General features: G+C 45.2%; 6 protein-coding genes and 1 pseudogene across 6 annotated transcripts; 3 read left to right on the forward strand and 4 right to left on the reverse strand.

Moving 5' to 3' along the window:
- Positions 1-1,404: 1,404 nt before the first annotated feature.
- On the reverse strand, positions 1,405-2,852 carry LOC127786003 (uncharacterized). The gene has a single exon (XM_052313323.1). It carries the CDS (start codon positions 2,630-2,632, stop codon positions 1,640-1,642), a length of 993 nt encoding a protein of 330 aa, XP_052169283.1. The 5' UTR covers positions 2,633-2,852; the 3' UTR covers positions 1,405-1,639.
- Positions 2,853-7,019: 4,167 nt separating this feature from the next.
- Positions 7,020-16,373, forward strand: LOC127753267 (nuclear transcription factor Y subunit A-5-like). Its single transcript, XM_052278742.1, has 6 exons — positions 7,020-7,106; positions 8,161-8,223; positions 8,367-8,464; positions 15,578-15,748; positions 15,833-16,019; positions 16,105-16,373. The coding sequence occupies exons 2-6, from the start codon at positions 8,190-8,192 to the stop codon at positions 16,113-16,115; spliced, it is 501 nt and encodes a 166-aa protein (XP_052134702.1). The 5' UTR covers positions 7,020-7,106; positions 8,161-8,189; the 3' UTR covers positions 16,116-16,373.
- A 496-nt stretch (positions 16,374-16,869) lies between these two features.
- On the reverse strand, positions 16,870-17,541 carry LOC127753492 (dirigent protein 2-like; annotated as a pseudogene).
- Positions 17,542-27,806: 10,265 nt separating this feature from the next.
- Positions 27,807-28,557, reverse strand: LOC127753330 (dirigent protein 1-like). Its single transcript, XM_052278811.1, has one exon. The coding sequence runs from the start codon at positions 28,520-28,522 to the stop codon at positions 27,968-27,970; it is 555 nt and encodes a 184-aa protein (XP_052134771.1). The 5' UTR covers positions 28,523-28,557; the 3' UTR covers positions 27,807-27,967.
- Positions 28,558-43,130: 14,573 nt separating this feature from the next.
- Positions 43,131-49,179, forward strand: LOC127753299 (probable cystathionine gamma-synthase 2). The gene is made up of 4 exons (XM_052278781.1): positions 43,131-43,751; positions 43,857-44,210; positions 44,311-44,633; positions 49,056-49,179. The coding sequence occupies exons 1-4, from the start codon at positions 43,131-43,133 to the stop codon at positions 49,177-49,179; spliced, it is 1,422 nt and encodes a 473-aa protein (XP_052134741.1).
- A 5,043-nt stretch (positions 49,180-54,222) lies between these two features.
- Positions 54,223-55,927, reverse strand: LOC127753301 (probable cystathionine gamma-synthase 2). The gene is made up of 4 exons (XM_052278783.1): positions 55,328-55,927; positions 54,883-55,236; positions 54,469-54,791; positions 54,223-54,346 (listed from the first exon to the last, which is right to left on the reverse strand). The coding sequence occupies exons 1-4, from the start codon at positions 55,925-55,927 to the stop codon at positions 54,223-54,225; spliced, it is 1,401 nt and encodes a 466-aa protein (XP_052134743.1).
- A 6,472-nt stretch (positions 55,928-62,399) lies between these two features.
- Positions 62,400-64,169, forward strand: LOC127753340 (probable cystathionine gamma-synthase 2). The gene is made up of 4 exons (XM_052278820.1): positions 62,400-63,059; positions 63,156-63,509; positions 63,601-63,923; positions 64,046-64,169. Exons 1-4 carry the CDS (start codon positions 62,400-62,402, stop codon positions 64,167-64,169), a joined length of 1,461 nt encoding a protein of 486 aa, XP_052134780.1.
- Positions 64,170-70,711: the final 6,542 nt, after the last annotated feature.

Here is a 70,711-nt window from a genome sequence, read left to right on the forward strand (position 1 = left end):
AAATTTTAATGTGATGGAAAAGTTAAAAGTTTAAAGAAAAATTTTGGAACTAAACTTGGCCTTAGTAAGGCATCAGGACTTCAGGAGTAGTAGAAGTGTTTGGTTTCAACGAAAATTACGGTCATCATGTGGAAAATATCTCAAGCTGCCTTTCCAGCAGGGCAGCAACGAATCTACTCCCAGAATTTCGGACATATCAACTGTTTCGTCAGTGTCTTGCTCCTACAAGCAACACCGTGACAAATTTGGCACACACAATGCACTTTCAGTTCCCAAATTTCCAATAGTGACGTCTAACTGTAACATTGCAATCACAAAGTTTTGGTGTACCTCGTATGCCACTTAGACTAAGAACATGTGAGTTCCACAGTGCAAACCACTCATAGTGGGTCCCACCAGTACTACTTTACTTTTCACTTTTCCCCTTCCCTCTCTCTCTCCCCTCTTCCTTTCCCAGTTTTCCCCAATCCCCACCATAGAGAGCCGGCTAGAGACAGCGTCAAGCCGAGCGGGCGGAGCGGCAACGGCGGTGGGGCCTGGCGCTCGCCAGCACACCACCACTCCTCCTCCTCCTCCTTCTCCGGTGCCGCGGATCGACCGAGAGCGCAGCCTCGACCTTGACCTCACCGGATCTGGCGTCGGGCATCGTCGGCGGACAAGAACAGAGTGGGGGGTTGCCGTCACGTTGAGCTCCTCGGCGGCGGTCGATGCGGACCTCGACTTCCTCGTGGAGCCGGGTCAAGCGGCGGATCGAGCTCCGGGGGCCATATCGACCTCCACCGCGGCCGTCCCCTTTCACTGATCGACCTCGGCCGTGGCCTCTCCTTCTCTGTCGCTTTCCCCATCGAGCCGGCAAGCTTCTCCGATGAGGACGGCGCCCGGTCGTCCTCCTCCCCTGGGCGACGAGCTCGGCGGTGTGGAGCACCACGATGACGACGACACATCTCTCTCCCTTTCTCTTTCTTGGCGGCACGGAGTACTAGTGTGGGCCCAAAAACTGAAAGGGTGGTAAAGTTTGGCTACACGTTCTTGGCTTTGCACTGCTGGTTGAGGATGTGCCACTGAATATTCGGTTTTCTTTGCCCAGGCCGAACGCCACATAGGAGCATTGTGAATGGCCTAACAGTGAATTAGTGATGGACATAGCAGCATTTGATCATGCAAACAATCTTCCAGTTGTATCACATAAACCACCAACAACATTTTTTATCAGATGCAAATATGTATGTTCTTCGTTTCATCAAATTTTTCATCGTAAAAAAATAAAATAAAATCTCAAGGTGCAACAATCAGCTGTCCCAGTAGTGACGCCTAACTGTAACATTGCAATCCCCAACAGTGATGGACACAGCAGCATTTGGTCATGCAACAATCCAGTTGAATCACATAAACCACCAAATAACATTTTGATCAAATGCAAATATACATGTTCTTCGTTTCACCAAACTTTTTCATCATCATCGTCACAACTTACAAAGAGAGCTTCAAAAATCCAACAAAATCTAGCCTTTGCATCCTAATGTCGTAGAGGAGATCAATGTGAAACGCAGATGCTTTAGATATGTACATGTGCATACGATTTACTATCAGTTTACAAATCACAAGCTGGTTTGCTCTGGTTACAGCTACGATGCCTCTATCAGAGTGAGGTGTCCTTGGTCGAGAGCCGCTTCAAGAACTCGTAGGCGGTGACCATGGTGGCCGCGGAGAGCGACATGGACGCCCACCTCGGCCCCAGGCCGCGGTAGCAGGCGCCCCACCCGCCCTCCCGCACCAGCGCGCGCGCCTCGGACGCCAGCGACGCGCCGCCGCCGTCCATGACCTGGAGCCGCGTCTTGACGGTGTCGAGCGGCATGGTCACCAGCGCGGCGGCGCCGCCCGCCGCCGCGGCGCTGGCGCCCTGCACGGCGACCACGGACGCGCGGCTGTCGTGGTGGGCGGGGCCGAGGGCGCGCCAGATGAGGCGCTGCGCCGTGGCGTAGGACGCCCACCACGCGGCGCTGGAGGGCGCGTAGGTGAGGACGGAGACGCCGAAGCCGCGGTACAGGCCGCGCACGCCGTCGGCGCGGAGGATCCCGCGGAGCGCGTCAGCGCCGCCGCGGTACGGGGGCCCGGCGGCGGCGGTCTGGACCATCAGGCGCTGGCTGACGACGTCGACGGGGGTCCACACGACCTGCGCCGCGACGGCGGCGGACACGCCGCCCGCGGCCGAGGCCGCGGCGGACGCGGCCGGCTCCGCGACGCCGAGGCGGACGGCGGCGGAGCCCACGGCGCTCTTGGTGGCCTCGAGCGCGGCCATGTAGACGGCGCGCGCGGGCACCGTCCCGGCGAGGGACGCGCCGAAGCCGCGGTAGAATCCCCGAGGACCGTGACGGCGGAGGATCGCCGCCGCCGTGGTAGACGCCGCCGCCGCAGGCGGCGGCGAGACCTGGAGGTGCGTCTTGAGGACCACCGCCGGGTACAGCGCCGCCGAGACGCCGGAGAAGAGCGCGGCGCCGAGCAGAAAGAACCGCGACTTGTCAAGCATCTCCCAGCTCACCTCGGCCGGCATAGCTCTCACCTCCTCACCCCCACTCGCCGCCGCCGTCGCCGCGGCGCCGCCATCGTCGACGTCAACGGCGCCAAAGCTCATCCCCTTCTTGACGCGCCCACCCACCAATCCAGCTAGCTCAGATCCAGTCAAGCTCCCGCGGCGGCAAGAAGTCAAAGGAGGATGGGATGGAGCATCTCTCGCGCCGAGTGGACGTCGCCGGCGATGTCCCCGGTCGCCGACGGCAGCATCTCCGGCGAGGGCAGGGTCGTCTCGTGGTTGGGAAGGCGAACGGCGGTGACAAGTGGGAAGAGGAGGGAAATTTCTCGGATCCCGAGGGGGGTAAATGAATTTATTTATACGAGATGAGGATTAGGTGCCCGCTTGACGGCCGCCACGTGGCATTAGTAGGTAGCTTAGCTCACGGACGCTGAGATGGGAGTCTTATCCGGTTTGTGTCAATTCTAATTTTGGGCCTAATTCATTTACAGCCCCGAAAAGCCCATATAAATTTTAATACTGGGCCAACGTAATCTGATCACGGTAGCTGTTTGGATGGAATAAGTTTATTTGTTATCCCTCAACTCTTGACCCTGGCTGAATCGCATCCCTCAACTGCAAAACCGGGTAAAACCACCCTCCAACTCCCAAAACTGTTACAAATTGACTCCCCGAGCGGTTTTGGAGGCAGATTGTCCCACGTGGCATCTTTGACCCTGTTAACTACCTGAGTCAGCTTATGGGACCCACATGTCAATGACAAGGATAAAAATAAAAATCAACGGGGTCCACCGGCGGATCTGGGGCCGCGCCACCGATCTGCAGCCCCTGAGCGGTCGCCCTTGTTGTTGCCTTCCCGAGCTCCTGCCCTCGCCACGGTCGCCATCAAGCCTGCCGTCGCTCTTTCACCGAGCCATCACTGCCTCTCCCCCATCACCAATATAGGCTTCCGCGCAGGGCTGTCAAAAAAGCTCGAGGCTCGCGAGCTGCTCGAGCTCGGCTCGTCCTAGGCTCGATTCGAGCTCGTCTCGAGCTCTAGACGAGCCGAGCCCGAGCCTCTCCCTAAGCTCGCGAGCTTTGTCGAGCCGAGCTCGAGCTTCCAACGAGTCTAGTAATATATGATTTTTATTGTTATTTAATAAATTAGAAGATAAAATATATTATTTGTATGTCTTATATTGACATCATATATTTATTTTATTCTTTTTTCTCTTCTATTAATATGATGAACTAGAAATTAATTATTTTTTAAAGATTATATTTGAAATATATATTGTTTTACTTAAAAATCAAGCTCGGTAGTCGAGCTCGAGCTTGGTCGAGCTCGAGCCGAGCCTGTCGGAAAACTCGAACATTTTATAGGTTCGGCTCGAGCTTGTATCGAGCTCGAGCTTTAAGCAGACGAGCTCGTTCGAGCTCGGCTCGTTGACAGTCCTACTTCTGCGCCACCGATAGGGCGAGGAGAGGGAAAGGGGGAGGATAAAATTGAATGAGTGATGGGGGATGGCTCGTATCGGATTTAGAATATTTTATGGTTATCAACTGTGTCACGTTGGTCCGCTGTTACCACAAGCGGTACATATAGGATGTCGCCTGTAAAATTCTTTTTCCACTGGCGGGGCTAGAACTATGGTGCCTCTAGTTGTTTTTTAAATGTGAATTTTATAGTCCGCTTGAAAAAATAAGTCAATCATAGGTGTTGTGAAAAATCATTTTTCTATTAATGATACCGGAAAATTCCTAGACTTATTGAGCTTTGGAGATAAAGCGATCCCTCATCTTACTAAAGAATTGTAAAGTTTGTACTGATGATGGTCTTAAAAAGTTTTAGTTGTAACTTTCGTACTATGGGATTGTAACAGCTGGAGTTTTGAGATGATAACTATGCTTGGTGTAATAGAACAATGTGTTGGAATTAATAGATGGGCCTTACCCCATTTGAAGATTAATTCTTTGAAAAATCACAAAAGCCCACCTCATGAGATGGCATGCTTGGAGATTTTAGTACCACCTTACTTATTCTAGGAGAGGGGGACCTCCTTAAAAGGGAGATGCCCTCCTAGCCACTTGAAGCATGTGTGGTGGAGAGAAGTGGGGGGAACACATGCGCGTGCTCGCCTCGCCTCGCAGGCGGCGCGCGACATCGAATGGTTGCGCAGATGCAGCCTCCTTTTGCAGTTTTGTTTTGCTGCGGGAAATTCGGTTTTGTTTCGTTTTGGAAACATTCCGAAAAATCCGGTGCGTGAAAATGGCGTGAAGTCCGGATAAGTTATGCGCGACTTATCCGGTTCGGTTACGTGGAGTGGAGATCGTGCGGGCGCCCTGATCAAGCGACCTATCTCTACATAAACCGAGCCGCCGCCTTCACGCAACACACACGAAATCAATCATTTGCCTCCTACTCTGTGCTGCGCCGTAGCTCGTAGACTACTCCATCCCGCTCGCCGGCGTGCACCGGCGATCGGGAGAGTAGGTCTCCGGAACCTCTACCTTCGACGTCCTGCACTGGGAGAAGGCGGCAATAAGGTTTTTGGGAAGTGCTTTGCGCGACTGCTCCTTGTTCGTCCATGATGGCTCGTCTTCCTCTCCGCTTGCGTGCTGCGCGCCTTCATCGACGCCTGCAACCGCGAGTAATTCCTGCTGAGCAACTGGTCTTTCCGCAACCTTCGACATGTTGCGCATATTTGATCTGTTCATGAATATATTAAATCATTACGTGCTTATAATTTCGACACAATGTTCCACTGGTACGAGTCCGATCTGTCAAGTCATATCATTACATAAAGTTCTATCGGCTCAATATGAAAAATATTACAGATTGCTAGTTACAGATGAAATTAAATCCTATGGCACATTTGTCCATATATTTTTGAAATGGATGTCAATTAGGCGTAGAATGAAATTATTTTGCGACGTCACTCCATGAACCTCTACTAGTTTATTAACAACATTTGAATAAAATATTTTGAAGTATGATCACTATTTTTTTTTTGTGATTGACCAAATGAAACAAAAAAAATATATTTCGTTAGTTGTTCATCGTCTATTGATCTGGTCAAATGGAACATGCTGCTTTAATTGGATCACAAAGTCATTCTTGCTTTTAAAGATACGGTGTTTTATCTCTTGAAATCTACTTTTCGGAGAGGCACTTGCATCAACGAAATACTTCTAACTCGCACGAGCATTCGTGACTTGTGCAGTTGTCCCCTAAGCTATAATGTGAGTATTCGTGACTTGTGCAATCGTCCCCTACAATGTGTGGTAGAAAAGGTAGTACAACCAAGAAGGAAATAAATAAAATGATTCACACACTAACTTTACACGTTGCATGTCCACTCGACCGATTAGCTGGAGCGTTCCAATAAGAACAACTAGACAAATGTAGATGTCTGTTGCATGTTTTGAATTTGGATTTTTCTCTATGTGCTGGTTGCTACTGCAACCTTTTCTCTTTAGGAAAAGGACACTGAACATTTCTTATATAATTATTAGACCATCCAATTATTTTTTAGAGTCATGTTAGCACAAATCTCAATGTTTCGATGTTCAAACATTGTAGACATGAACGTAGGGAAAAATGAATTATAATATGCTCAACACAAGAAGGAAAAGATGCACACCACACAACACAATGGTTAGGACACTTCGCTATTTATGTTAACTCATGGGATACACAATTTTGCTCTATTTTCACTGATTTAAACTAACATTGGGAAGTGTTCGGATGCAATAATGTACAAGTTGAATATAGACACATCATCACTGATCTCAAGTTCTTGTAGCATCTTTAGCCATAGTAGGCTTTGTTTAATCATTGTGCATCCTTGTAAAAAATAATACACGTACTCGTTCATTGTAAAAGAGCACATACGGCACTCCATTGTTAATAATGCACTGAACACAATAACATACTCCATTATAAGAAAACACATATGTCAATAATGATTCCCATTCCCAAAGCCTGAAGCAAAAACTGTAATACATAGTGTCATACTCCCTCCGTACTCGTAAAAGAAGTCGTTTAGGACAGCGACACGGTCTCCAAAACACAACTTTGACTTCTTATTTCTATAAAAATATTTATTAAAAAGTGATATATGTATACTTTTATGAAAGTATTTTTCAAGACAAATCTATTCATATAATTTTTACATTTTTAAACTCAACAACTTGAGAGTTATTCATGATTTATATTCCCATGGTTTGACTTAAACATTGTCCTAAACGACTTCCTTTACGAGTACGAAGGGAGTATTAAAATGACTATATAAATAACAATTATGTTAGGGTTGTATTTGAAGTCCTTCACTAAAACCAAAAAAAGGGCAGCTAATGATGCAACCCAAGACACGATTTTACAACCCAGATGACTCAAGGAAACTGATGTGGGATGATCTATCTGTTGCTAACCTCTTTTGTCATTTTGTGTCATAAACATTGCATGAACCAATACCACACACACCTGGCTTTATCTATAAGAAGATGATGATCTTGCAGCCATAGGAGACAACGAAGGAGGCGGACCGACAGAAGGATTTCAAGAAGAACAAGGGGATATCCATTCCTCTCATAGGTTTCTATTTCTTTCTGATCTTTCTATTTTTTGTGGACTTTGCTCCTGCAAGTACCTAGGGTGAACAAATATTCTTGTTTGAGTATCTTGGTGCATCTAATGGGATCCAATTTTAATTCATGGATTTTGTTTTGGTTGTTATGACCATAAACTTCTTGGTGTCTACAAGGACTATTTCAACATATCATAAGGTGTTCAATCTATGGTTATATTCATCATAAAATATATGGAAGTTTGTTCATACTCTAATGCTAATATAAATATCTTTCCAACCATGTGGATTGCAGAATTTATGGTCTTTTATTCAAATATTCTTGTCTATTCTTTCTTGTGCAATTCTTTCTTATGGCAAATGTTATGAAATGCTTGCAAATACATAGATCTCAAATGGTGGAGCCATATGTTTTTGAATGTTAGATTTGTTAGATGAAGTGTTGCTAGTGGAATAGGTGTTTTGAAACTAGATGTTTGGGCTAATGTATGGAATAAATTGATTTTCAATTTAAAGCCCTTACTCCTTAGCACATTGTGTTTGCTTACACATGATTGCTTCTAAATTTATTTAGTCTCTAAGTATAACAATTGTATATATTGTGTTTGGAACAAATATATGGAGAATGACATATTATGTTCATTAGAGTTTCATTTAGTAGGTTAGCATATCAGAACTTTTGAGATGAAGATAATCAAGCGAATAGTCACAAGATTAGAAGAAAATCTTTTAGGCAAATATGGAAACAAATTTATTTTATCTTCAAGATTCTAATCCATACTATTGACAAAGCTTGTACAATTGCACAAATTATATTATGACAGACGATTTCCCTTCTTTCTTTATCTATAAATATTCTTAGTACATTCAATTGTTTTAACGACTCTGAATTCAAATTACTCCCTATGTTTATTTAATATTAAATTAACCAACGTCATATAAAAGAAAATGGGGTGAGTAGTTAGCTACATTTTCTATGTGATTGTATTCTTGACTACTTTGTAACTCCTTGTTGTATAATGGATTATTGATCTTGACATCGAGTGATTTCAACATGTTCAGAGCACCTGCTTGCAAGTCCCACAGATACAATGGGTTTTGGTGAAAGCACCCAGGGCAATCAACGTATGCATTCTTATTCATGTTAAATTTTGTCATATTGCAATATGATATCAATATTGTACCTCTTGTACATTAATGATAAAGCTGAAGTATAATTTGGTTATACATGACATGCTGATGATGCTACTTTATTTCTATTGCTATAGGTAAGCTTGATGGTCCTGGGAAAGTGTCAACTGAATTATCCCTAGTCAATCTAGAAGCTAAAAATTTGCATCCTAAACCTGAGTGCAACCAACCTCTTGTGAGTTCCCCATTTATCGGTAACAATGTACTCTAAATTTTTACCATTTGAAATTTCCATATGCTCTTAAATTTTCAGGCATTTCCCAATCTCTTTCCTCCTGCCGATCCTATATATGGTGGTTCAGAAAAGGAAACCAAACTCTAATATAGTTTTATATTATATTGCTTGATAAATGTCTCGCATATTCGATTGGCACAAACAATTTATATCACACTGATTTCTTCCCCTAACACCTTAGGTCCAGTTCCGGTTGTGAACTTGCACAAAACATCTAGTGTCTACTGCATTCACATCGATTTTGAATAATATTTAATTGGCACCAACAATTTTATCTCACATATTGCTTTTCCCCTTGACACCTCAGGTCAAGAGTTCGGGTTGTGCACTTGCACAAAAAACTTCTAGCAAGTGTTTTATTAAAAAACTTTATATATATAAATTTTCTATGAGATCTTTTAAAAAAAGTAAAATTATCTATCAGAGAACTTTTACAATTTCACTAGAGAATATAAATTTTCATATCCGCCTGGAGAATTAAAAGCTTTTTACCATAAAACTTTCACCTGTAGCGTTATGGGAAAAAAACTTCCATATAGATGGAAACTCCAATGAGAAGTCTCCACCACAATATTTTGAGGGACTCATTGGGAATCAACTTTCCAAAATCTTATAAAGTCTTCATTGTTTATTTTTTTTAGAGAAAAGGTCAGAGACCCGGCTTTTTACTGAAAGCCACATCGGCAGTGTTCAGCTGGGGTTGCCAGCGACAAAGAGGAGTTCAACAAAATACAGACCAGGAACAGCAACCAGACTGGCGAACAAGTAGCGAACGATCTAGATTCCAGCCGAAACTCTAAGCTGACAATGACATGAGCCAGGGAAACATCTACCTGGGAAACAAAAACTCTAACGACTAAGCAACAGAACGATAGAATTTTAACCCACACCCATTCTTGGAGATCTTAGACTAGTCGACACCATCTTGATCCTGTCAGTCATCAGCTCCAGCCTTGCTTCTTCTTCAGGACTGAAGAGCTTCTTCCACTGCAGCAAATTTGCAACAATTTGAAAAGTTAGAGACAGGGGGGAATACAACAATTTATCTCTAAACACCATATTATTTCTGGTTAGCCACAAATTCCAGCACACAGCAGCAAGTAGGCTAAGATGCAATCTAATCGAAGTTGGGGAATTATCACTATCACAAAGCAAAAAGAACTCGTCCAAACTCCTAGGAATAACGTTCCAGCCTAAGGCATCTCTGTAAATACACCAGATAAGTCTAGCCATAACGCAATTAAACAAGATGTGATTGGTAGTTTCCAAATGTCCACAAAGCTGACAAAACTCTGAACCATTCCAGCCTCTTTTTTTAAGTTGTTCCGCAGACTGAATTCTATCTCTAATGGCTAGCCAGAGAAAGTGTTTAATCTTCATGGGACAGGGGCTTTTCCACATCTTAGTATTCACCTCTCTTATACCCCTAAAGGTCAGGGTCCTGTACGTAGATTTGGTGGTATATTTCTTGTTAGTAGCTAAGCCCCAAAGTAAAGTGTCAGGAATAGGGGAAGTCTCCAGATTATCAATTACTTTCTTGAGTTCCTCCCATTCAGTTATTTCAGCTGGACCAAAGGATCTTCTGAAAGAGAGACAATCAGTGCCCTCACTAGCAATCTGGTAGACAGTCACCTCTTGTTGGTTACAGATAGCAAATAAGGATGGAAATCTAATTTTCAGAGAGCAATTGTCCACCCAAGTATCTTTCCAAAAATAGATATGTGAGCCCTCACCAACTTTCCATTCAGCACCCAAAATCACCCATTTTCTAATATTAAGCAAACCTCTCCAAAATTGGGAGCCAACACCATTTTTCACCTGGAACACACCTCCTTCTTGTAAGTATTTCCTCCTTAACACCTCTAAACACAAGCTCTTTTCATCAGATTCTATCTTAATAATCCACTTGGCCAAGAGGGCAATATTCATTCTTCTAGTTTCAGAAAACCCTAAGCCCCCAAAATCCTTAGGAAAGGCCATGTCCTCCCATCTCACCATATGGTATTTTCCCTTTAGTTTGTTACCAGCCCAATAATATCTATTCCTAATCTTATCAAATCTCTTGTGAACCCCCTCAGGAAGCTGATAGAACTCCATGGCATAGGAAGAGACAGAAGAGAGACAAGCATTGATTTGTACAGCTCTTCCTGCGTGGGACAGGGTACCAGCACCCCAAGTACCTAGTCTTTTTTCTAGTTTGTGACCCAGGAAGCCAAAATCATGATTCAAGATCTTATCTGGGCTGATAGGTAAACCTAAATACTTCATAGGAAAGGAACCCACTGGACAGTTAAGCATATGAGCTATTCTTATAGTATCAACCGTCTCCAAACCCACAGTGAACACCTCGCTTTTGTGAAAGTTAATTTTAAGACCAGCCATTTCTTCAAAACATTAGAGGATGAACTTTGTGGCCACAATTTGATTAACATCATTAGCAACAAATAGGACTGTGTCATCCGCATATTGAAGATGAGTAATACCCCCCGGGAAAATGTTAGGAACTAATCCACATAAAACTCCAGCAGCTTTGGCACTATCAAACATAGCAGCTAGAGCATCACTCACAAGATTAAAGAGGAGAGGAGAGAGAGGGTCACCCTGCCTAAGGCCCCTAAAAGTTCTAAAAAGGTCAGTTCTCTCACCATTTATATTTATACAAACTCTACCTCCCATAACACAGGACTTGATCCAACTGATCCACTTCTTTGGGAAATTTTTTCTTTCCATCACTTCTATTAAAAACTTCCAATTCACTTTATCATACGCTTTCTCGAAGTCAATTTTCAGAATAATACCTTCTGAATTTTTGTTTTTCAACTCGTGGAGCACCTCATGAATAATGACACAACCCTCAAGGATAAATCTACCAGGGATAAAAGCAGTTTGTGTTTGAGAAACAACTTCATTAGCTACTTCTGTCAATCTATTAGTCACCACCTTACTTAGGAATTTAAAACAGTCATTAAGAACACAAATGGGTCTAAACTGTTTTATGTCAGTGGGATTGTTGTTCTTAGGAATTAAGGAAATAACTCCAAAGTTAAGTCTTTTTAAGTCCAGCTCTTCATTGTGTAGCATGAGTAACATCTCAAACAAATCATTCTTCACTTGGGGCCAAAAAGCTCTATAGAAAGGGACACTAAAACCATCAGGGCCGGGAGCTGTGTTAAGTTTAGCTTCATTGATAACTTTATCTAACTCTGCCATTACAAAGGGCCTAGTCAGGTTTTGTTTACTAGCATCTGAAAGGTTGAGGTGGTTCGCCCAAACCCCCTGGGAAAAGTGAATGTTGGCAGTGGGGACATTTCTAAAGAGGGTTTTGTAGTACTCCACAATGTGCTCTCGGATTTCACTCTTAGAGGTCAACTCTGTTTCTCCATCCATCAAGGATGTAACGTGACACTTTCTTTTCCTCCCATTAGCAACTCTGTGAAAAAACTCTATGTTTCTATCTCCTTCAAGAATCCATTGCTCTCCACATCTTTTATGCCAGTAAAGTTCTTCCATCTCATAGATGTGCTCAAGATCATTCTCCCAACTGTATCTCTGATTCCACTCATCTGAAGTCAGTTCCTCAGTCAAAGCCTTCTTATCAAGTTCTTCTATTTTACACTGCAAAGTTCTTTTCTCCCTCAGCTTTTCAGAGCGATTGTTTTTGCCCCATCCTACCAGGAATCGTCTCAGACTGCTTTGTTTTTTATTCCAAAACTCTAAAATATAAGAATTGTCTCTAGGTAACAGCCTCTGAATAACCAACTCTTTAAAACTCTCTTCAGCAAGCCAAGCAGATTCAAACTTAAAGTACTTACTCTTGACTATAATACCTTCACAAGTATCTAGTAGAAGAGGGATGTGGTCAGAACCCACTCTTAAGATAGAGGAAAGAAGAGCAGTAGGGTACATATCATCCCAGTCAGTGGTCACTAGAATCCTATCTAGGACTTCTTGCACAAGAGAATCTTGCTTGTTAGTCCAAGTGAATTTAGGGCCATTGCGATAAATCTCTCTCAGATCTAAGTTAGCAATGAAAGAATTGAACATATCCATATTTCTAGAGTTAGTGTTGGTGTTCGATTTCTCACTAGCAAACCTATACAAATTAAAATCCCCCCCAATCACCACAGGATGGGATCTATAAAGAATGTGCCAATTCAGTTCATCCAGAAAAGCCTGTTTCAGATTGTTATCCACATGACCATAAATCACCATGATCTCCCAACAAGAATTATCATAATTCAATTTAATGACATTACTAAGAAAAAAAGCCCCTGCATGAGTTTCTGTTACCACAGCAATATCAGTGTTTACTCCCAGCAACAAACCCCCTGAGGCCCCTCTAGAGGCTTTCCAGGACCAGTTAAAAATTCTATTGCCTTGAAAAGTATTCAGATCTCTGTCAAATAAGGACTCTTTCTTAGTCTCCTGAATGCAAATAATGTCAACCTCTTTTTCAATGATTAGCTCTCTAAGTTGTCTACCTCTTGCACTGTTACCCAAACCCCTAATGTTCCAAAAAAGGACTTTCATTTTTTTCTTTGTTTCTTCACTCCACCTCTCTTGTTAGGCTCAGGGCTTATGCCATCTTTTTCAACTCTCAAATCTATTTCCAACTCTTTAATGGATGACACATCTTCTGACTCAATCACCTTTGCAGGAACAGAAACATCTCCTGCTTGAGGTTTCTGTTTCTCCAATTGTTTCTTCCAATTCAACTCAGCTAACTTAGCTTGGACTAACTCTTTGGCTTTTAAAGTCTCAATATTGTTGTCAATCTCAACAGGGTTACTGCCTAGATCTATATTAGCAGCTACAACAATCTTTTTCAATTCAACAGAGTCTAATAATTGAAAAACCACAAAGGGATTAGAATTATTACCTGGTTGCTCCAAATTCTTCCTTTGGGTCAGGATCTCAGCTCTCTTTGGAACAGGAACAGCAGCTAACTCTCTATGTCTTAAGCTCATTCTTGAAGTAACTACAGGTTCAGTCCTTTTAGCCTTCCCCTTCTTCCTGTTAGAGACCTCCTGGAAATTGTCCTCCTCCTCCCTATCTTCTTCTTCTCTCAGCCTCTCAATGTCAGAATCAGTAGGGATTTGGCATCTCTCAAGATCCTCATCAAACTCTAACAGTGTTGAGAACTCGGGTCTAGTCTCAATTTGGGACAATTCAGGTGCCTCCAACTCTTGGGATTCCTGCTCTGCAATCATCTCTTGCTTTTTGTCTCCCCAGATCACTAAAGAAGTACAGCTCTCAAATAAGTCAGGTGTTTCAAAAGAGAGGTTTTCTTAGAGGCTATCCTTTTTATACTTCCTCCCTGTTTAGAACTGACTTTGCCCTTGTAAGTGGGTGGAGCAGAAAAAGCTCCTGCTCTACTCTCATGTTGGCTTCCCTCGCCTTTAAGAGGTCTTTCTCTAGAGAGATGTCATGATTCTTGAATTCGTCATCTAGATTCATATCATCCTCTAGCCCCTCATCATCCTTATCATTTTTGTCATCATCATCTGGAGGATTCTGTCTATTCTCATAAGGCAAGTACCCCTTAGGTTCCCAACGAATCATGTAACCCACCTTGTTTATGTACAGATGAATAGAGAAATGTAGCTCTCTAGGATCCTTACAGGCAACTCTCACCCTTACTGGACCATCTCTCCTGATACTTGCAACCTCTACAGCCTCAAACTCCCCAACCAGCTCCACAATAGATTTGATATAGCCTTCTGATCTGGCCATTTTTGGAATCCCATAGATTTTCACCCAGACAGCCACTAATTCATCAACAGCTTCTTCAGTTATACCAGTCTCCACCACACTAGCTTTAATCTGGGATGTCTCAAAGTCAAAGCTCTTGCAAGTTGAAATCTGACTCCTAACTTCATCTGAAGGGAAGTTTTTGAGAAATTCTTTAGCATTTAGCTGCTTAATTTTCCAATCCCAAGTTAAACCTACAAACAAGTGTTTCAGTTCAGCTAGCACTTTACTCACAGAAGCTTCCCCCTGAATCACTGTCAAAATACCTCTCACAGGAGCTCTAGCCACCTCTGCGTCAGAAATCTCTACTTGCAAACTATAGAACCCTTGCCCTGGGATCCCAAATCCACAGAGCTTAACACATCTTTTAGCAGAAATCAGCGGGCAATGAGAAGCAATGTGTCCAGTATTGTGGCAAGAGTAACAGAGGGGGGGATTAGTATAGTTTGCCTAGTGGTGACCTTCACGGCCACATTTGAAGCACTTGATCTTCATCGTACCAGCTCCACGCTCCATCTCCGCAGCTTGACGACCTTGAGGCCTGACATTTTGATTCACCCTTGGTTGATTGGGGAGTGGACGCCGGAGGCCCTCCTCCTCCCGGACGTCGTGGATCCCCCAGTCACCTCCGCCTTGCTCCATCGCCCGACGCTTGTTAGCTTGCCAGTCCGCCCGAATCGGCGGACGCCGCTCCATGACGACTTGGGCAAATGATCGGTGATCACACTTCCGCTCCGGAACTCTCTAGATCCGACGAGCTAAGCCACCAAATCGTCGGATTTCTTCCGCTCGCGCTGGAAACCCTAGGTTTGGCTGTGTCGCTCCACGCCTCACCCAGATCCAATTCTGCGATCCAGAAGGGGAAACACGAGGAAAAATATCTTCCAGCGAGAGATTCGCTTCAGGAAATTGGGGTGTCCTCGAGTTCCTTGGATGGGCTCCCGAGATCCCCCTGGGCTTCACTGTAGCCAATGGGCTACCTCCACCATGGGCGACCTCGAGATACTCACATGTGTCCCTGGGCTTTACTGTAGCCTTCGGGCTAGCACCGCCATTGCGACCCTTGGGACAAAATTCTTCTAGCTTACGCGCCACGCGACACGGTCCGCGCGCCGCCTCCGTGAGGACGTCCTTGTGCGTGAAACCCACCGGCCACCGGCGAGGCGACGGGCGGCGGCGATCCGCCGTCGCCGAGGACTCCCCGCGCTCTCGAGTGCTAAACCCTAACATCCTTCCGATTTGAAGCAATAATCGTCTTCATTGTTCATAGTTTTAAGAAAGTTTTGTAACAACTGTATACAGGAACACATACCTACCAAGGGTATGAAGTGTACTCCACTGCTACCACTACCTACAGAACATGCTGATGATGAGCCTATATATGTGAATGCAAAGCAGTACCATGCAATTATCCGAAGGAGACAACGTCGAAAAATTGTTGGATCAGAAGATAAAGTAGCAGCAATTCGAAAGGTTTTGTATTTTACTTTTCTAATTTGTTCTTGTATGGATGCTTTCGTATGCTCCTTAACTGTTATATAACATTTATTTATTTAGAGGATCCTTGTTGAGGCTCGCCAAAAGCAAGCAAAATTGAGGCGTAGAGGAAAAGGCGGACGGTTTATTAGCATAGAACATCCCCTAGAACTTTCTATGGATGATCAGATATCGAAAAACGGAGGAAGTGCCTCGCCTTCTTCATCTACAGTGTCAGAAAACTCTAGCAATGTGAACGGTTTTACAGGTGATGAATTATCCTTAAGACAATTTTGTCATAATTTAAATAACCATTTAGTATTGTTTGCTTAGCAACCTTACTCATTACACAGGAGATCTCTAATGCCATGGATAGCAGCAAAGGTCAATCGCAATGGCTACAATCTGAAGAAAAAAAAAATCTCTAGATGAAGCTGAACGTACATGTGCAACCCACATTATTGCTCATGTGGCAAATGGCAAATGATCCCTATCTTAACTATTTGGCCGGTGTGCTTGTTGGCTTAGCTATTTGAGGGGTGCTTAGCAACTCATTTTAAATGTTGATAAAAAATAATTGTGTGGTGCTAAACTTTAAATACGGTATTTACCGTCTTGGGAACTAGTTTGGCTCTTATTTGGTTTGTGTTCCCCACATATCCTCTCTTACTCTCTTAATGTAAAGTGTAAAGTATAGCCCACCAAATATTAAATATTAGTAATATAGAGATGCCACATCATTATTCACTAATAATTTTTACATTTAATCATCATGCAAATATACTATATTATCTATAATTTAATAATTTAGTAAAGTTTAAAGATTTAAAATGTAAGCATGTTAAATCATCACACATAATTAATTCATATAATATTTCAATATATCTCTCCATCATCTTTTATAATATCGTATATATCTATATAGTTCATTCTCACTTAGTTTATGTTGCATCAATTGTTTTAGTCATTAGATGATTAATCTATGGTTTAAATTATCTATCTTAGCTTGACATGCCCTGCCAAGCTAACAAGCTTACCGGCGATCGTAGAGTAGCCATTCACAAGATAGACGCATACAACACTGAATTTGTTTATGCAGATATCACAAAACACACGATTTTGTTTATTTAGAATATGATCAAGAAAACAACCACATTACAAGATCGATCACAATTCAAAGCTAGCCATCCATGGTAGCTAGGCTATAGCTAGCTAGCTAAATGGGAGACGTGGTGACGTAGGCGTCGTACTCGATGACGAGGAGGTTGTCGGGGTCCGACGAGTTCACGCGCCGGCTGAGCGTGTGACCCCGCGCCATCCGGAACTTGCCCGTGCCGCCCACCACCGGCCGCTCCATCACCGGTGCCCAGCACCGCGCGGCCGAACACCTGCAGCGTGCTCCCGGCGTACGGGCCCTCCTCCGTGAACGCCAGGCTCAGCATCGTCGTGATCGCGCCCGCGCCGTCGGCGGCGGCGAGCGACGTGCCGGCGGTGACCCCCTGCGCGCGCCCCACGAGGCGCGACGCCGGGTCCGCGCCCTCCCGGAGCATGTCGTCCACCACGCCGACGAACCCCAAGGAGCTCCCGTCGCCGCTGCGCGCCGGCGGAGCAACCGTCGCCGTCGTGCCGTTCGGGCCGGCCGTGAACACCTCGTGGAAGAAGAAGTGGAGGTGCGTCATGCCGGCGCCGGCGCCGGCGTCGGCGACGCCATCTGCCGCCGCCGCTGCCGCTGCCGCGAGTACGAGGAGCAAGGGCACGGCTAGCCGTGGCGCGAGCAGCGATGGCGCCATGATTTAATTTGCCTTTGGAAGGAGAAGATGTAATAACGATACACTGTACTCCCACTGTTTCATGAAACAGAAGAATAATGTTAATAAATTTAGACATATATATATATATTTATTAACAATTATAAGAATATGAGCAATAGTAAAAAGTCTTATATTCTGAAACGGAGGAAATACTTGCTACTACGATAGTACGATACCTCGATGAAGTGTCACTGCATATATATATATATACATATATATATATACATATATATATATATATACATACATATATATATATATACATATATATACATATATATATATATATATATATATGTGTGTGTGTGGATTGAAGTCAACGTCGTGATCGTTAGTTAAGGGCGGCTAACTCGCATGATTATGGAAAACAATTGGAGACAAGTTAACTAATGCGCAACATCATTCCCCGATTGCATATAGTATAAGGTTAACTGGCAGATAGCTGGGTTTTGACCTTATTTTACTTTCTATTGACAATGACTTTACAACAACCATGCAAGTAGACAAACCAAAGAATTAGCTAGGTGGGTTTGAAGATAGATTCTAATATCTCGGGTGGACGTGTCGCCTGGCCACACTGCCCCTTTTCTTGGTCCACCATAGCTGCCCGTGTCGAGCTGCCACCTCCGACTAATTACCACTCTTTTACGGTGTCCTATAGCCAATTCATGTTTTTCGGTGTATCATGGCTAATTATATATTTTTTGTGTGTCCTATAGCAAATTTTGCCAATAAATTTAATATGTAATATATCACTTCATAAACATGCAAGTTTAAATTCGACTTTTACAAGTTGTAAAAAAGTAGCAAATTAAGCTCTAACTAGTATACATATATTCACAGTTAAATTTGTTATTTTTTTATAACTTGTAGAAGTAGAATTTGAACTTGCATGTTTGTGAAATGATATATTACATATTAACCTGTCATATTAATTTTTTTGAAAATTTTTCATAATCATTTAGATGATATGCAAGACTCGGGTGGATCGACGTCCAGATCCACCCGAGTGTTTAAAACAGTTTCCCAGGTGGGTTTGTCATTTAGTATTAGCTACTCCCTCCATCCAAAAAAACTAAACCTAGGAGGGGATATGACCTCTTTTAAGACAATAAACCTGGATAAATGGTAGTCCAGATATTATATGTACGGTCCTATAGTCCAGAGTTACAATCCCCCATCCCTTCCTCCTATCACTGGGCGCAAGTCTCCGCCTCCAACCCCTCCTCTGAAAAGGGCGAGGTCGCCTGCACGCTCGCCACCCTTATCCTCCACGACACCGGCCCAAGCGGCGGTTACTTCCCCTCCCCGACATGGCGTTGGCGGTGGTTCTCTCCCGCTTCCATGCTCCAATAGTTCTTGTGATTTTGTAATTTGTGAATGTTTTTTTTGGGATTTTGTGATTCGGGAATCATGTTTATTTTAGGAAGGAAAAAGTATGAATTATCTCCTGAACTATCACGGTCGACCGAATTACCCCCTAAACTCAAATACCATACATTTTCCACTCTTTAACTCTTCATACTGGATAAATAACCCCTCTAAACACTATTTTGAGCCGTTTTGATCTGAGCTTGCATACGTGGTACCATCCTCCCGGAGGCCACCAGTCAACCATCCCCCTCAACCCAATCCCTCCCCAGCCCTTGCTCTATCTCTCGCGTGCGCTGAGGCGACTGGTGGCTGAGGCGGAGCTCGCCCGGGTGGCCGGCGGCAGAGGTGGAGCTCACCCGGACGGCCATCACCCCCGCCATGCTAACTGCTTCCGCCGCAGAGAGACCTGATCTAGACGCGGTGGCGCCGAAACCGGACCCGCGTCATCGTTGGCCGCTTCAACGTGCTCCGAGGCCGATGCCCTCGTGCTGCCCGGGTCACATCACCGGCGACGTCGGCGCATAGATCCTCGTGCTTGGCTTCTCCTCCCCAAAAGTCTAGCTAGGCAAACTGGCCCGCCTCCCCAAACCAACTTCCTCTCACCTCCACCTCAAGCGGCCGATTAGACCTGGGCCCTATTTGGTTCCATGGGCTAATGTTTAGCCCTCACCTTTTAGCCTCAAATTAGCCCTCAACAGGGGTGCAAGTGGGGCGGGCTTTTTTTCGGCCCGTAGTCCTGCCCCACAAAAAAGCCCGCAAATTTGCGGGCGGGTCATCCTGCGTGGACCTTGCAAAATTGTTTGGCCCATCCCGCACAGCCCGCTGGGCGCCACGGCATTAGGGCACGCCAGAAGGGGAGATGCCGCTGGATTCGGCGGTGGCGAGACAGCGCCGCAGCCACCGCTACTCTCGTCGCCGACGCCGACTTCCTCGTCGCCCATCCATCCAGCAGCGAACGCCCTCCATCGCTCCTCCAACAATCCACCTCCCCCCATCGCTGCAACGCTGCCCGTGTTGCCGCCTCCAGCTCTCTACCCACTACGGGCTCCATCGGCAAGGGAGCAGGGAGTTGCAGTTCCAATTGGCTCGCACACCTTGTGCGGCAGCGACGACGGCCGGTCTGTTCTTTTTCCTTCTTCTTCTTTGGTTCTTGTTCAAGATTTGTTTGATGTGCCACTTCCTGTGATTTGTTTGATGTGTGCAAGCAAAGTAATCAAATGTGTTATGTATTGACTGATCAATTTATACTTCAGCGCAGGGAATCGAATTTAAACCATACTACGAAGAGTGAGATTGAGGATTTTCTAATCAAGATAATACACAAAGTTGAGCAATGTCGATCTGTGTTAGGATTGTAGTTGTTTGATGTTGTTAATCACTTGACATGTCAATTATCAATATTAGTGCTTGTGGCTCTGCTAAATCTGTGAGTTCTCTTGCATGTTCTTGAGCTAGTAGCTTTCAAACTATTTCCTGTTCACTACCCTCTTGTTTTTTGCATTTTTGTATTTTTTTCCCTCTCTTGATAGGTTTAATATGCAATTTTATAGCTTTCTTCCTTCTCTTGCTAGGATTAATCCTAGCTTGATTTGGGACATGGAGTGCTTATGTGCTTGTATAACTGTTTTCACGTGAAATAATCCAGTCTTATTGCTGGTTGATGAACCTAATTAAACGAATGTCTGCACATTGCGGGCTGTCCCGCGGCACCCGTCGGGCTGAACAATCCCGCGAGCCGTGTGGGGCGTGTTGCCGTTTGCATGCACAGAGAGTTTGCGGCCGTTGTGGGGCGGGGCGGGACGGCCCACAACCCGTCCCACTTGCAATCCTAGCCCTCAAGAATCTAAACAGGTGGGCTAATTTTGAGCTAATGTGAATTAGCCCCCCTCAAAACATTAGCTCCTCCAAGGGGTGCTAATGGGGCTAATTTTGTGTGGGGACCATCAAAAAGCAGTTCTCTTTCTCCTTCTCTCTCCTCTTTTTCTACTCTCTCTCCACCTTTTAGCCTTAAATTAGCCCATGGATCTAAACATACCACCCTAGGCTAATGTTTAGCCTACCAATTCATGACTAAATATTAGCTCTCAACATTAGCCCTGGGCTAATCTTCCAAACAGGGCCCTGATCGTGAAAGCTGCGTGTGAACGAACTGTCCAGGTGCGATGGATTGGGTAATCGCCGTCAGACCAGATCCCTATCACATCGGATGTTTGGACACTAATTATAAATATTAAACGTAGACTATTAATAAAATCCATCCATAATCTTGGACTAATTCACGAGACGAATCTATTGAGTCTAATTAATCCATGATTAGTCTATGTGATGCTATAGTAAACATTCTCTAATTATAAATTAATTAGGGTTAAAAAATTTGTCTCGCGAATTAACTTTCATTTATATAATTAGTTTTATAAGTAGTCTATATTTAATAATACTCTAAATATAATTAGTTTCAGTCTGAGGAGGCAGTCACTGACAGTGACATACAAGCAATGCAGCGTCGACGGCTTTAGCGTCTAGCTCGCAACAACAACCACACCACCGCAGCAGCAGAAGAAGATGCAGAAGGCTTAATCTAAGGGTTAATTGGATCCATGCCACGCGAATTGTGGCAAATCAAAAAAATGCCACACCTATTCGGGAATCCGGGTGCATGCCACTACTAGTTCGTCAAATTGGAACCATGCCACAATGTACGCCCCGTGCACGCTTTGCCACCGTTTTAGGGTACCATATTTTCCTATGGACGTTTCTGCCCTCGTGTTCACGTGTGCTTAGACCAGCTCGGGTCCGGCTCGAACAGCCCAGTCGCCATTCGTTCCCCACACCGAAACCCTAGCTTCTTGGAGGTGGCGCAGGCAACGGTGCCGGCGCAATTGACGGCGGCGGAGCAGGGCGGCGACACAGGCTACGGCGATGGAGGGCGGCGTCGTAGGCGGCGGCGCAGGCTTCGGCGCCGGAGCAGGGCGGCGGCCTAGGCGAAGGCGGCGGAGCAGGCCGGCGGCGGAGGCTACGACGGCCGAAGGGGAGGACCTTCGCCGATGGGAGGATGAGTGCGCAGGGGCCTACGCCTGCATCCCCCACCGCGTTGGCAATGTATTTGGGCGAAACCCTTGTACGGGTTGCTTCCAAACCGTGAGTACCTTCCCCCATGAACTCTTTATGCAGATAAAATTGCGATTTGAGTTTCGATTTGAACTTTGTATGTGCGATTTGAGTTATTGTTTTGTCATTCGTTGGTAGGCATTGGTTTTCAGTCGATGTTAGGGTGCAACCCTATGCGACAGTAGATGCTGATGGTAGGAAAATCATGAGTAAAGGAGGCACTGGGCATTGGGTAATCGATTCAGAGAGTTTTTCGTTTGATTTCCTAATGGAAAGTTTGAGGGTTGAGTTTAAGTGGGGCTCGAACCAGTCTCCCTCAGTGTGGTATTTTAACAAAAATTTGGGTGAGGATGTTAGGCTCATAGGGGACGCTGATTTGCCAGATATTTTCGAGATGTATGCAACCGAGGCCAGGTTCCACCTACTTGTAGCAGTTCTTGAGGAAAGCATGGATGTTGCTTCTGTGTGTTGTGTGCATGAGCCCATTGCTATCATCCCACCTGAGAATCCTTCTCACAATGATGGTTCTGGACAAGCTGCTACTAATGTTGGAGGTTCTGCACAGCCTACAACAGTGGAAGCAGATGTTAGAGAGCCTGACATGTTTGATAATAAGGAAGAATATGTTGGTGTTAATGATGAGCAGTTGTATCTGCCTCCAAAACCTACTCAGCCACCTGACACCTCTGGCCAATCCTCTCAGCCTGCTGCCATTGGGGTTGGTGGTCAATCCTCTCAGACTGCTGCCACAGGGATTGAAGCTCCAGAGGTAGAAGTCACTGATGAAGACCCTCAGGTTGTTAGAGTGTTGCATGATCCAGAGAATCCAAATATAGTGAAGAATGCTCTATTCCCTGACATGATATCTTTTAGAAAAGCAGTTAGGCATTATGCAATTAAGAAAGGTTTTGAGTTTGCTGATTTGAAGACAGATAAAACAAGATTCATTGCAACCTGTCGCGCTGAAGGCTGTCCATGGAGAATACGTGCTTCCCTAATCCATGATAAGAAAACAATTAAGGTATAAATGTATTATTTTAGTTAATTTATTTTTTCATCTCCTGAAAGTAGTGTTAGTTTTAGTAACTTTTTATCACCATGTCATACCATGCAGATTACAGTTCTTCCCTTTGAACACAAATGTGAATCTACCAAACTAAGAGAGCGCAAGATGGCTACACAGGGCTGGGTTGCTGATAGGCTTGGTGATTGGTTGAAGAACAATCCAAAGAAGGGTGCTAAGGATGCAAGGGGGAAGCTGCAAGAATAGTATGAGATCAAGTTGAAGTATTCAAAGGCATGGTCAGGTATGAAGTTAGCACTAGAACAGATACATGGTAAATATGAGGAAAGTTTTCAGTTGCTTTTCAACTGGAAGGCTGAAATTGAGAGGAAGTGTCAAGCGTTTGTTTGTAGCTCTAAAACCATGTATAGATGGCTTTTTGCAAGGGTGTAGGCCATATGTGGGTGTAGACTCAACTAAGTTGACTGGAAAATACACTGGACAGTTAGCTTCAGCCACATCATTCAAGAATTTGGTACATATGTGGCTTTGGAGAAAGCAACAAATGTAACTATCTGACAAACAATGTTTCTGAGAGCTTTAATGCTCAGATCAGAAATCTGAAAGGACTGCATCCTCATGAACTTGTTGACAGCATACGAGAGTTAATAATGGAGAAGATGGCCACTAGAAGAGATGTTGGCAATAAAATGGATGATGGAATCATTCCAGGTGTTATGAAGCAGCTTAATGATGCCACATCTCTTCTTAAAGTAGTGAAGATTGCCAGAAGTGATGATGGGTTTGCAGAGGTCACACTTGTGGATACTGACAACAAGACTAGAAGGCATAATTGTTGACCTAGACAACCAAAAATGCTCCTGTAGGGCTTGGCAAATAACAGGGAAGCCATGCAGGCATGCATTGGCCTGGATATGCAGCAGTGGAGGAAGGATACAAGATTTTGTGAGCCCATATTATAGTGTGCAAATGTTCAGGACAACTTATGCAGGCAGAGTACCACCTATGACTGACAGGACACAGTGGCCAGTAGTTGATTTGGGCTTCAAGGTGCATGTCCCTAAGCAGAAGAGAGGTGCTGGAAGGCCTAGAGTACAGACAATAAGGGGATTTCTTGAGCCTGGAAGAAAGAGAGTGAAATGCAAGAGATGTAAAAGATTTGGACATTTTGAGAAAACATGCAAGCTGGCTGAACCTGCAGATGCAGATGATATGAGCAGCCACTGCACCCCCCAAAAAGGGTATATTGCTGTCATTGTGCTTCCATTCTTAATTAGTCTTTGTGCAAGCGGTTTGTGTTCTTTAACTCCAACTTGATAAAAAAACCCAACTTGATAATTATTGTTAGTTACACTCCTGATATATTGTGCTATGTTGTAGTCACTAAGATTCAGGCTTGTATGCTTGCCATATGGTCTAAAAATTCTCACTTTTTTGTAGGAAGAGACAAGTGTGTAGGCAAGGAAATGATCCAGGAGTGTCAACAAGTGAAGCAAGCTGCTCTGCACCAAAGAAGAAAAAAACACCTAGGAAAAAAAAGACACCAAAAAAGAAGAAGACTCCCCAAAAGAGGAAAGACCTAGCATCCTCAAGTGCACCACCAACTAGAGTAGTTAGGATCCTATCTACCTATCTTCGACTGTAATGCCAGCTGCCTCCTCTCTAAGTATTTTGCTAATTGCCAATGGCTATGATGAACTTGTAATGCACGTGTGCCTATGAACTTGTAGTAACCTATTTGCAGTGACAATGTAGCCTGCCCTATCTCTTAAGTATTTTGCTAGTAAGGCTGCTATGAACCAGTAATGTTGCTCATGTATGTCTGTACTGTTGTATGCATATGTTGAGCCTGAAAACTGAAATTATGGAATGCATCAATGATCTCTTTTGCTGAAAATTTCCTGTACTCATGTGCTCTCTCCTTTTGTAAAGATTTCTGTGCTGTAAACTGAAATTATGGAATGCACCAATGATCTCTTTGCTGAAAATTTGTGATGGACAATTGTCTGCATGGCACTGATTCTATACAGGAATCTGACAATTTTTCCCAGGAATCTGCAAATTTTATGGTTCTATTATTGTAACAATTCACTACTTTCTTCTCAAACATACACTTTCATTCATATTGTTCAGCACTGCACATACACATACTTTCTTATGAAACATACTCTTTCATTCATATAGGTCACCACAGTACATACACAGGACAATACATGACAATACATTCATATTTCCAATCCAAAATACACTTGTTGACAATACATCCATTTTTTTCCCATCTAATTTCTACCTACCATTAAACAAGCAAATAAGACAGTGATCACTAAGGTAAGGTATAGAAGTCTAGCACGGCTAAATTTAACTTCTTCCAACTGCTTCTTCATCGCTAAACACTCCGCGAAGAATGTCGATTGTTTCTTGCATATGATCGTACTTGCCGGCGTGACAGTACGCAACCATCTCCTCAGCATACTCATTCAGCAGGTCTTCCCATATCCATAAGAAGCAACAGCCCTAAGCAAACAACTAAGAATTAAGACACCGAAATGAAACCAATGAAACTAAGCAAGTTCTTACCGAATTGCCGCATTGTAGCCACCGGCGTCGAGGATTCCTTGGCGTGTTCGAAATCTTCACAGTGGCGGAGGCACCGCAAGCACACTTCAGCGTGGGGATGGAAGAAGGTGATTCCATCGTCGCCTTGCCGTCGCGCCAGGAAGGAGGTGATTCCATTGTCGCCTTGCCGTCGCGCTAGGTCGTACTCGCCGCCGATCGCCTGCGCCGTCGCTAGGAGCTCCGGCGCCACCGCCTTCAGCTGTCGTAGCCTCCGCCACCGCCCTGCTCCGCCGCCGCCTTCGCCTGCGCTGCCGCCCTGCTCCGGCGCCGAAGCCTGCGCCGCCGCCTGCGACGCCGCCCTCCGTCGCCGTAGCCTGCGCCGCCGCCCTGCTCCGCCGCCTTCCGCCGCGTCGATTGCGCCGGCGCCGTCGCCTGCGCCGCCTCCAAGAAGCTAGGGTTTCGGTGTGGGGAACGAATGGCGACCGAGCTGTTCGAGCCGGACCGGAGCTGGTCTAAGCACACGTGAACACAAGGGCAGAAACGTCCATACGAAAATACGGTACCCTAAAACGGTGGCAAAGTACGCGCAGGGCGTACATTGTGGCATGGTTCCAATTTGACGAAATAATAGTGGCATGCACCCGGATTCCGGAATAGGTGTGGCATTTTTTTGATTTGCCACAATTCGCGTGGCATAGATCCAATTAACCCTTAATCTAATGGAGATAGATAAGTGGATGTGACCCGTACGTGTTTGTTGATTCTATTCTCTCTTTCTCTAATCCCTGGTTCCGATTCCTGTAGGTGGGGTCACCTCACCCCAATGATTGCAATTTTGGTAATTTCGGACCCCACTGTCAAATCAATATATCGACCAAAATTTTCAGATGTTCTCAAATGTTTGTTAAATTTGGTCAAAGTTTATTCAAATCCAATCAAAATATGTTAAAATTTCAAAAACTTCAGTCTGAAAGTACCAAAAATCATGAAATTTCATAAATTTCGGTCCAACCAAAGTGTCTGGCTTTCAAGTTTAATTAGGGAGTAATTCGATCGACCTCGATAGCTCCGCGGGATGGGGTGTGTGTTATTCATACCTTTTCCTTTTAGAAATTGGGGGGCAATGGTATTGGGAGTAACACTACTATAAAAAAACATTTTTGTAGGCGGCCAAAAGTAGTTTTCCCAGACAGGGGAAGGATCACCTGTATACCAACGACTGTGAAAATTGATGATTTTCGCAGGCGGCACAATCACCCGCCTACGAAAATCCACTGGACGAACAAAAAAAATTGGCGCCCTGCCGACCCTGCGCCTCGCCTCGCCGCCGCTGCCGCCGCCCTGCCCCGGCCTCCCTTCGGCCGAATCTGGGAGGGGAGGGGAGGGGAGGGGAGGGGAGCCGCGCCGCCGCCGCCGCCGCCCCGCGCCTCGCCTCACCGCCGCCACCCTGCCCCGGCCTCCCTCCGACCAGATCTGGGAGGGGAGGGGAGGGGAGCCGCGCTGGAGCCGCCGCCGCCACCCCGTGCGTCGTCGTTGCCGCCCCGCGCCTCCCCTCGCCGCCGCCGCCCTCCCCCGGCCTCCCTCTAGTCGGATCTGGGAGGGGAGGGGAGGGGAGCGGCGCCGGGAGCTGTCGTCGCCGTCCCGCGAGTCGCCATGGCCGGACCCGCGCCTCGCCGGCCCCACGCCTCGCCTCGCCTCGCCGCAGTCGCCTTCCGCGGGTAGGGAGGGAGGGGAGGGGAGGGGACCGGACGGGCATGGGGATAGAAGTGTTGAGGGAGAGGGAGAGAGAGAGAGAGAGTTGAGAGGATAAGGAGTGGTGGGGAGGAGGTGAGAGGAGAAGATAAGGACTTAGATTTTTTTTTTGGGTAGGTACGATTTTCGCAGGAGTCCGCATGCAAAAATATATTTTTGCAGGCGGACAACGAAAAAGACCCCCACGTCGGGAAAAATGCTTTTTCTAGTAGTGTGATCGGTAGCCGATTCATCGACCCGATTTTTTTTCATGTGTCGCGTTTTTATTCGTGCCGGTTGTCAATCTGGTACAGATGTGGTTCCTTACCCATGCTGCTTCCGTGGTGCCGGTTGATAAAATGGTACCTACGGTGGTTTTTCTAATCAGCACCAATGATCTTTTTTATATAGTTGTGTATTTTATGTCCACGACATATAACTTAATATTCCACTAATGATCTGATTGATTTTTTAGACAGATCAACCCGACACCATTCCCAGAAAAACAAATACATCCGTATTCAGATTGATCAAACGTAGCAAACACAATCACAGTAATTACAGGTTAAGTAGATAATTTGGAAGAACAAGCGAGATCGATTATCACAAAGGCTAATGAGAAATGTAGACGTCGTACTCGAGGATGAGCTGGCTGTTTGGGTCCGCCGTCTTCACCGTCCTGCTGAGCGTGTACCCTCGCGCCATCCGGAACGCGCCCGTGCCGCCGACCACCGGCCGCTCCATCGCCGCGCCGCCGGGCAGCGGCAGCCCGACGCCGAACGCCGCCACCGTGCTGCCCTTGTACGGCCCGTCCGTGAACACGAAGTCCAGCATCGTCGTGACCGAGCCGTCGGCGAGCGACGTGCCGGCGGCGAGCCCCTGCGCGCGCCCGACCAGGCGGGACGCCGGGTCGGCGCCCTCGCGGAGCGCGTCGTCGACCACGCTGACGAAGCCGAACAGCGAGCCGCCGCTGCGCGCCGGCGGGGCCACCCTGGCCGTCGTGCCGTTCGGCCCGCCGTTGAAGAACTCGTGCATGTAGAAGTGGAGGTGCGTCGTCCTCCCGCCGTCTGCCGCGGCCGGCTGCGCCGCCGCGATTGTCGCCGCCGACGAGCTGAAGAGGAGGATCAGGGCTAGGATTGCACGGTGAGATGCCGCCATGCGCGTCATCAGCTGCAAGTGCAAAGAGAAGAAAGAGAGGAGCACTACCACAGGAAAGGCAAGTTAAGTTAAGGGGTTGTGTGTTCTTGCATGTATATGTAACGTACGAGGAGAACTAGCTTAATTATACAATTATACTCCCTCCGTTCCAAAATATAAGCATTTTTAGCTATGGATCTAGACAACGGTGTGTCTAGATTTATAGCCAAAAGTTGTTATATTTTAGGACAGAGATAGTATTAGCTTAACTAGTTGACTCCCCCATGCTTTACTGCGGGATATATGATTAAATATATGTTAAATGTGTTATAAATTATGGATGGATATAGAATGATTTTTTTAAAAAAATGATTTGAGAATGATGATTTAATATGTGTATATTGAGTTTTACAATATAATAAATTTTAAATGTACTACTAATTACTATGATTACATTTTGAGTTTTTTTTAGTGAGTTGATGTGGTATATTAGAATTTAGAAGTAATGATATAAATATTATGCTTATATGTTAAGTTTTAGGTGTTTCATGAATAATAACTTTAGGAGTAGAATTTGAGGTCAGCTAGCGTGCAAGGCATCTCGTTCTAATTAACAACACAACAACAACGTTGTACTATATAGGTGATTTTTCTTTTCTTTTGTAAACCAACGGGGGGAGAGCTCTGCTTGTTATAAAACAAAACGGCTATTAGTGACTAAAATAAAACTTTTATATACATATTCTTATATATTTCTTGTCAACTTAAAAATCAGTAAACAATATATTAAAAATACTATAAAATTAATTTTAAAATTAAGTTTTAAATTTTGGTGACGGTTGATTCCACACAAAGGGCAAAGATGAGGCTGTACTCGATCGTCTATTCAGGACACGCTGCTAACCAACCACGACGGTGTAATATTGAATTTGCAGACGTGGACTTATTCTATCGTCAAATTAAATAAGTGTTGGTAATTTAGTATTTAAATGTGAACGGGTGTGCTAGCAGTTGCAGCTGGTTGTTCCATATTCTCGCTTTTTCTTATTCGATCCACAATTGAACTATTTTTTTATAATAATAAAAAAATACGATGGTAATTTTGGGATAAAATCATTTGTACTGTAGCTTTTCTTGAAACTCACGTTTATCGATAGCATTTCTTTGAAATATCTTTTTTTAATTACGCACATCTCAATTCTACGAGCCAAAATTACAAAGTACCAACTCTAAAAGCTGCAGCTATAGCTCAACTGCACACCTAATACTGCCGTCGCCGCCAACCCGGCAACCTGTTTTTCGATCAATAGGCAGTCTACATCAACCACCTAATCTCTTTCAATTAATGAAACTTTGGACAAACCTGTGCATATATATATATATAGTTTGATCTCATGTTGAGATTCGAAATTATTAAGGTCATATGTTTGGCATGGCATTAATTGGCTCATAAATTTTAGAATCGGAGCACACGGAGGTGGAACCGTGGCAAATTATTCCGCCTATAACCCAAGTTTGATAGGGAAGATAAATGGTTTAGTTAAGCGTTTAAAAAATAAGTATCCATCTTTATATCACTGGTGGAGAAATGATTTTTGCTGGGTTGACCCAAAACCACAATAATCTCGGTTCCAAAAAGAACTGGGACTAAAAATGATCTTTAGTCCCGGTTGAAAACCCCAGAGACATTCTATGATCGTCTTTAGTCCGGTTCATCCCCTATCAGATTGATGTCAGGGGACCGAGGCCAACCGGGACTAAAAATCACCACTTTAGTTCCAGGTTCCGGGTTTGATCTTTAGTCCCGGTTGGGAACACCAACCGGAACTAAAATTCGAAGAGTAGTATATAATCCTTATCCCTTATCCTCTCCTCCACAGATCGAATCTCTCCCCTTCTTTCCCTTCCTCCTCCACTTCCTACATCCTCATCCCGATCCATCCCCTCCACCTCCTCCCCTTCCCCATCCGATCCTCTCCCCTCTCCTCCACCTCCTCCTCTCCCCTTCCTGCCCATCCTCCCTTCCCCTCCACCTCCTCTCCTTCCTCATCCCCTCCCCTCTCCTCCACCTCCTCCTCTCCCCTTTCCTGCCCATCCTCCCCTTCCCATCTGGCGGCCTGTGGGGCCATGCCCGGTGGCGGGCCGGCGGCCGTGGCAGGCAGCGACGGGCCAGGGCGGTGGGGCCGCGCCGGGTGGCGGCGGGCCGGCGGCCATGGCGGGCGGCGGCAACGGCGTTGTTTTCTCTTTTTTTTTTAATTTGTGCTTCACATGTATAATTTTGTGATTTATTGGATGGATCTGAGATGACCTGTGATGTATTTGATTTGTGTGTAATTTTTTAGGATTTGTGATGTATTTGATTTGTGTGTATATGTAACTTTAAGATTTGTGATGTTACTTTGATTTGGGGATATGCTTCCCACTTGATTTGGGAAAAAAATAAGATTTGGGAGAAAATAAAAAAAAAAGGGGACCATCTGGAACTGCCGCTATTCTCTCTTTACTTCTGGTTGGTAACTAAAAAGAGGGATCTTTAAGATCCATCTTTAATCCCGGTTATTTAAACCGGGACTAAAGGTAGCGATCTTTAGTCCCGGATTCGTAGTCCCAGTTGGAAAGCCGGGACTATAGGGGGGTTACAAACTGGGAGTAAAAAGCACTTCTTCACCAGTGTATGCTATTGTCCGGAGAAAAAGTTCTTCAATTGCTAGTGTTATGGGTTTTGTTCTGCTTAATTTCTTTTAGGAGAGCTTTAGTTGATCAGAATCTTGTATTTTTGGCATGATTTGTGTGCTTCTATTTTGCATACCCAGCTAAATCACTCTTCTGATTGTTTTAGATGGAATTATAATAAGAATGGACGGTTCTCGGTTAGGTGAATGTATCTAGCTTTAATTAATAATGGCTATATTGAGAGAAATACGATAATTTGGAAGCTTAGATTAAGATCTTTATGTATTACTTGCTTAAAGAGGTTGTGTTAACTAAAGATAATCTAGCAAGACGGAATTGGAATGGCAGTTTAAGACGTTGTTTCTGTATGAAAAATGAGACTATTCAATATCTTTTTATGGATTGTCATTATGCAAAGTTTATATGTAGAGCAGTTCAATTCTCTTTTGGTTTATACCTTCCTAGTAGCATATCTCATATTTTTTATGGTTGGCTTTTGGGGGTGGACGAGAAAAAGAGAAAACTTATACTTGCTAGAGAATTTGCTATATGTTGAGCTCTGTGGTTGGGTAGGAATAATATGGTTTTTGACAAATCACCATCTATTTCATATATGCAGGTAATTTTCAGGGCCACATATTAGCTCCAGTTTTGGGCATAACTACAAAGGTGTGATGAAGATGGAGAGTTTCTAAAAGTTGCATGTCGTAAACTTGAGACGACGATTATACAAACTTTTGCCAATTATGGATGGAGATTCATAAATAGACTTCAATAAATGTATACTCCTTATTTTACATTGGTTATTTCTTATTTTTGGTTGGTGTTTTCAATTTTTAATTGAACTACGGTCTTTTTAGAGTGCTAGACTGTAATAATTGGCTGTAACTCTTCTGAGCAAAGCCCGGGATCGCTATTATCTAAAAAAATTAATGCAATTGGCTCCGGAGAAAAAAAAAGATTCATTATGTTGCACCACCATTTTGGGCCTTTCGGCAACTGGCCAAGGTTCAAGCCAAAGTTTGAGAGTAATTCCTGGGCTGAAACTTTGCACGGCCATCATTAATTTGTGTATTTTTTTACGCTTAATGGTTATATGGGTCTTTCCTCGTGAGCTCGGCCTTTTGCGCAGTCTACATAAATTAAGATCTTAACTTTTTTTTAACGTGAACCACCGATATGTGGGCTCCCTGTTAAATGGGTCCACATGTCAGTGACTCAAAATTATTAGAAGAAAGTAAGTTAGATGATGTGCTTTTGGCCTACATTAATTTACTGAATAGAGGATGGAGCTGGGGCTGTTGACGTTGCATGTCCTGTGAGGATGATGTCTTGACGGTGCCAATGGATGAACTGGTTCACCGCATCCCCGAGTAGTTCTATCCCCTCTGATGTTGGGATGTATAGCTCCAACGACATTTGATTGGCATTAACCCTTCCCACTTGAACCCTTGCATAGTCTTCCAGAATTGGGTTTTTATGACACTGTCTCCCTGGTATCGCTAATCCGGTCCCAACCTCCTTCGTTTTCCAGGCTTTGCCTATCAGAACGACAAGGTTGCACGGTGTCGGACCGGTAATAAGATCGACCGAGTAGGATGTTGTTTCTATGGACCCGATACTGCTTGGGATCTGCACCGTCTGCTCGGCTTGAGGTGTTAAGTATGGAAAGGCTTGAGGATGTTGTGCGGCAAGCCTGTAGAACTGTTGGGTGACTTGTTGGGTGACTTGTTTGGTGACTTTTTTTCACGCAACTTCGCGTTGTAGGTATCCCGCTTCTTGTAACTTTTGGATTCCTTTGGAAACCCGACATTCCAACTCGTCCTTGAAGATTTTCCTCTTACCCTCCCGGAGTGTTCCGCAGTCCCCAAAGCAGCGGTAAGCTCGTCATGCTCCCTTCTGGCGACGAACTCCCCTGTCTTCTCCTTCTCGACGATCTGTTGTAGAGACGTGGTCGCATGCTCGATATCAGGAGACTCGAGAAGCATCTCACCGTCATCCGTCACTTGCCCATACTTCGTGCCCATACCCAGTTTTGAGTTCGCGGATTTAGGGGCTGGACCAACAACGGTTTGCCTTCAGCTGCAAACGTTTCCTTCGTAGCTCGCCATTGGTCCACGTGACCATCGTATGCACTATTTTGAGCTGCGCTTTTCTCGTCCTTGCCTTTCATGTAAAACATATATCCGTTGATGCCGTACACTTGCCATAAGGTCACGAGGCAAGTTGGGCCATTTGCCAGCCTCTGCAATGTTTTTTTCCTCGAGTGATTCACCAAACGACAGGTTTTGATCCTTCAACAATTCAGGGAATTTGTGCTTCTGTTCCTTTGAGATCCAAGTTGCTGATCTTCTAGGGTTGCAGGCTCTGATCTCGTTCTTGTGTTTCTCATCAATGTACAGCTCGAGGATGGCTAGCTGTTATAGCACGCTGCTATGTGCTTCTGCTACAGCTTTGTAGTCGTCATCATAGAACCTTTTCTTGCCTACGGTCCCCTTCCCAATTAACCGACCCTCGTGTAGAGCAGGGGGTATCCTAATAGTGTGGCATCCTTCATGTAATCTATACAGCACTCAACCACCTCCTCAGTTGTGTACCCCTCTGTTATTGATCCCTTCGGATGAGCTTGGTTATGGACATACCCTTTCAGAACCGACATGTACCTCTCGTACACCCACATCTGATTGTTAACAACGGAATTTGGCATCATATTCGGAGATGAAGGAAGAAGATCGAAGCGAATTTGGTGTTGAATTGAACTGAACCCGTAGTCGGACTGCGCATCGGCTGGATACCATTTCGGCTGAAAATAGAGTATAAAGTTGATCAAGGTTGATGAAGCCGATGGCTGATATAGCCGATATGGTATGATTTGGGCTCGGTATGAGCCTAGTTTGGGATAACCGTCATTGCCAATTAGAGATGGAGCTCGATTAAGACAACTGTATCTATTAATTAGGATATTGAGTCGTTTTGTTAGAGATTTGGTAAGAGACTGCCGTATATGGTCTTGTTTGTATCTTAATTTTAGAAAGGTTTGTGTTGTGTCCATAATGGACTAAGTTTGTACTCGGGGTATAAATATGAACCCCATAACATTGTAATAGGAGAGCCAATCCAGTACAACTTTGACGCATCACCACCCTTTTTACCTTTCTCGTTTCTGGCGAGTTCTTCGGAAAAGGTAACCCATCTCAATGGCCCGCGCTATCAAGGCTAACATGTCGCTTTAGACATGTTAGGCTCGATATCAAGAGTCATTGCTATCATATGTTCTAGTTAATCTATTCTTAGCTTCTCAATTTAGCTCTATCGGCTGCTACTCGCTTTAGGGTTTATGCTGATTTCGGTTAAATTGTCTTGCTAGATTAGACTAGCTAAGGCATCTGCCATCTTGAAAAGTGTCTAATTGCTTGATTGTGTAGATTGTATGTTTCTTTTCATACTTTGAGATGCATCATCCCTAGTCGTGCTTAGAACTATCCAAACTAGCCTGCAATTAGACATAATAAGGATAGTATCGGGGTTTCAGCCAATCTTAGCTAATATGCATGTTCCACTACCTGTTTCATGTATATTCGCCACTTATATAGATAGATTGTTTTATATAAGCATAGCAAGCTTTAGTCAGTATCGGCTAGATTCTTGCACCTTCATGCCTTATTTCTGTTTGACATGTTTATATGGATCAATCTGTTTATATAGGTCTGTACTAGAGTATTAGCTAGTACGTAATCTTTCCTGCTCTAAATATTGTCTCATCAGCTACTTCCATAATATTGTCTTAAACCAGCAATCTATTAAATTCAATAGACAATATTACAGTCGATTAGGCGTGTTTAGGGTTTTTTTATTCTTTGATATATCTAGTCCATAGCCGATTTGGTCTAACTCCATCAGCTGAGACCATCAACGATACGCTATCGGTCTATCAGCCATTCGGCTATCGGTCAACTAATTCTACTTTTATTCTTTCTCGCTGATTGCAGGATCAAATCAGCTGGCACGCCCTTGACACACTCGAGGCTAGCCTTGGATCTGCACTGGAGTTAAGCAGATTTCCCAAGCCGCTGTGTTTTCACAACAACATTGGAGGGAAAAACATCTCAAGCTGGCACGTTGTCTCGATTGCGAATGTTTGAAGGGGGCCTAACTACTTAGGATCAAAAACCTTCTGTGATATTCGATTGAAAAAGTCGCACAACTTTGTTATCACTACCTTAGTGTGAACTGGCTTGACTGCTCTTTTAGCAATATGTAGGAAGACAGTTAACATCTTGCGACAGTGATGAGCATTGTATCCAGAGATGGTCAAATCTTTCATGGATACAAGTTTTTTCTGATGTTCGATGAGAAACCAGTCGGGACTTTCAAACTATGCAAGCATCTAAAGAAAGCCTTTTTCTCTTCTGGTGTTAGTGAGTAGCATGCCGGACGAATCTCGATCTTCCCATTTGCCAGCTCTTTTGGGTGAAGGTAATGCCTTATGTCCAGATTTACTAGGTCTGTACGTGACTTGAGCCCATCATTCGTCTTACTCGGGATGTCTAGTAGGGTGCTAATGGTGCTATCGAACACATTCTTCTCAAGATGCATTACGTCAATGGCATGACGAATCTCTAGGTCTTTCCAGTATTCCAGATACCTGAAAAATATTGAGTGCTTCTTGATCCGTTGCATATGTATTATCCCGATCCATTGCATCTGTATTATCCTGATCCATTACTTTCTTCCTCTTGCCTGCCTTTCTCTTTCCCTTCCAAAACACGACCTTAATCTTCTTTGTCTTGTTGAAGACTTGTGTACCAGTTCATGTTTCTGGAGGAAGATCGTTCTCTACTGTCTTGTCGAATAATCTAGCAATCACACACCACTTGTGCCTCTGTGGTAAGAACCGACGATGACGCATGTACACCGTCATCCTTGAGGAGGTGAGTTACTTGTACGATGTGTTGTCGATACATATAAGACATCCAAACTTCCCCTTAAGATGACCTGAGAGCGAAAAGTTCGCTGGCAGGTCGTTGATGGTAACGAATATGATGGCACGCAAAGTAAAATGTTTCCTGCAGTACTCATCCCACACTCGTAACCGTTCTTTCCACATTTCTTATATGTCCTCCATCATTGGTTCAAGAAACACATCCATGTCAATCCCAGGCTGTTTTGGCCCTTGTATAAGGATAGTCCACAAAATATACTTTCGCTTCTAGCAAATCCATGTAGGCAAGTCATACATGGTGAGCAGTACTGGCCAAGTGCTGTGTGAGCTGCTTGTTTCATTCCGTCTGTGTTTAAGGCAAACCTTATATTTCTGGGTCCTTTGCAAATTTCGGGTGTAGTGCATCAAAGTTTTCCACTGTCGAGCATCGGCGGGATGTCGAATCATACCATCTGTTTTCCGACCCTCTTGATGCCATCTCATCGACTGGCATCTGTACGGTTTGAAAACAGTTGCTTCAGGCAATCTTTCACTGGCAGGTACCACATCACCATAGCCGAAATTTTTTCCTTTGCATCCACCGATGAATCTTGGTTGACCACATCTTCGTCTGAGACTCTGTTGCCCGTCTTGTACCAACTCGTACCACATGTTAGGCAACAGTCATAATCCGTTTATTTCTTGCGGTACAGTATACAATGATTTTCGCATACATGAATCTTTTGAATACCTAGAGATAATGGACATATTAGTTTCTTAGCTTGATATGTGTTGGTCGGCAACAAGTTTGGCTTAGGAAGCATAACTCTCAACAGACCCATCAAATCGTTGACTCTAATGTTGGACCATCTATGTCTGGCCTTCAATATGAGAAGTTCAAGCACAGAGCGTAACACCATATAGTCCATGTCACATCCTTCTGATTCATCATAAAGAAGGTCATTCGCTGCTTTTTCCAACACTTCCCAATTGTCCAAGCCTCGTTTTGTACCAATTAGCACCTCTGGTTCAACGTGCCGCAACATTTCCTTCAGATCAAAATCAATATCTGCATCATCTATACCAGAGCCACCAAATTCTGGGATAGTTCCTAGGGATACAAGCAGGGCGGGCAAGCAGTCTTTTTTGTCCCGCTTATCCTACTTCTAGTTTATTTTTTCTTTTAAATTTTGTACTCCCATACAAAAAATAGAACTAGCAAGCGGGTTTTTATGCGGTAGCGGGACTACCCACTTGCGTCCCTAATAGTTACTAGGACATGTCTTCGATTATAAAATTTTCCTCCGCATAAAAGCAAAAAAACATTAGCCTCTTCATTACGAATGGTAACTTTCCCGTGACAAATCCATATCTTGTAATCATCCATAAATCGACGCTCTACAATGTGCCCCAAAATTTCCTTCGGGTCTTGTAGCATCTTATCGTTCTTGCAATCAAAGCATGGACAAAAAGTGTCCCTCTTGTTCCCCCTTAAAGCATGTGCCTTTGTCTGACCAACAAATTTAGATGCTTCCTTCAAGAACGCCAGATGAGTTCTTCTTGTGTCGTATATCCATGCCTGATCCATCTCTAAAAAAATCTCTGATGAGTCGAATTGTACTTTATCAAATGAAAAAAAAGATACAACTTAAACGGATATTATATTACTCTTCATACACTAGTGATTCCAATAACATTGATTTTAAAAATGAAAAATTACTTATAATTACTAGAAACTGATATATTCGCCGCATTCCCAAAAATGAACTAATTCTTTGCTTTTATCCGATGAAAATTAAATAAATGGAGGCAAACCTAACCAAGAATCCATTAAAAAGGTATGGACTACTAAATACTTTTAAAAACATGCCATGCAAACAATATAGGGTGTTAGCTAAAAATAAAAAGGTGTCTACACTACTCCATTTAAAAGAAATACAAATTTCATCGCATTGCACCAATGAAAATTGAAATAAATGGAAGTAAATGAAGGAGTACAACAAGCATGTCACCTTTTATATGGATCCTAAGCAAAGATTTGAGATTGAAAACCTTTCCCTTCTAATCCGTGTCAAGTTTAGGAGAGAAAACATCGGGCTTGAATGGGAAGCTTGGGCTGGGGGCAATATATGGCATGCATTATCACATGCGGTCGCGTTAAACGGCACGGGATGTCTTAAGCCGATCACACGAGATTATCACGTTAAGCCGACCGCATTATCCCGTGCAGTTGATGACCGGCCCCCGGTGGACCTTTTTTTTCCAGGCGGCACCACTTACGGCCCGCCTGGAATCTACCGGGAGCCTCGTACAGAAAAATCTTTTCTCTAGTAGTATCAGTTCATTTCGTGAGAGAGTTTCATCCAGCTCCGCGCCCATTTTAAGTGGAGCTAAATCTATTTAGCTTAGCTCTAGCTCCAGGAGACGTGGAGTTGGAGCTGTGCCGGAACCCGTCACGCACCACCACTGTACTGTTGCAGAAATGGCATGCAGTATATGTGCCACTTGTACTGTAGTGTGGTACCAGGCCTTGTCTGAACCAAAGACTTGTGTTTCATTCTTTTTGCTTAGATCTCTTTTCACCAAACATGCCCCACACATAAGTACCATATTTAGTCCTTTACATCTAAATTAATATACTACCCAAATGTTCAAAAGACACTTGAAGTTAACTATAACAAGTAATCAAACAGCGATTAGCATCTAACCAAATCTGGAATAATGCAACTGAAGTCCTTAATAGTAAACAAACAACCTGAGAGACGAGCAGTAGTCTAGCTACATAGATATATACCTGCTCCTTCCCATATTGAGTCTGTTTAATTCCCCCATCGTCTTCGTGGAGCCCACTTGAGTCTAGAGCCTCACTTAAACTAAGCCACTATTATCCCTTAATTAATCAGATGACCCGTACGGCTTAACACGTCGGGTAGTTAATTAATCACCCCCGCCCATAGTGATTAGCGGCTACACGCTCGTGCGGATTTGACGCATGTGAGGCATTTCTAGAATTCGTTTGATACCAATGTGAGGCCTTTCTTTATATTTCGAAGGCATTCTTAGGAATTTTTATATGAGTGAAATTCTTTAAATTAATTTCCAAATGGACTCTAGGTCGCTTCTTTTTTAGCTCTCTCTTAATTAATCACAGAAAACACAGTTAACTCAGGAGGAGTGCTAGCGCGGCTGCAGGTTGGTTAATTTAAGGTGGTTTGAACTAACCCACCCGAGCTCAATCCCTATTGACGTTCACATTCTTACCGCCGGATTTTTCCGGCTTCCCCCCGAGACTAACTTCGATTGGTTTTAGTTAGGTGAAAGGATACTGTTGAGAAGTGATCCTCTCTAACGGATCAAGAGTCCACTTCCGCTTGCGGTCTAACCGCCAGATCGCTCTCGTGGCTGTGAAAGACAAAGGATTATACAGGTTCGGGTCGCTACTGAGAGTAATACCCTACTCCTGTGTGTGCAGATCGCTCTCGTGGCTGCGAAAGACAAAGGATTATACAGGTTCAGACCGCTACCGAGAGTAATACCCTATTCCTGTGTGTGGAATTAAGATCAACTTTTACAAGAGGTCTTGAACTCCGGAGGGAAACATAGCTGTTCTTCCTCTAGGGCTCGAGCTATCTTAGAGTCGTCCCCTTTCTCGGTGGGCGAGGTCCTCTTTTCATAATTCAAGGGGATACCACATGCACCGTTTGCACCTACCCCTCCATGGAAAGGGGGGCCCACATGGCCTTAATCATACCGTTATCCTTTGCTTCAACCGGAAGCAACATGTTCGCCTGGCTTCAGGTGGAGCCCAGCGCCGCCCCCCGCCTGACACGGAGGATATCCCTGTCATTCCCTATTAATTGTATGAAGACTTTGGTGGCTCACCACGCGCGTGGATCGCCCCTGGCAGTGTGCTGATGGGACAAGGTATACCTGCCCCCACTCCGCCTGACACAGGGCGGAACCTATTAATTGTATGAAGACTTTGGTGGCTCACCACGCGCGTGGATCGCCCCTGGCAGTGTGCTGATGGGACAAGGCATACCTGCCCCCACTCCGCCTGACACAGGGCAGAACGTGGGGGCACTGCCACCCGTCCCGTCGCCTGTGACCGGTCACAGGCCGGTCAAGCTCGATTGACATGGGTCAATCGAGCGGCGGCACACGTCCTCTCACGCCGCATTAAATGCGGCGCAGGACGGTTGGGGCGCCGCGCATTGAAGGCACGGAGCAGCGTTTTTCGTCCCGCCCGCTCTCCCCGCCATGTGGTGGCCGGGCGAGGGCCTCAGGGTAGCACGCCTCGAAAGCCCGAGGGGTATGACGTGGCACCCCGAGGCCCCCTGGCCACCTCAGTGCTACCCGAGGGACGGGGGGAGGCGAAGCCGCGTGGCCACACGACCATATGGGAAGGATACTTCCTCTACTGTGTGTACCTCGGGCCCATTTCACCGACAGATACAGATAGGTATGCACATTTAGTTGTATTGTGTGTTTTCCGTATATCTAAGGCTTTAGGTATACTCTCTCTAAGCGTGAGTTGGATATGTAGGGCCTTCCCTGAAATCCCCCAGTCACTGACGTAAACAAAGTAGAAAAAGCACCAATTTCTGTACCGATCCCGATCGGTACGTGTATGTGCATGTGGTGTGGCATGAGTTAATGTGTGTCCTTACATGTACCATCTAAAAAGGAAACCACGGTTAACAATATTAAAGCTATTAACTTGTATTAAAGCGAATATGCACAATAGGTTAACTATAAGGTTGACCCTATCTTTTCTCTCACTATAAATTTAATATAAATATTTTGAAGCATGTGTATAGGTAGCTTTTATATGAGAACTAATATTTTTTTTTACTTTTCTTTATCTTTCTCTTTCACATAAGTTTAATGGATGGCTTTATAGCCAGCCTACTATTATCCTAGCTCTAACTACGTCGCATATCCTATACTATATAGTTGGTTCCCACAATGTCGTTTTTAAAACAAAATAAAACATGAATTGTATTGTAATAGCAGAGGCTATATATGAATTCACATTATCATTTATTTTGTATATATACAGAGTTACATTTGATTATTTGATAAACTAGCAAATTCCACGGTAAAGCGCGGGTGACAACTAGTTTATTTAATAATCACCCCGCCCATATACTAATCAGGGATAAGATTAATCACACGCGATTCTGCGGTCCTGCACTACTACAGATAGGTTTTTCTGGACGCCACCCTATTTTGTTTCCATGCAGTTCGTAAGGGGAACCGCATGGAAAAATAGAGAACCAGCACCGAGCCGTCGCCCGCACGGGAAAACGCATTATCCCGTGCGGGCGGCTTAATTCACCCGTACGCAATAATCACCGAGCCTCTCGCTCTCAAAATTTCAAACAAATTCATCCTCTCAACTCTCTCTCTCCTCCCCCACCACCTCATCCTTATCCTCTTCTCACCACCTCTCATCCTTATCCTCTCAACTCTCTCTCTCTCCCTTCTCCTCTCCTCTCCTCTCACGCGCGCGCGCCGGCAGGCGCACGGGCGCGGCTCGACGGCCGGCGCGCGGGCGGGCGCGGCGAGACGGCGGCGGCGTCCCTCTCCCATATCCGCGGCGAGGCGGCGGCAGGTGCGAGGCGGCCGACGCCCGGATCCGCCCTCCACCGCCCGGATCCGGCGGCGACGTCCCTCTCCCGCCCTTCCCCGCTCGAGGGCAACGACGACGACGACGATGAGGCGGGAGCAGCGGCGGTGACGGCGACGAGGAGGAGGGAGGGCTTCCCCGCTCGAGGACGATGACAACGACGAGGAGGGAGGGCTCTCCTCTCCCTACTTTCGCGAGGTGACGACCGGGCGGGCGCGGCGAGGTGGCGGCGGCGTCCCTCTCCCAACCTTCCCTGCTCGAGGACGACGACGACGACGAGGAGGAGGAACAGGGAGGGCTTCCCCGCTCGAGGACGACGACGGCGACGAGGAGGGAGGGCTCTCCTCTGCCTACTTCCGTGAGGCGACGACTGGACGGGCGCGGCGAAGTGGCGGCGGCGAGCGGGCGCGATGGCGAGGGCCGACAGCAACCGGCCCCCACACGCCCGGATCCGGCGGCGGCGGCCGTCCCCCGCCTGGATCCGGTGGCAGCGCCCGTCCCCCGCGGCAGTGAGGGGCGGCGGCGGGCGTGACGATGTCGACGACGAGTGGTGGCAGCCGGTTCGCTTGCGGGCCGGCGGGCGGGCGTTTTTTTATTTTTAGTTTTTTTTTATTCCGTGCGGGTGGTATAGTATGACCGCACGGGATAATCGATTATCCCGTGAGGTCCTCCCGCCCGCACACGAAAATATTGATTTTCACATGCAGCGGTGTGCATGCAGGCCAAATGACGGCAAGGAAAAATGTCCGGGAAAATGAGTTACGTAGTGGTGCTGATGCACGGAACTACACGTGGATTTTATTTATTCGTTTTTTTTTTCAGGAAAACCACGTGTCTTCAATGCGTACTCACTCCGTAAAGAAAAGACCTAATCTAGGAGGGGTCATGTTCACAAACCTAATTCAAGTTTTGGGATGGAGGGAGTAAAACTTTGCAGTCAAGCGCGCGCGTAGCTAGTCTCTTGCTCCCTGCGTTCATAAATACGGACGCCGTCGCACCGCAGATTATTAGCAGAAACCAAGTGACGATTAGTGCTCTCTCTCTCACTCTCTCTCGGTGGTGACTAACCTCGCCGCTAATCCCTTGCATTAAGCCTTTTTTTTTCACACTAAAAGCACCCGCAATGGTAAAGTAATGTGCTATCTATAAAACGTATACATCTCAGCAATAGATTAGATTAATAGTAAACCACTTCAATGGTATATCTACATGGGTATCTATAGCTTTCTAATTCATTGCCTCATTTTTCTCTGTAGACTATCTTCAGGTTAGTAGATAGCTTTACTCTCTCTTCATTTAATTTCTTCCAAGTAAAAAAATATACTGACATGGATCTTTTGTAGAGAGCTTATAGATAATTATTGCGGGTGCCCTAATCACTTTGATTTGGTCCGAGAAGACAGTATGCATTAATGGCTTCGTCAGTAGCACTCGTGCTAATGAAGGCTTCCCTCCCGCGGCGGCAGCGCATGGACCGACCTCGCCGTTCTCCCGCGGCGGTTCAGCTTGTCGCCGGCGTTGATGCAGCCGACGACATGTTTGGCTCCCTCGCAGGTTGTCCTCCTCGGCCGCTGGAGTATCCCGTGGTGCCAGACTTGGACGACTACGACGTCGATGACGCTCCGGTGGCTGGACGACCCGCACCCGCCTCAGACAAGACGCTGGCGGTGCACGCCGGGGAGAAGCTCGGGAGCGGCGCCGCCGCCGCGGAGACGGACTCGATCGCGACGCCGGTCGTGGGCGGCACGACGCACTGGTTCAGGGACTCGGCCGACCTCATCGCCTTCCGGGAAGGCCGGCGGCGGAGCTTCGAGTACGGGCGGTACGGCAACCCGACGGTGAAGGTGCTGGAGGAGAAGATCAGCGCGCTGGAGAGGGCGGAGGCGACGCTGGTGACCTCCTCCGGTATGAACGCCATCGTCGCCACGCTGCTCGCCCTCGTCCCTCCCGGCGGCCACGTCGTCGCCACCGCCGACTGCTACAGCGAGGCCCGCGCATTCATCCGCGACAAGCTCTCCAACATGGGCATCACGGTATGTAAAGTTGTAAACACCATTAATGGAAGCTTCATCAGAGCATCAGCATGGCATTGCTTGCAATCTGACTCTAATAATGGCGTTCGTTCCATGGATTTGCAGTCGACGTTCGTGGATCTTGACGACGACATGGAGGCGCTGGAATCCGTTCTTGATGAGGGCGAGGTGACGATGTTCTACGCCGACTCGATGACGAACCCTCACCTGAAGGTCGTCGACGTGACACGCGTCGCGGAGCTGTGCCACCGGAGAGGCGCGCTGGTGTGCATCGACAGCACGCTGGCGTCGCCCATCAACCAGAGGCCGCTCGCCCTCGGCGCCGACGTCGTCCTCCACTCCGCCACCAAGTACATCGCCGGCCACCACGACGTCATCGCCGGCTGCGTCAGCGGCTCGGAGGCCCTCGTCTCGCGGATCCGCGCGTGGCACCACGACCTCGGCGGCGCCATCAGTCCGGTAACCAACCAATCATCATTCCAGAACAAAAACAAAACAAATTTGCACAATTCACTTTATATCATTCCAATTTCCAAAACTGATTGTATTTGTCCTTCAGAATGCGGCGTACATGATCATTCGGGGATTGAAGACGTTGGCGCTGCGGGTGCAGGCGCAGAACAGGACGGCGCTGCGGATGGCGCGGCTGCTGGAGAAGCACCCCAAGATCGAGCGCGTCTACTACCCTGGGCTGGAGAGCAGCCCGTGGCACGGCGTAGCGACGAGGCAGATGGCTGGTGCAGGCGGCGTGGTCGGCTTGGAGGTGGCGTCGGACATGCGCGGCGCGATGAGGTTCGTGGACGCGCTGGAGTTGCCGCTCATCGCGACGTCGCTCGGCGGCTGCGAGAGCCTTGTCCAGCAGCCCGCAATCATGTCCTACTGGTAATTAATTAAGCTCCTGTTATGTGGTAGCTGGGTGGTCCGCGCAATTACACGGCCAGCTCATATACAAAATTATTTATTTATTAATATAATTAGAAAGGTAGCCCGCGCACATGCGCGGGCACCTTGTTATATAACGTGAGTGAAATTTTATCATGAATATTTATGTGCGGGTGTATTTTTATTAAAATATCTTGTATTTTGTTCTAAACTAAAATTAAACTTATTTTGTGTGCTTTGAAAGCTGGTTATATTTTTTTAATTATCCTTGCAACATATAAATTCTAAAATAAAATTACTTGAGATCATGTTGTTTTGAATTGATGAGAAAATAGTGTCAAAACAATGGAGGTGGTTCCTGTGATAAAATTTAGGGTATTTTAACTCGCCAAAAGGATAACTTACAACCTCAAAAGAAATCCAATAATATCATTTTTTTTATTTGATTGTATTTTAAAATTATATATATTTTTAATTCTAACCGTCCTTGTAAAATATTTGAATTTTTCTATCAAGTATTTGTTTTAAATCCAGGAACATTTATCCAATTTTTAATTTATTTCATGTCCATTTTTTCTCTTTTGGATAGTTTCATTCATTGAATCATCAAATGATTTGATCTTTGCAATTTGGGATGAAAATATAAGAACACATAACCTAGTATGGGGTAAAGGCATACATTCTAAATTTTCTCTCCAGAGATATTGAAGTAATGGTCATAATGTATTTAGCGAATCATCACTAAAGTGTATTGCCTTATAACAAATACATGTTTCTAGATTTTTCTACGTCAAGACTTTACAATGTATTGTAGCAAGTTTAATAAAAAAATAAAAAAAAGGACATGGTCATTAATTCCTATATGGAACTGACTTGATTTATTGCTAAGGCCACTGCAAGGTTGTTCCATAGTTAAAATCCTTAGGTAAAACCCACATACTTATCGGTATGCTGTTCAACCAACCACACCTTTATTTTCACCATATTGTCAATATTGCTAGATGAATACCTGCTATGATTAGTGACTTCGTAGATCATATGTAATTCGGACGCTATGATCATGTTTCTTAAAAATATTTATTTATGTCCTAAAAACATCATTTTAAAAGTATCAAGGTTGATTTGTATAGGCATGTCAAGAGAAATTAATTAAGTTGGCAGAAAGTCGTTAGATGCCTAACATGATATAATTAATAGATGGAGGTCCATTTGTGTTTTTTTCCCATATAGATAATTTTAATTTTAATAAAAAACAGAGAGAAAAGAATGGCGCACGCTGTACATGGGCAGGGAGGGAGAGATGTTTGGGATGTTTTTCTAAATGATTAATCTAACAGACTAAAATAATGTATCAGATGTTTTTTTGTCGAAACCGATGATTGGATGTTTTGTTTTATTAGGATTTCCTTTGATTCAAGAGAACGACATAACATGTTAAGAGCATTTATAAGATGTGTAATGAACTTTTAACACCGTATGCCGCAAAGGAGAGAGGGAAAAAAGTTTAGGGTGTTCTTTTTTTTTAAAAGAAAATTGAAGTAATGACCAAAAATAATGTGTCAATTAATCCATTGAAAATAATGTGTCCATAGATTTATATATTATCTAATGGTTGGTTCGTTTTTTTTCCCAAAATTTCTAAGATTTTTTCTAATTTAAGAATGCTATATAGCAGCTTAGAGGCATTTATAAGATATTTAATGGATTTTAACACCGCACGGGGATGGGGAGGGAGGGAGAGATGTTTGGGTTTTTTTCTTATTAAAAAACTAACAAATCGATAGCCAAATGTTTTGTTCTTTTTTAAGATTTTCTAGTATTTTATTTAATTTAATAGCACCATGGAGCAGTTTAGAAGCATTCGTAGGATATTTATAGTCACAAAGAGATGTAAAAATAATTTTGATTATAATTTCTTATGAACATAGCTCGTTGGTACGTACATGACGGGAGGTTTGGAATGTGTGCTTTTCTTCTAAAAAAACTAACCTTCTAATATAAAAATAATGGATCACCGATTTAAATAAAAATCAATGGTTCGATTAGAGTGTCACTTGGCGACCTAGGAGCGTTTGTAAGGTACCACTTGGCGAGTTAAGAGTATTTGTAGAATGTTTCATGAACTTGTAGTATATAATTGTCTTTTTTTAAAAAAATTTCTAAGATTTTCTTTAATCTAAGAATGTGATATAGTAGCTTAGAGGTGTTTATAAAATGTTTAATGGATTTTAACACTGCACGGGGGTGGGAAGGGAGGTAGAGAGGTTTGGGATATTTTTATTAAAAAATCTAATAACCTAAATCCATCAATTTAATTAGAAATCGATGGGCTGTTGCTTTGTATTTTTTTAAGATTTTCTAGTAATTTCTCTAATTTAATAGTACCACGTAGCGATTTAGAAGCAGGCAGAGCTGCTAGACCTAGTAGTTGGTCTATTTGTGTTTTTTTCCCTGTAATATATTTTTGTTTTTATTTTCTCATGAAATAGAAAATAACACATGAATGTAAATATGGAAGGACAGAAGGGAAGTACGTACAGTACATACGTACATACGTTCGACTATTAAGTACGTTTGTACGTTGGTTCCGTATGATGGTTCCGGATATTCTTTTTTCCTTATAAAATAGATCTAAGTAAATGTAACCATCCAAAATAATAGGTCCACTAATTTAAGTAAAAATAGAGGATCAGATTTCTTTTATTTATTATAGTGCCACTTGGCGAATTGAGAGTGTTTATAGGGTGCTACTTGGCGGTTTGGGAGCGTTTGTAGAAAGTTTGATGGACTTTTAGTATATAATAGATAGATTTTACTTAAAAATTATTAAATAGTTATCTCGTTGTCAAGACTTTGAAAGACCAAACCTTATCACTCTCTCATATTTTTAATTTTATAGTTTTGAAAAGTCACACCAGTTGCTATCGCTTACTTCTGCCATATCCTTCTTTATTTGTTTGGTCGATCTACCACTATTTCTATTCATTCTATTTAGAACCTTTAAAAGTTGGATAGAGTTTATTGTCTCGTTGGGTTTCGTCTTTATAATTTCTAAAAGTCCCGTCAAGCGCTGTCATTATACTCCTCTATGGCCATCTAGTGCCTCTTCTCTTTATTGTCATTAGTATTTTAAAAATTGAACATAATAATTATTGTTTAGGTTTATTTTTTTATTTTCTAGAAGTTTCGCCTAAACGTCAGCGACTTTGTCATTGTACTTCTCTACGGCTCGCACGCTGCCTCACTTCTTTATTATCATTGAGATTTTAAAATCAAGCATGATTATTATTGGGGTTTTTTTTTTCTTTTAGAAGCCCAAACCTTTAAAAATTGGACCTTATAGTTTTTGGAAACTTCGGGTTTAATCTTTCGTTTTGGTCATTTGTACGAGGGGTGGCTGAAATACTGGAATTTCCGAAATTTTGGAAACTTCGGATCAAAATTATATGAATTTTTGAATAAAATTTGAACCAAATATTACCAAATTCACGAAAAATGAAAAAAAACTAAAAACTTCAGCCGAAATAATATTATATCGGTGGGGTCCAATAGAACCGAAATTTCGAAAATTTTGATCCGAAATTTCAAAAATTTTGGTTCGAAATTTTGAACCCTGGCGCCGCCCAGCCAGTCCCGGCCATCGCCTGCTCACGGAGTCACGGCCGCCGCCTCGTTGGCGGCGGCGCTGAGCCGGCCACCTCCCGCACGCGGTGCACCGCCCGCTCAGAGGAGAGGAGAGGAAGAGACATAGGAGAGAAAGAGAGAAGAGAGGATTGAAAATAAAAGGGAATCGAAGAGAGAGAGGAGGTGAAAAAATTGAAGTGAGTGAGATGGAAAAGAGAGAGGTGGGGTGAAAAAAAAATCTGTGAAAGAGAGTGAATATTTTTGTGTGCAGGTCACTTAATTGGCCCGCTTGCAAAAATAGGCTCCCTTTCATGCGGCTACTAGAGAGACCCATCTGCGAAAATAGATTTTTGTATGCAGGCCACACAAAGAGCCGTACGCGATAAAGGTCGATTTTTGCATATGCGACCAATTATGATCCGTCTACAATCTAAAGAGGTCCTTGTACAGAAAAATCATTTTTTATAGTGAAATGCGACAGTTTTTCTAAAAATAATATGTCAAATATAAAGTGTAATTTGCATGATCTTACATTGTAAGTAGGGTGTAAGTAGCATGTAAGTTTAGTTTCAATTAAAAAAAAACTGTAGGTAAATACGTGAGCTCTGTGACCAGGAGGTGCTGAGCTTGATTCCTGCGTTCGCATGCTCTGATATTATTTCTCCTGTATCCCTAGTAAGAATCTCAATATGGATCTGATGGACCAAAAATCGACATATTTTTAGGAAAAGCTATTGCCATAGTTTTAGCTTTTCCGTTTGATTAATGCTAATGTGTTTACGTGTTTAATTTTGTCAGGGGTAAGTGCGACGAGGAGAAGGCAAAGAATGGGATCAAGGACAACTTTGTGAAGTTCAGTTTTGGGATCGAGAAGTTTGAGGATCTCAGGGATGACATACTCCAAGCCTTAGGGAAGATTTAATTTAGCCCAATTACTAATGCGTGGCTAGTCGCGCGTGTCCCACCCCTCATCCCCCGTGACTATGACACGTTGCGGGCGCGGAGAGGGGATGGGGGGTTGGTGGATGGCACGCTTTTTCGTTTTTTTTTCTTTCACGTTTCTTTTTCAGTTTTTTAATACGTACGTACACAACTTGTGTACGGACGTATACAATTATTATATACGTGTATATTTGTCGGTAAAATAGGAACCAGGTACCTATTTTTCCGTAAAACAATTACAAGTAAAATAAATGGCATGCTTAAACCATTCTTGGGTGATGTCGTTGGAGGCCCACCTTTATCTGTTTGCGGGATAAGAATATAGCCTATGGTCTTCCTCGGACCTGGTCTAGTCCTGGGTCCCGGGCTCACCTTAGCTCATCTAGGTTACACTGCTCTGTGAAGAGAAGTGATGAGACCTATAAAAGCTATGTTTTATAAGAATGTAACGCAAGGTTTGCCTCGAACCCGGCCTCGTCCTGGGACCCGAGTTCGCCTTAGCCCTTGTAGTTTCTGCGTTCTTCTGCAAAGAAGAGCGTCGAAACATTTAAAATAAATACATTATCTACTCATCAAAGACATCTTCGAGAAGCTTGCCCAAGAATAGATGAACTGTCATCACAAAAAGCGCGAGGGCCTGATCTTAGGACCGGCTGGGGAGATGGGCGCGCTCCACGGGCTGTTCTGAAGAGCTACACGGGTTGGTTTCTTGTAACCTCGCGTACATGGGGACTAGAGCAGGGGAGGAGGAGGAGGAGGGGCCGTTGCCGGCATCATCGGTGAAGCCGGTGATGGAGTAGGGGCCTCCCTTGAGCCCCTCCATTGAGCAGCACCCTACTGCCACCAGCTGCTGCCCTCTCCTAATTCACTTCTTGCTGCAGTCCCGCCATCTTCTGCCCGCCGCTACCCTCTCCTTCACCTCCTGTAGCAGCACCGCTTACCGTCACCGCCCAATTGCGTAAACAAGACATAACGGACAAGATAAGGAAAGTGAGGGAGGAGAGGATGACAAGTGGCCCCCACATGTTTGTGGGCCTCACAATTTTTTTTTTATGAATGACAAATGGGTCACACGTATATATTTTTAATTATAATGCCACCTAAGTGCCACATTAACACCACAAAGACGCCAATCAGCGAAACCGCCCTCCAAAACCACCAAGGGAGTCAAATTGCACCGGTTTTAATAGTTTGGGGGTCGAGATATCCACTATTGTGGTTCAAGGATACGAATTAGATTCGGTCACTAGTTAAGGGAGTCAAAGTGAACATATTCCTTCGTAGCCTAAACTAACATTAGTTTGCCTATTTTGTTACTCTAAATGATTATATGGGCCTGTTGACGACCAAATTTGGTAAGTCATGCATCAAATTCAAAAGCTAAAGTCAAAGCGAATTCAGCGGAAGATCGTTTCTTAGAAGCAGAGTACGTATCGGCTACAGGAGGCATTGGCTAGCGCTTGCATCGGTTGACGATGGATCAGACAGAGAACAGCCGATGTAGCCGATTTTGGTAAGGTGGTTCTTGAATCATCTTCGGGATCGATTAACGTGCTACACAAGTATTGCCATGATTTGGATAAGCCCACGGATAGGCAATTGTATCTATTAATTAGAATATTTTGAATAGTTTTCTTAGAGATATTTTTCGGCAAGAGTCTGCCTAAGTTTAACTTGTTCGTATCTTATGGTTGTAACAGATTTAGAGTCATGTCCGGCAAGGATACATTATGTATTTTGGGTATAAATATGACCCAAGACTGTGTAAACAAGGACAACAGTTCAATAACACTTTCGGTGCATCGCCACCTTTTTCTACTTTCATTGTTTCGACGAGTTCTTGCTTTCGAGTTGGGCTGCATCGGGTTCGATCTCCGACAAGAGGTAAAATTTGTCATGGCGGCTTGCGTTCTTGAGATTAGTGCTTACATCTTCATAACACTCTAATCGTGTTTATGTAAATCGTCGAGTTATCATATATGCTATATAATTTTTATCAATATTGCTATCTAACCCCAAATCGGCTAATATCTATCATTAGAGGGCAGCCGATAGGGTTAGATATCAACATTGATCTAGATTATATAGTATATTTACCATCTCATATAGGTTTTCATCAACTTGTTTAGATTTTATGTTTCTCTTTATGCTTAATGCTGCATCAGTTGAGTTCGATCTATTAAGTAATATCTAAAACTATAATATCTAGCTTATCTTATGATCATCGATAGAGATAGTATCGCGGTTTCAGCCGATCTTACCTGATTTAGTTGTCTGGTTCTCGATATCTTTACTTAATATGCTAAATCTGCCCTTTATATTAAGATCTTATTGCATTGAAATATATTAGGCTCACTGTTTGGTATATTTTGTCCACTTTAGCATCCTAATATAGAGTGGTATCAGAGTACTAGTCGATACATCTTAGATTTACTTCATCGGCTATGCTATGAATATATATAATCTTTGTCTTAAAGTACTTTTAAACATAAGTGATTTATACTGTCTCGGCTTACTGTTTGATATATCCCAATCACTTCGTTTAAATATATTTTTAGAAATAGATTATATATGATTGATATCTATAGTTGATCGGGTAGATTTAACTTTATCTTGCTCTATTCTTCATTGCCGATCTAATGCAAATAACATCGGCTTAATGATTAAAGATATGTCATCGGCCCTTAGCCGTTCGGCTATCGTTTATAGATTTAACCTTGTTTTCTTGTTTTCCTTCTTGTTGATTGCAGGATCAAATCAAGTGGCATGCCTTTAAGCCCGAAAGCAAGATTTAGGACCTACACTGGAGTTAAGCAGATCTCTCAGGCCAATGTGTGTTTTTTGCATCAACATGGCCTTTTCAGATGAGCCCAACCTTTTGCACAGTCCTAATAAGGGGAGGGCTAATAGGCGGGTGATCGTTGTGGACGATTGGGCACCCCCGGTACCTCCCCCTAACGCGCACGCTCCTTCCCTTCCTAATGCACCATAAATTTCAAAAAAGAAAAATTTAGAAAAATAATAAAAGAAGATAGAAAAATTCTAATACCCTTAAAAATATATTCATATGCATAGCCTTTATACTTATAAATATATGCAGTAAACTTCGTAATTTTAAACTTTATGTATAGAAATATTATATAAAAATATTTATATCTGAATTTGTATTTGAATCGGGTATGTAAACTTTTCACTTATAAATTTTAAGTGTGTAAACTTTAGATGTACAATCTTTAGCTATATAAAATTACCCGAAAAGAAAAACTATATGGTAAAAAAACGATCGCCGATCTCGATTAAGATCCTCTAACTTACTTTTTCTTTAACGTAAATCAGTTATTTGTATTCTCTTTAGAGTTCATGTATCATTCAAATTAGAGGGAAGTAAGTCAAAGGATTCGCTTCTAGTCAGCTACTCTGCTGTGGTAGCTGACAAAGTATATATACATAGTATATGACTTGACCTAGCTTTCAAGCAACACAAGTGGTCGGTTAATTAACACGCAGCGATCAAAGATATATAGATGCAGTCAGCTATAGGTTCATGCATCTGCTCCCTGCTGGGTTTCTTTTTTCTTCAATAACTCTGCAGCTTAACTATGAAACAATCCACTGATCGAAAGGGTTCTGTATTGTTTTAAAGTTTTTAATCTAGGCCGTCCCTTTGAATCATAGGGTTGAAAAAATAGAGAAATAGAAAAAGCACAGGAGTTTGATCATAGGAATTGAAGGGTAAAACAGAGAATTGCAAAACACAAGAAAAACACACGAATGATCGTTTGATTGGATCGTAGGAAAAACACAGGAATCAGATGAGACAGACTCAAGGAAAATTTTCCAAGAGGTTGAAGCTCTTACTAAGTTTCCTCCAAAATCCACATACAATGTGTCATTTCATAAGAATTGTATAGGATTTTGAAAGTTTTAATCATTTAAATTAAACGGCCAAATAGAAAAATTTCCGATAGAATTTGAATTCTATAAAATTTCTATATAAATCATTTCATTCAAATGGCGCTTCATGTCGCAGCAGCTGGAGTATGGTGTGTACACAGTCACACTGCACAAGTGCACATGCATCGTCGCTTGCTCGGCGAGGTCAATTTTTTTAAGGGTGTAAGGTCAATTATTAATTATTCAGTTTCTTCTTGGTCAACAGTTTCTTAATCTTTGAGAAAAATTTGCTCGTTATGAAGAAAAGGCTCCTGTCTTTAGGTTTGGAGAAGACAATAGTCATAATAAACTATTGATGAAAAAACCGGAGAAAACTTGCATCTCTTTTTCATTTTACCCCCTTAAACTAGAGGTTATTTCCTGATCAATGGTGGACAGTCACAGTACAACGGCCCTTTATTTCTAGGGCTTATTTAATCCCTTGACCTCTCACATGGCCTGTGTCAAAGGTTCACTTTAGCGCTTAATAACATTTCAATTTGTTTTCTTTTTATACGAGATGGATTTTAACCAAAAGTCTTTTTTTTTAGACATCGATGGCACCACTGTCAAATTCAAAAATATTTTAAATTCTTTTCATGACCGTTTGCTTAAAATTAAAAACCTCAATGTCTAAATTACTCTTAGGTGCTTCCAACCATATAAACTATGATAAAAAGATTCTAAAAATTATTAAGAGGTAACTTAAACTTATAATGCATCTGTCAGACTGGCATCTTATCTAAATTTGAGTGTAAGACGCAACATATATATAGAGGGGAAAAGAAGACTAACTAAAATGCAACTGATAGTTCATTCTACAAACTACCCTCGAAAAATAGTTCACTGGGAAGTAGAATGAACCTTTTTTTCCTAACAAAATAAACATCTTTTGTATACCTTTGCAAAAAAACATCCTCTATATCTTTCTGCATTGCACTTGTACAAATTAAAGAATTGTCGTATATACACTTTAGCTTCCTATGAAGCCAGAAACGATCAATTAATCGAATTGAAGACCAAAGAAAATGTAGTTGTGTGCCTAAAAACCGAAATATAGATCAGGTACTGAAAGCTAGCTAGCCCAAAATTAAATCTTCTCTAGGGCTTGGAGTATATCATCCCTGAGATCCTCGAACTTCTCGATCCCAAAACTGAACCTCACAAAGTTGTCCTTGATCCCATTCTTCGCCTTCTCCTCCTCACTCTTACCCCTGAAAATAATTAACCACGTAAACATTAGCATTAATCAAATCAGTTTCATCAAATTACTTCAGAAGTTAATCACATACTCCTCTTGTAAATTATTACAGAGGGCAGGAGCTTAATTAATTACCAGTAGGACATGACGGCCGGCTGCTGGACAAGGCTCTCGCAGCCGCCGAGCGACGTCGCGATGAGCGGCAACTCCAGCGCGTCCACGAACCTCATCACGCCGCGCATGTCCGACGCCACCTCGAAGCTGACCACGCCGCCGGCGCCGGCCATCTGCCTCGTCGCGACGCCGTGCCACGGGCTGCTCTCCAGCCCAGGGTAGTAGACGCGCTCGATCTTGGGGTGGTTCTCCAGCAGCCGCGCCATCCGCAGCGCCGTCCTGTTCTGCGCCTCCACCCGCAGCGCCAACGTCTTCAATCCCCGAATGATCATGTACGCCGCGTTCTAAATGACAAATTAAATTACAGTCAGTTTTGGAATGACATAAAGTGAATTTGTGCAAATTTGCTTTTGTTTTTGTTTTTGGTTTGGTTACCGGACTGATGGCGCCGCCGAGGTCGTGGTGCCACGCGCGGATCCTCGAGATGAGGGCCTCTGAGCCGCTGACACAGCCGGCGATGACGTCATGGTGGCCGGCGATGTACTTGGTGGCGGAGTGGAGGACCACGTCGGCTCCGAGGGCGAGCGGCTTCTGGTTGATGGGCGACGCCAGCGTGCTGTCGATGCACATCAGCGCGCCCCTCCGGTGGCACAGCTCCGCCACGCGTGCCACGTCGACGACCTTCAGGTGTGGGTTCGTCATCGAGTCGGCGTAGAACATCGTCACCTCGTCCTCATCAAGAACGGATTCCAGCGCCTCCATGTCGTCGTCAAGATCCACGAACGTCGACTGCAAATCCATGGAACGAACGCCATTGTTAGAATCAGATTGCAAGTAAAGCCATGCTCTGATGAAGCTGCCATTAATTGTGTATACATACCGTGATGCCCATCTTGGATAGCTTGTCGTGGATGAAGGCGCGGGCCTCGCTGTAGCAGTCGGCGGTGGCGACGACGTGGCCGCCGGGGGGGACGAGGGCGAGCAGCGTGGCGACGATGGCGTTCATGCCGGAGGAGGTCACCAGCGTCGCCTCCGCCCTCTCCATCGCGCTGATCTTCTCCTCCAGCACCTTCACCGTCGGGTTTCCGTACCGCCCGTACTCGAAGCTCCGCCGCCGGCCTTCCCGGAAGGCGATGAGGTCCGCCGAGTCCCTGAACCAGTGCGTCGTGCCGCTCACGATCGGCGTCGCGATCGAGTCCGTCTCAGCGGCGCCGCTCCCGAGCTTCTCCCCGGCGTGCACCGCCAGCGTCTCGTCCGACGCGCGTCGGCCCGCCGCCTCCGCCGCCGCCACCGGAGCGTCATCCACGGCGGTGTCGACGACGCAGTCGTCCAAGTCCGGCGACGAGGGACAACCCGCGAGGGAACCGAACGTGTCGGCGGCGGCAGCGCGCTCCGGCTTGGTGGGAGAACGGCGAGGACGGTGAACGCGCCGCCGCCGCTGCACCGAAACCTTCGTCACGAGAGACGATGACTTCGCCATAGCGATTGAAGGCTAGCTTGAAGCAAGTGATCAGTGTATTCTGAGATCAAACGGAAGTGATTATTAGCCTTAATCGAGGTGATTAGCGGTGAGCTTAGGAACCCAAGGAATCACTAATCACATGTGGTTTCTGCTAATGAGATGTCGCGACGGCGTATTTATAAAGGCAGGGAGCGAGAGAGGAGAGGAGAGACTACGCGCGCTTCACTGAAAGTTCTACGCAGTGACGTTGATCACGTGGTTTTCCCGCAGGAAAAAAAAAAGGAAAAATGAAAAATCCACGTGTGTGGTTCCGTGCGTCAAGGCCGCAAAAGCGTGTATCGATTAATCTGACCATATACGGATGGGGGTGATTATTTAACTATCCGACGTAGTTAACCGTGGTTTGTGTGACGATTAAGAGCAGGTACAATAGTCTTACCTTAGCAGGCTATAAGAGTTAAGAACTATATTTGTGTTGAGTTGGAAGAGGGAGAATGCAAGGAAAGAGAAAAGCGGGCGCTTGATTTATCGGCTACAGCGCAAACCCCAACGCAAGTTAAGGTATCCAAGACTGGCTCGTGGGGACTCTGAGTGGTGTTGACCAATGGGACGACGATGAGCTGAACGATGGTGTAGTTCGTTACTTTTGCAGAGATAGCACTAGTAACCAGCTATTGTACTTATCAGTTTTATTATGCCGTTTTGCTTATGTGGAGTTTTTTTGGAGTAAGCAGTCGACGACACTATTAAACTTGCTCTAATCATACATACGGACTTACGGTGTCAACATCCACCACTAAAAGTATTAGCAGGTACTAGCAAGGAGGCTACTCTCAGGGTTCTCACTTCCGGGGGATTAAAATAAGGCAAATTTTGCTACAGGGCACTACTTATATATGGTTTTAGCCCTAAGACACTGCCCAAACTCACTTTTGGGGGAAAACACTCCATAAACATGGTAATTTGCCAGTGGACACCGCGCCGATTAAAATAATAATTTCCGGTTGGAGAGGAGAGAGAAATCACGTGAAATGTCAAAAATGCCCTTAGACCCACATGTCAGCTCTATCTCCTATCTCTATTCTCATCTCTTAGAGGCGCACGGGGCGGTGTCGGTCACAGCGGAGATGGCGAGGAAGGAGGCCGGCAGAGTGGAGCAGGGCGTCGGCTGCGGCGGAGCAGGAGTGGAGCGCGGCGGCGGCGGTGGACGAGCGCGCGGCCATCGCCGCTGGCACCAACATCTTGTGCGGCCTCATGGCGCCCAACGGCAACCACGCCGCCATGCGCTGGGTGGTCCTTCTCCAACGAGACCGTCGCCAACCGCTCCCAAACCGTCGGTCGCTGCCTCTAATGGGGCCCTTCCTTCCGCGCCCTCTCCGCCGGTGGCCCTCACGTTTGCGGCCTCTCCGACGCCCAAGACCCGACGTGCTGGGAATGGCCGGGGCTGAGCTTGCTCAAGGGCCTCGACTTCTCCCGCATCGCCCTCGGCCACGACTTCCTCTGTGGCGTCGTCAAGGGCAACGGCTCCGCCATGACCTGCTTCGGTGGCGGCATGGCGACACCTGCGTTCGCCGGCGCTTCCATCCCATGCCTGCGCCGTCGACGACGATGGCGGCATGTCATGCTGGGGCGAAGGGTACCCGGACATGAAGTCCATGGCGCTGGGCCACAACACCACGTGCATCCTCGACGGCGATGACATGGTGCGGTGCTGGGGCGTGCGGGTGCCCGAGGAGTACAGGCGCGCGTCGTTCGTGTCCATCGTGGCCGACGGCGACACTGTCTGCGACGTCGTCACCACCAACTTCTCCGTCGTGTGCTGGGGCAACGAAAGGTTCCAGGGGAGGCACCTCATCTTCAACGACACCATGCCCGGCGCGTGCGCCACCGTGGGCAACTACGGCTTCGCCCCGGCTCCGCCGCGCTATGTGGCAATGACGGCGACGAGGGCATGGGGGCATCTGAGAAGAGGTGAGAAGAGAGATAGGAGATAGAGCTGACATGTAGGCCCAAGGGCATTTTTGACATTTTATGCGATTTCTCTCTCCTCTTCAACTAGAAAGTATTATTTTAATCGGCGCAGTGTCCACTGGCAAATTACCATGTTTATGGAGTGTTTTCCCCCAAAAGTGAGTTTGGACAGTGTCCTAGGGCTAAAACCACACATAAGCAGTGTTCTATAGCAAAATTTGTCTTAAAATAAAGAGCTCCCTTGGTTCCTATCACAAATAAGTGTCATTTTAGATAATAACTAGCTGGTGGCCCGCGCAATTGCGCGGCTAGCACCTAACAAAATTATATATTTTTATATGATACGGTTTGAAAGACCAAACCCTATCATTCCTGTCTTTCTAATTTTATAATTTTACACCAGTTGCTACCCGTTACTTCTGTTATCTCATTTTTTATTTGCTTGCTTGATCTATTATTGTTTCTATTCATTCTCTTTGGAAACTTTTAAAATTGGATCTTATAGTTTTTAGAGTTTATCGTCTCATCGGGCTTCGTTTTTATAATTTATAGAATTCCTGCCAAACTCTGCCATTATACTTCTCTACGGCCCGTCCACTGTCTGTTCTCTTTATTGTCATTGTTATTTTAAAAATCAAACATAATTATCATTTAGGTTCATTTTATTAGTTTCTAGAAGTTTTGTCAAAACGTCAGCGACTTTGTCACTGTACTCTAATACGGCTCGCCTGCTGCCTCCATTCTTTATTTTCATTGAGATTTTAAAATCAAACATGATCATCATTGGGGTTTATTTTTTTTACTTTTCAGAAGCCCAAACCTTTTAAATTGGACCTTATAGTTTTTATAATTTATTGTCTCGTTGGATTTCATTTTTTATAATTTTTAGAAATCCCATGAAACGTTGTCAGTATACTCCTCTACGACCCGTCCACCGTCTATTCTTTATTGTCATTGGGATTCTAAAAATTGAACATAACTATTGTTGGAATTCTTTTTTTTTTACTTTCTACAGTAGCTTTGCCAATGTACTCCCGTACAACCCGCCCGCTACCTCTTCTTTTTATTGTCATTGAGATTTTAAAAATCAAATATGATTATCATTGAGGCTTTTTTTTTACTTTCTAGAAGTCCCGCCAACCGCCTTGACCGGTTGCTTCACTACCTACCCGCCATCATTCTATTTGGTGTTTTATTAATAGTTTTTAGATGTCCCATTAACCGCCACTACTCTACTCCTTTATAGGTCTATTACTTAACTAATCACGTCATGTGTTTTAGATGGTCTTTTCTTCCAATAGTCTTTATTTTTATCACCAATTTTAGATATTTATAAATTGTATTTCTAGTTGAAATCTTATTTTTCTTTTTCTAATTTCAGAGTTTATTTTATTTTTTATTTCGAATTTTAACTAATATTGTACTGTGTTCTTTTAATATTTTATTTTTTATTTTCAATTTTAGTCGTTTTAAAATTGTATTCCTACTTGAACTCTCTTTTTAATTTGTCCAATTTTGGATTTTATTTTATTTTTCATTCCGAATCTTAATTAATCTCGTATTGGGTTCTTATATGTACTCTTATTTCAATATTGCTTATATTCAATTCCGAATTTCAGTTAATTTTAAATCGTACTCCTAGCTGAACTCTTCTATTATTTTTTTCTAATTTCGATTTTTTATTTTTTTATTCTGAATTTTAATTAATCACGTATTGGGTTCCTATATGGACTCCTCTTCCAATATTGCATATTTTTAATTCCGAATTTCAGCTATTTTTTTATTGTATTTGTTATTTTTAAATTGTATTCCTACTCGAAGTCCTCTTTTTTCTTTTTCTAATTTCAAATTTTATTTTATTTTTATTTCGAATTTTAATTAATCACGTATTTGGTTCCTATATGGACTCCTCTTTCAATATTGCATATTTTTAATTCCGAATTTCAGCTTTTTTTTTATTGTATTTCTATTTGGACTCTTCTTTTCTTTTTCTCCGATTAATGTGGGAATTTCTAGCCTCCACAGCGAACGTGGTGCCTCCTTTCAAGGCTGTTTTAATAATATAATAGATAATATGATCAGATTACGAATTACTTCTATAAAAACAATTATTAGCAAACTTATAATATATCTGAATTATTTTCTAGGACAAATCTAACTATATCTCTTTCGATATGACTTTAATTCAAAAGTTAAATAATAGAGATTTGCTCCGGTATAGCAAAAAGTAACTCAAGGTACCGATACCTCACGGTACCAAATCGTTTCCGGTTATTGAATCTAGCGGGGCAGGATGGACATTGTTAAATCCAATGATCGGAAACGATTTGCACTATGAGATGCCGGTACATTGAGGTTTTTTTTGTTAGACCAGAGCAAATCTCTGTCTACCATGGCACCAAGATGAGAAGATCTACGGACAAAGGACTTCTCGAACTATAGGGAGTAATTAACCACAGGAAAGCCCGACGAATAGGAAAAACCTGACCTACAAGACAAAGCTACTAGGCCTAAAAGGAAGAAGGATTCGACACCCCCCCCCACCTCTCTTCCGTCTCCGACGGCCCTCCATTGGTGTCAGGGAAGAAGAGGGGCCAGGAAGGAGAACCGTGGGGAGGTGTTATTTCGCTGAGATTTGCTCTGGTCCAATAAAAAGTACCTCGAGGTACCCATACCTCACAATACCAAATAATTTCCGATTGTTGAATCAAACAATGCCCATCCTATCCAACTAGATCCAACGATCGGAAACGATTTCCGATTATTTTTATTTGCATATAAGTCTAATATTTGCTGTATGCCCCCTAAAAATCATAAACATATATAAAGGCCCACCCCTTCCCTCTTCTTGCACCTCTCTCTCTCTCCGCTTGAGCTCCACTCTCCCTCCCCAATCGATGCAACGACGGTGGATGGAGGCGCCGGAGGAGGGGATCGATGCAGCAGTAAGGCGTGGATTGACGCGACGACGGCGGATTGACGTGGCGACGGCGGATGGAGGCGCCGGAGGTGGGGATCGATGCGGCGGTGGTGGATTGATGCAGTGACAACGTGGATCGACGCAGCGGCTATGGGGATCGACACGACAACGGCAGATGGAGCCGCTGAAGGTGGGGATCAACGTGGCGGCGGTAGGGATCGATGCGGCGGCACTCCGGGTGGCAGATCGGGTCGTCGGTTGCCGGCGGAGCTTCGCTGGTAGGCCCTTCTCTCCAGTCCACCCCCTCTCCATCTTCTTCCCCGGCGCGGGAGCAGCACCAGCACAGGGCAATGACTCGGGGTGAGGCATCTCCCTAACACAGCTCCTCGCCCGTTCCTCACTAAAAGCTGACGAAACTACAGGGGTGCGGTCCTGACCGAGCTGGCGCGAATATTCCTCTCAGGAGGGGTGAGACCACGCTCCAGCGTGGAGCGGTGGCCATGGCCTAACGATCGCTGCACTATGTTGGTCAGTTGGTGACGGCAGCCGCTGGATTCGAGTCTGACGTGAATGCTCTCAGGCGGTCATTGCTTTTCTTTTCTTTTTCTGTCCATATAAACTCTACGTAGCATAGTCGATGCTATTCCTCAGCCCTGAAGAGAAATTTTTGCCAAAAACCCTATAGAGCTAGCATAAATTAAAAGGCCTCCAACAAACTCAGGTTGTTTCAGGTCATCTTCCCAACACCTTCTGTTGCATAGACAATGATCACTGACATCAGGCAATGGCAGCAGTATATATGCCACCTGACGACCAAAATACTTGTCACCAAACAAGCCCCACATGCATGTGCCATATTTAGTCATTTAATTAGATCTTCATTTCCATCCAGCGTACTTAAAAGCTCCCCAAATTAACTAAGCGACACTTGCAGTAATCTATAACGAGTAACCAAAATTCGATTAGCACTGAGCCAATCTAGGATAATGCAACTGAAGTCCTTAATTGTAAACAACAACCTCAGATGACCAGTCTCGAGCTTAGCTACTACCTGCTCCTTCCCATGTTGACTCTGTTTAATTCCACATCGTCTTCCTTGATCCCACCTTATATTAATCCAGAGCCTCGCTTAAACTAAATCACTCTTGTCACTTAATTAATCACAGGAACCGCGGCTAAACACGTCGCGTGGCTGATTAATTACTCCCGCACATATAGCCTAATGATCAGTAATCGCTGGTTGGATTAATTGTTAGTACACGCTTGTGTGGCTTTGACGCATGTGAGCCACACGTAGAATTCGTTTGAAATCACATGTAGAAATTGTAGAAATTAAATATGACTTCGAGGGAGCGTAGAACTTTGCAGTTTGCACCCTCTGCTTGTGTGTATAAATAGGTGCATCGCGAGTTCAATGGCCACTCAGATCATTAGCGAGAAAGCAAGCGATTAGTTGTTTTGTTTCGGTGACTAGCTAATTAAGCTCGCCGCTAATCACTTGGGATTAAGCTACTTGTTCGACGCTAATCTCCACCATTTGGTCTTGAAAAACACTAATCACTTGTCTTAATCCCTTTGGTTAGTAGCGTACTTGTGCTAATGGCGAAGTCATCGTCCCTCGTGACGAAGGTTTCGGCGCAGCGGCGGCGGCGAGTGCACCGTCCTCGCCGTTCTCCGACCAAGCCGGAGCGCGCTGCCGCCGCCGTGGCGCTGAGCCACGAGAAGATTCTTCTCGCCGGCGTTGATGCAGCCGCCGACATGTTAGGTTCCCTCGCGGGTTGTCCCTCGTCGCCGGAGTATCCGGTGGTGCCGGACATGGACGACCGCGACGTCGACGGCGCCGTGGATGACGCTCCGGCGGCGGCGGCGGGCCGACGCGCGTCGGACGAGACGCTGGCGGTGCACGCCGGGGAGAAGCTCGGGAGCGGCGCCGCTGAGACGGACTCGATCGCGACGCCGATCGTGAGCGGCACGACGCACTGGTTCAGGGACTCGGCGGACCTCATCGCGTTCCGGGAAGGCCGGCGGCGGAGCTTCGAGTACGGGCGGTACGGCAACCCGACGGTGAAGGTGCTGGAGGAGAAGATCAGCGCGCTGGAGAGGGCGGAGGCGACGCTGGTGACCTCCTCCGGTATGAACGCCATCGTCGCCACGCTGCTCGCCCTCGTCCCTCCCGGCGGCCACGTCGTCGCCACCGCCGACTGCTACAGCGAGGCCCACGCATTCATCCGCGACAAGCTCTCCAACATGGGCATCACGGTATGTAAACACCATTAATGGCAGCTTCATTCATCAGAGCATGGCATTGCTTGCAATCTGTCTCTTAACAATGGCGTTCGTCCCTTGTATTTGCAGTCGACGTTCGTCGATCTTGACGACGACATGGAGGCGCTGGAATGTGTTCTTGATGAGAGCGAGGTGACGATGTTCTACGCCGACTCGATGACGAACCCTCACCTGAAGGTCGTCGACGTGACACGCGTGGCGGAGCTGTGCCACCGGAGAGGCGCGCTGGTGTGCATCGACAGCACGCTGGCATCGCCCATCAACCAGAAGCCGCTCGCCCTCGGCGCCGACGTGGTCCTCCACTCCGCCACCAAGTACATCGCCGGCCACCACGACGTCATCGCCGGCTGCGTCAGCGGCTCGGAGGCCCTCATCTCGCGGATCCGCGCGTGGCACCACGACCTCGGCGGCGCCATCAGTCCGGTAACCAAACCAAAAACGAAAACAAAACGAATTTACACAAATTCACTTTATATCATTCCAAAACTGATTGTAACTTTATTTGTCGGTTCAGAACGCGGCGTACATGATCATTCGGGGATTGAAGACGATTGCGCTGCGGGTGGAGGCGCAGAACAGGACGGCGCTGCGGATGGCGCGGCTGCTGGAGAAGCACCCCAAGATCGAGCGCGTCTACTACCCTGGGCTGGAGAGCAGCCCGTGGCACGGCGTCGTGACGAGGCAGATGGCCGGCGCCGGCGGCGTGGTCAGCTTCGAGGTGGCGTCGGACTTGCGCGGCGTGATGAGGTTCGTGGACGCGCTGGAGTTGCCTCTCATCGCAACGTCGCTCGGTGGATGTGAAAGCCTTGTGCAGCAACCGGCCGTCATGTCCTACTGGTAATTAATTAAGCTCGTGTCATGTAACAGTAGCAAAAGGAGTACGTAACTAAGTGCTGAATTAATTGCATGATGATAATGTTTTGATTAATGCTAATATTTAGGTTGTTAATTGTTTTCAGGGGTAAGAGTGAGGAGGAGAAGGCGAAGAATGGGATCAAGGACAATTTTGTGAGGTTCAGTTTTGGGATTGAGAAGTTTGAGGATCTCAGGGACGACATACTCCAGGCCCTAGAGAAGATTTAGTTTAGGGCTAGCTTTTAGTAACCTGATTTATAATCTTGGATTTTAGGCACACAATTAATTTGTTTATTCTTCAATTCAATTGGGACAGTTCGTTTGCTCTAGGCTTTTTCTTCAAAGGAAGTTATTTAACATGCATATAGGATTAATTCTTTCATTTGTATACAAGGGAAATGCTGAAATATATAGACTATTTTTTTTTTCAAACGGTTTACAGGAGATGTTCTGTAGTACAGTGACTGAGAAAGATGCAAAATAATAGATGCAATTAATCCGATATTGTCTTCCAAACGAAAAGACTGGGAATTTGGGAATCCTTTATTCAGTTGTGCCTCAACAATTCAATGAAATTAACACTGAATAAAATAGCGACCAAGGTTTTTTTTTATTAAATTTTGTAGAACCCAACCTATTACGGTCCAAGTTACACAAAACTATATGGAATTTTTGTATGTGGCACATAACCCTATCTATTTTTATCTAAAAGTTTCACAAAACTACACCATTAACATGCTCATATATCAAAATTTTAAAAAGTGAACATAACATTTACATGATAGTAAATAAACTAATAAATATGATATGTAATTGTATAACTAAAAAATGTAGTAACTCAAAGTCAAAATGGTTAATAGTGTGGTTTTGTAAAACTTTAATTTAGGACTATAATATATTAAGTTTTGTGCCACGTACCAAAATTACTGTTGTTAATTTTGTATAACTAGGATAATAAGTTGTTTTTTTATGAAATTTACTCTTTTTTCTCAAATACTAAGAAACCTTCTAAGTACAGAACGGGATCATATATATATATTATGCATAATTAATTCGGAAGTATATAACTTGCCTAGTTCATGGAAAAAAAGGGTGGTAGTTCTGACACTTCTCTTCTTTTTTTTTTTAAACCCTAGTGGGGTGTGTATTTGTATTAAAGGTGAGGGAAACACTATACAATAGCCGTAAAGACTAGGAGATTACAAAAGTGAGAAAGAAAAAGGAAAAGCCTGGGGATGGAGGTGGTGACCACTAGAGAGGGTAAAAAGCATGTCTTGATTTACATATTGTCGATTGTGCTACCACGGGTGTCCGAAGGCAGGGATTGGATGCCCTTCGCTCTATTTGCGTGCCATAGCCATGTTTCATCAATTGCCCGGTTAATGATTCCCTACGGTGGTGTTTTTATGTTTCGGAGCACCCTGCTATTCCTCTCTTTCCAAATTTCCCAGGAGAACAGGATTAGAATTGATTTGGCATAGTTCCTTTTTTGTTTGGCCATGGCATGGATGGTCTGAATCCACTAGTCCTCCAGGGATGTTGTATGGGGCCAGTGTAGCGGTTGCAGCTCGGGGATCCTCTAGTCTTGTTGCTACTGAATCCCAAATTGTCCTTGTGACCGGGCATTCGTAGAAGAGGTGGTGTGCCATCTCGAGGTTTCTGAAGTAGAGTTGGCAGAAATAATTGTTTGGACACTCCCTATGTTGTAGCCTGTCCGCCGTCCATATTTTGTTTTGTAGGAGAAGCCAGGTGAAGAATTTGTACTTTGACAGCGCCCAACACTTCCAGATTACATTTGCTGAAGCTGACTGCGTGCTTACTAGGAACTGCATTTGATAGGCTAATTTAGCGGTGTAGGTTCCTGATGGTGTCCATTTCCAGCGAATACTATCCTCCACGCCCTGAGTTAGGGTAGTGTCTAAGGACCAAAGCAGCTCGAAGACTTGGAAGAATTCATACACGAGGGTTGTGATCAGGTTGTGCCTAATGTCGTCGATCTACTTGTTACCATCCAATGCCTCGGCAACTATTCTTTTTTTGTTTCTTTTCACATGGCAGTAGAGAGGTTCGGTGGCATTGCTTTTAGTGTGGTACAGGATGCCCACGGGGTTTCCCAGAAGGATGCTTTTCTTTCCATCTCCAATGAGCACCGATGTTGAAGTTGCGAAGAGTTCCTTGTCCTGGTCATAGCAGGGGTTTGGCATGCCAATCCATGGTTTGTCGGTGGAGGTCCATTCATACCATAGCCATCGCTATTAGAGCGCCCGTCCCATCTTACGAAGATTTGAAATTCCCAAGCCTCCATATCTTAACGGCCTGCAGACCTGTTTCCAATTTACTTTTCAAAGGAATTTTCTTCTAGCTTTGTAAATTTCTTGGATTATTTTCTTTGGTATTTTCAATGCTATCATGGCGTAGATCGGCATAGAGCTGAGTACGGAGATGACAAAGCTCTCTTCTGCCTCCGGCCGATAGTAGTTTCTTCTTCCATGTGGCTAACTGTGCCTTGATTTGATCAATGAGGTATTGAAGGTGGACCTTCCGGAGTCTCTTGATTGTGAGTGGTATTCCAAGATACTACATGAGGAAGGTTGTCTGCGGGCCAGTGAAGTTGTGCAGGACTTCATCTAGCTTAATTGCATCACATTCTATTAGATTCACAGAGCTCTTGCTGAGGTTCACCTTCAGTTCGGTGGCTCCACCGAAGTTATGTAGGATAGAAATCAGGTTGTCCACATCCAAGCGTGAAGGCTTGATGAAGATTGCAGCATCAGGGAGCATCTGAAGCACGCGCTGCGATCTGCGAGCTCACTGAGGTGGCCATTGATCAGTTGCGATTTTGAGAAGCCTGTGGAGGGGGTCCATGGCAAGGATGAATAGGTATGGGGATAGGGGGTCACCCTGCGGTAGCCCCCGATGGTGGTCTATCCTCTCCCCTTCAATTTCATTGAGGGAGACTCTGGAAGAGGAGGTCGAGAGGATTAGGGCCACCCAGTCTCGCCATTTTGCACTAAACCCCATCTTCTCAAGCAGAGTGAGCATGTATTCCTAGGATACTGAGTCAAAAGCCTTGGCGATGTCAAGCTTGAAAAACAGAGTGGGTTTCTTTGTTCTGTGCATTTGCCTGGCCAGGTTGGAGACATATAGAAAGTTGTCCTAAATGCATCGCATTTTGATGAATGCGCTTTGCGCTTGTGAGAAGACTATGTTGATCTGTCTTGATAAATGTATTGCCGGTATAATGGCATGTGTTCATTCGGGAAATTTGTAAACCTAAAATAGTATCTAGTCTACAGTGTTGACTGTTATTTCAGCTATGGCCCTAAGGTGATCCAGGCGATGCTGCCAGTTGCAACGGCTGGATGAATAATTCAATTTTGAATTTGTTATGCATGCACGAGAGATGTGGCGAGCTGCAGGAGTAGGCGACTGCGTCAGGCATGCGTTGTGGGCGTGAGTTTTGCACGGCATTGGATCCAGGAGTTCCGGATCGTGGGATGGCACGATTGTAGGCTTGGATTCCTTTTTTTCTATTATTGGAGTATAAGTAGCAGTAGCTAAAATTTCCATTTGTAAGTTTTTCTATTCAATTGAATGAAAGAAACCAGAAAATTGTCCCACAAATTCCTTCTCTCTCACGATTCTCTGAAACTCTGAAATACTCTGCTTCTCTGTTCTGAATTTCTTCCTGTATTCTTCAGTCTTTTTGTCTGTTGCCGTGCCGGACGTGTGCAGTGTGCGCACAAAGTGTTGGATCAGGTGATTAGCAGCTAACAAGTGGTATCAGAGCTTCTCAGGTTGATGGCGGATCTGGCACTATGGCGTTGGTTTCGGTGACGGCGGACCCGGCGAGAGGGAGCTCAGGAAGTGCTTTCCTTTACCCACAGCTCACGTCAACCAACTGCACTAGTTGGGTAATACGTGTGCAGGCTATGATGGAGGATCAAGGCGTATGGGAAGCAATCGAGCCGGCGGCCGGGGCGGCCGTCGACCCGAGGAAGGACATGAAGGCGAAGTCTCATCTTCTCCAGTCGCTGCCGGAGGATCTCTTGATGCAGGTTGCAAAGAAACGCTCGGCAAAGGAGGTTTGGGACTGCCTCAAGACGAGATTCGTCGGGGCGGATCGGGTGCGCGATGCACGCCTGCAGACACTCAAGGGAGAGTTCACTAGCATGGTGATGGAGGCTGGGGAGACGCTAGACCAGTACGCCGGCCGGATCACCACGATGGGGGTCCGGTACTCTGCTCTCGGCGCGACGTTGAACAACGCCGCCATGGTGAAGAAGCTGTTTGACACTGTCCCGGAGAAGTTCGTCAGCCTCGTCGCAGGGATCGAGCAATTTTACGACGTTGACACCATGCCGTTCGAAGAAGCGGTAGGTTGCCTCAAGGCGTATGAAGAGTGGATGCGGAAGAAGAAGGCGACCGCCGGCGGAGTGACCGCTGACGGGCAAGTTCTGCTCACTCAGGGCGAGTGGGAGGCACGCTTCAAGAAAGGCGGGGGAGAAACCTCGTCGCCATAGAAGAACAAGCCCTTTGGTGAGGGGGCGAACCGCGGCCAGGCCGAGCGTGCTCGTGGTAGGGGTCGCGGACGCGGCGGGACGCAGAGAAGCGGTGGCGGCTCTAGCAGTGGTGACCGCGACAAGAGCCACATAAAGTGTTTCAATTGTGAGGAGTTTGGCCACTACTCCACACAGTGTCCACACCCCAAGAAGAAGAAGGCTGAAGCTCATCTTGTGCAAACGAAGGATGCTGGCCCAGCTCTGTTGCTCGCCGTGACAGAGGCAGTGCAGAACGCGCCACGCTAGGACGCGCACTGTGGGCTGGTCGTGCACGAGGAGCGTGTGTGGCCTCGCCTGATGCTGGCAGAGAAGGGCGTAGCTGCTGGTGATCTGTGGTACCTGGACAATGGTTCCAGCAATCATATGTCTGGAGATCGTCGGAAATTCCGGGAACTAGACGAGACCGTGACGGGGCAGGTCAGGTTCGGCGACGCCTCGTCAGTGCAGATAATGGGGATGGGATCCATCCTTTTCTCATGCAAGAACGGTGACCAGTGGTTGCTCGACGACGTCTACTATATCCCCAGCCTCTGCTGCAACATGGTGAGTTTGGGGCAGCTAACTGAAACTGGCCACCGTGTTGTGATGGATGGAGATGACCTCAAGGTGTTCGACAAAAATCCTTGGCGATTGGTGATGAAGGTGCGGCGAACCTCAAATCGGCTGTACCGCATCGAGCTGTAGCTGGCGTCACAGGTGTGCCTGCTGGCCAGTCTCGATAACCCGGCGTGGCTGTGGCATGCCCGGATTGGACACGTGAATTTCCATGCATTGAAGCTATTAGTAGACAAGGAGATGGCGTCAGGAGTGCCCACAGTCCACCACCCAAACCAACTGTGTCAAGCATGTCTGGTGGCGAAACAAGTCCGGCAGCCATTCCCAGGAATGGCAAACTATCGAGCAGAGGCGCCGCTCGAGCTGCTCCACATGGATCTGTGTGGGCCGATCACTCCATCGACGTTCGCCGGTAATCGATACTTTATGTTGATCATTGATGATTTTTCTCGTTGGATGTGGGTGTTTGTGATCAAGTTGAAGGAGCAAGCGCTCGCGGTGTTCGAGAAGGTCAAGCCGTTGGCAGAGAACACGGTAGGACGAACAATCAAGACACTCCGGACAGACCGCGGCGGCGAGTTTTTGTCCGGCAAGTTCGCGTGCATCTGCGATGCAGCCAGCATCGAGCGCCACCTGACGGCACCGTATTCACTGCAGCAGAACGGCGTCGTGGAGCGTCGCAATAGGACGGTGATGGCAATGGCGCGGTCTCTCCTCAAGGGGATGTCCGTGCCAGGCAGGATGTGGGGTGAGGCAGTTCGTCACGCCATATTCCTCCTAAATTGGCTGCCGACCAAGGCGATGGGAAATCGCACTCCGTTCGAGGCATGGACGGGGAAGAAACCTCACCTGGGCCACCTGCGGGTGTTCGGGTGTACGGCGCACGCGAAGGTGACTGCACCGCACTTGAAGAAGCTGGACGACCGGAGTAATCCGTTCGTGTACCTAGGCGTTGAAGAAGGGAGCAAGGCCCATCGGCTGTTTGATCCGCGTTGTCGGCAAATCATTGTAAGTCGTGACGTTGTTTTTGATGAAAATACACCTTGGCAGTGGAGTGCTGCTGCAGGAGAGGTGACTTCCACCGAGTTCGAGGTAGAAGAACCCATCGGCGCAGAGCAGCCGGCGCCAGCAGAGCAGGCAGGCGTACCGTGGTACCGGGCGCCGCCGGCAGGAAGGCAAGCCAGCAAAGAGCAAGAAGTGGCGGAACAGCAGGGAACGCCTCCGGCAAGCCCGGCAAGGCTCTCACCAACCTTGCCTAGCACGCCTACACTTGGCTTATCCTCAACGCACTCTGCCGAGGTGCAGGCGTCACCGCACACGGCCGGCAGTGATGTTGGGCCGGTGCGGTACAGAAGCTTGGCGGAGATCATGCTTGAAGCACTTCGGGTGGACCTGGTGGAGGATGATGACGACGCAGCAGCGCTGCTCGCAGAGATGGAGGAGCCGTCATCCTACCGTGAAGCAGCCGGCGAGCCGGCATGGGTGAACGCAATGAACAAGGAACTGGAGGCCATTGAAAAGAACAAGACGTGGTTGTTGTGCATGCTGCCAGCCAGTCACAAGGCAATAGGGCTCAAGTGGGTGTTCAAGCTAAAGAAAAACACTGCCGGTGAGGTGATCAAACACAAGGCGCGGCTGGTGGCGAAGGGGTAC

The sequence above is a fragment of the Oryza glaberrima genome, chromosome 10, assembly GCF_000147395.1.
Source record: "Oryza glaberrima chromosome 10, OglaRS2, whole genome shotgun sequence".
In the NCBI taxonomy this organism is placed as follows: domain Eukaryota; kingdom Viridiplantae; phylum Streptophyta; class Magnoliopsida; order Poales; family Poaceae; genus Oryza; species Oryza glaberrima.

Coding starts and splice junctions, on each gene's coding strand:
- LOC127753330 (XM_052278811.1), bottom strand. CDS start 28,522: ATGACGCGCATGGCGGCATCTCACCGTGCAATCCTAGCCCTGATCCTC.
- LOC127753299 (XM_052278781.1), top strand. CDS start 43,131: ATGGCTTCGTCAGTAGCACTCGTGCTAATGAAGGCTTCCCTCCCGCGG. Junction 43,752..43,856: donor TCTCCAACATGGGCATCACG/GTATGTAAAGTT, acceptor ATGGATTTGCAG/TCGACGTTCGTGGATCTTGA. Junction 44,211..44,310: donor TCGGCGGCGCCATCAGTCCG/GTAACCAACCAA, acceptor TTTGTCCTTCAG/AATGCGGCGTACATGATCAT.
- LOC127753301 (XM_052278783.1), bottom strand. CDS start 55,927: ATGGCGAAGTCATCGTCTCTCGTGACGAAGGTTTCGGTGCAGCGGCGG. Junction 55,237..55,327: donor TATCCAAGATGGGCATCACG/GTATGTATACAC, acceptor ATGGATTTGCAG/TCGACGTTCGTGGATCTTGA. Junction 54,347..54,468: donor CCGGCCGTCATGTCCTACTG/GTAATTAATTAA, acceptor AATTATTTTCAG/GGGTAAGAGTGAGGAGGAGA.
- LOC127753267 (XM_052278742.1), top strand. CDS start 8,190: ATGGGTTTTGGTGAAAGCACCCAGGGCAATCAAC. Junction 8,224..8,366: donor AAGCACCCAGGGCAATCAAC/GTATGCATTCTT, acceptor CTATTGCTATAG/GTAAGCTTGATGGTCCTGGG. Junction 15,749..15,832: donor AAGTAGCAGCAATTCGAAAG/GTTTTGTATTTT, acceptor TTATTTATTTAG/AGGATCCTTGTTGAGGCTCG.
- LOC127786003 (XM_052313323.1), bottom strand. CDS start 2,632: ATGAGCTTTGGCGCCGTTGACGTCGACGATGGCGGCGCCGCGGCGACG.
- LOC127753340 (XM_052278820.1), top strand. CDS start 62,400: ATGGCGAAGTCATCGTCCCTCGTGACGAAGGTTTCGGCGCAGCGGCGG. Junction 63,510..63,600: donor TCGGCGGCGCCATCAGTCCG/GTAACCAAACCA, acceptor TTGTCGGTTCAG/AACGCGGCGTACATGATCAT. Junction 63,924..64,045: donor CCGGCCGTCATGTCCTACTG/GTAATTAATTAA, acceptor AATTGTTTTCAG/GGGTAAGAGTGAGGAGGAGA.